Source organism: Rhinopithecus roxellana, chromosome 4 (assembly GCF_007565055.1).
Source record: "Rhinopithecus roxellana isolate Shanxi Qingling chromosome 4, ASM756505v1, whole genome shotgun sequence".
Lineage (NCBI taxonomy): Eukaryota > Metazoa > Chordata > Mammalia > Primates > Cercopithecidae > Rhinopithecus > Rhinopithecus roxellana.
The window spans coordinates 43,923,712-43,995,800 of NC_044552.1; the positions used below are offsets into that span (position 1 = coordinate 43,923,712).

Below are 72,089 nucleotides of genomic sequence, written 5' to 3' on the forward strand. Positions count from 1 at the left end.
TGTGTTTAGTACATTTCAAGTCCTCCCTTCTAGCTCTTTAAAAAAATACAAAACATTGTTGTTAACTTTAAAAAAATACAATACCTTGTATAGTCACCTTACTCTACTATCAACATTAGAAATTATTCCTTCTATTTAACTGTATGTTTGTATCCATTAACCCACCTCTCCTAATCCTCCCCCACTCATACAATCTTACCGGTTTGCGGTATGTATCTTTACCTCCATGTGATCAACGTTTTTAGCTCCCAATATGAGTAAGAATATGTAATATTTGTCTTTCTGTTCCTGGCTTATTTCACTTATCAGAAAGACCTCCAGTTCCATCCACGTTGCTGCAAATGACATGATTTCATCATTTTTTATGGCTAGATAGTATTCCATTGTGTATGTATAGCACATTTTCTTTATCTAGTCATCTGTTGATGGATACTTAGGTTGACTTCATATCTTCTATTGTGAATAGTACTGCAATAAACATAGGAGTGCATTTATCCTTTTGATATGTTGAATTATCTTTCCTTTGAATAAATACCCAATACATTGCTGAATTGTATGGTAGTTCTATTTTTCAATTTTTTTTTGAGAAACTTCCATTCTCTTCTCTGTAGTGGCTATATTAATTTACATTTCCACTAACAGTGTGTAACACTTATTTTTTCTCCACATTATCTTCAACATGTTATTTGTTGTTTTTTTGACAATAGCCATTCTAATTGGGGTAATAGGACATCTCATGTGATTTTGATGTGGTTTTGATTGGCTTTCCCCTGATGATTAGAGATGTTGAGCATTTTTTCATACACCTGTTGGCCATTTGTATGTCTCCTTTGAGAAACATCTATGCATGTCATTTGCCTACTTTTTAATGGCATTATTGTATTTTTTACTGTTGAGCTGTTTTTGTTGCCTGTGCTTTGGATGTTTTACTGCTGAGTTGTTTTTGTTACCTTTGCTTTTGAGGTTTTAGTCATAAAATCTTTGCCTAGACAAATATCTTGAAGAGTTTTCACTATGTTTTCTTCAAGTAGTTTTATAGTTTCAGGTCTCACTTGTAAGTCTTTAATCCATTCTGAGTTTATTTTTGTGTGGTGAGAGATAGGGGTCTAGTTTCATTCTTCTACATACAGTCATTCAGTTTCCCCAGCGTCAATTATTAAAGAGACTGTCCTTTCTTTAATGTATTTTTGTTTGTTTGTTTGTTTGTTTGTTGTTGTTGTTTTGAGATGGAGTCTCATTCTGTCTCCATGCTGGAGTGCAGTGGTGCAATCTTGGTTCACTGCAACCTCCACCTCCAGGGGTTCAAGCGATTCTCCTGCCTCAGCTTCTTGAATAACTGGGATTACAGGCGCCCACCACCACACTTGGCTAGTTTTTTTGTGTTTTTAGTAGAGACAGGGTTTCACCATGTTGGTCAGGCTGGTCTTCAATGCCTGACCTTGTGATCCACCTGCCTCGGCCTCCCAAAGTGCTGGAATTACAGATGTGAGCCACTGAGCCCAGCCCAAAGTATTTTCCTGATGGCTTTGTTGAAGATCAGCTTGCCGTTAAGTATGCAGATTTGTTTCTGGATTTTCTATTCTGTTTCATTGGACTATGTGTCTATTTTTATACCAGAACCATGCTGTTTTGGTTACTACAAACTTGTAATATATTTTGAAGTCAGGTAGTGTGATGCCTCCAGCTTCGTCCTTTTTGCTAATAATTACTTTGGCTATGTGGGCTCTTTTCAGTTCCATAGAAATTTTGGAATTGTTTTTTCTGTTTCTGTAAAAGTGACATTAACATTTTGATAGGGACTGCATTGAATATGTAGATTGCTTTGGGCAGTATGGTCATTTTCACCATGTTATTTTTTCTAATTCTTGAGCATGGAATTAGTCTTTCCATTTGTTTGTGTCCTCTTCAATTACTTTCATTAGTGTTTTGTAGTTTTCCTTGTAGAGATCTTTCATCTAATAGGCTAAATTTCTTTCTTTCTTTCTTTCTTTCTTTCTTTCTTTCTTTCTTTCTTTCTTTCTTTCTTTCTTTCTTTCTTTCTTTCTTTCTTTCTTTCTTTTCTTTCTTTCTTTCTTTCTTTTTTTGTAGCTATTATAAATGAGTTTGTCTTCTTGGTTTCTTTTTCAGATATTTCGTGATTGGTGTATAGAAATGCTGCTGGTTTTTATTATGTTAATTTCGTATCTTGTAACTTTGCTGAATTCATCATTTTTGTTTTTTTGTAGTCTTTAGCTTTTCTAAATGTAAGATCATGTCATCTGCAAAGAGGAACAATTTGCCTTGATCTTTTCCAATTTGGATGCCTTTTATTTCTTTCTTTTGCCTGATGCTCTGGCTAGGACTTCTAGTAGTACTGTGTTGAATATGAGTGGTTAAAATGGGCATTCTTATTTTCTTCCAGTTCTTAGAAAAAAGGCATTCAACTTTTTCCTATTTGGTAAAATGTCAACTGGGCATTTGTTATATATAGCCTTTATGATTGTGATGTATATTCTTTCTACACCCAGTTTTTTGAGAGCTTTAATAATGAAGCCATATTGAATTTTATCAAATGCTGCTTCTGCATCTATTTAGATGATCATATGGTTTTTGTTCATTCTGTTGTGATGTTTCATGTTCATTGATATGCCTATGTTGAACCATCCTTGCACCCACAGTATAAATCCCACTTGATTATAGTGTCTTATCTTTCTGATGTGCTGTTGGATTGACTTTGCCAGTATTTTGTTGAGGATTTTTGAGTTTATGTTCATCAGGCATATAGGCCTGTAGTTTCCCCCTTCTCCTTCCCCTTCCTCTTCACTTCTCCTTCCTCTTCCCTTCCCCTTCCCTGCCTTTTTCTTTTCTTTTTTCCTTCCTCCCTCCCTCCCTCCCTGCCTTCCTGCCTTCCCTCCTCTTTCTTCTTTCTTTTCTTTCTTTTCTCTTTTCTTTTTCTCTCTCCTCCCCTTCCTTCCTTCCTTCCTTCCTTCCTTCCTTCCTTCCTTCCTTCCTTCCTTCCTTCCTTCCTTCCTTCCTTCCTTCCTTCCTTCCTTCCTTCCTTCCTTCCTTCCTTCCTTTCTTCCTTCTTCTTTCTTCCCCCTCCCCTCACTTCTTTCCTTTTCTTTCCTTTTCTTTTCTTCTCTTTTCTCCTTTCTCCTTTCTCCTTTCCTTTCCTTTTCTTGTCCTGCCTGGTTTTGGTGCCAGGGTAATACTTGCATTGCAGAATGACTTAGGGAGAATTTCTTTCCTTTCAACTTTTTGTAAGGCTTGTTATTAGTTCTTCTGTGTACATTTGATAGAATTCAGCAGTTAATCCATCCAGTCCTCAGCTTTTTCTGTATTGGGAGACTTTTTATCACTGATTCTACCTTACTACTCATTATTGGTTTGTTCAGGTTTTCTATTTATTCCTGATTCAATCTTGATAGGTTCTATATTTCGAGGGATTTCTCCTTTTCCTCTAGATTTTCCAGTTTGTTAGTGTATAATTGTTTATAACATTCTCTGATGATCTTTTGTATTTCTGTGATATCAGTTATAACGTCTCCTTTTCCATGTCTAATTTTGCTTATTTGGATCTTCTCTCTTCCTGGTTAGTCTAGCTAGGGATTTATTAATGTTGTTTATCTTTTCAAAGAACCAATGTGTTTGGTTGAACCTTTGTATTATTTTGTTAGTTTCTGTCTCACTGAGTTCTGCTCTGATATTTATTATTTCTTTCCTTGCACTAGTTTTGGGTTTGGTTTGTTCCTTTTTGTTGTTGTTGATGTTTTGGGTATTTTTGTTTTGCTTTGTTTTTGTAATCAAGTTCCTTAAGGGGCATCATTAGATTATATAAGTGAAAATTTTCACTTTTTTTTTTTTTTTTTTTTTGAGACAGAGTTTCGCTCAGTCACCCAGGCTGGAGCGCTATAGCGCGATCTCGGCTCACTGAAATCTCTATCTCCTGGGTTCAAGTGATTCTCCTGCTTGAGCCCTCCAAGTACCTGGAACTACAGGTGCACGCAACCACGCCCAGCTAATTTTTGTATTTTTAGTAGAAATGGGGTTTCACCATGTTGCCCTGACCTCATGATCTGCCCGCCTCGGCCTTCCAAAGTGCTGGGATTATAGGCATGAGCCACCGTGCCTGGCCTCCCTTTTTTTTTTTTTTTTTTTGATGTAGGTGTTTATTGCTATCAACTCCCCTCTTAGGAGAGCTTTTGCTGTACCCCACACATTTTGGTACATTGTTTTCTATTTTCATTTGTTTCAAATTTTTGTTTATTTTCTTCTTAATTTCTTCATTGACCCAGTGGCCATTCAGGAGCATGTTGTTTAATTTGCACATATTTGTAGAGTTTCCAAAGTTACTCTTGATGTTGATTTTTAGTTTTATTTAATTGGAGTCTGATAAAACATTTGATATAATTTTAATTTTTAAAAATTTGTTTAGACTTGTTTTGTGTCGTAGCATATAGTCTATCCTGGAGAACATTCCATGTACTCATGAAGACAATGTGTATTCTGCTGTTGTTTTATAAAATTCCTTTAATATTTTATACAATCACAGAACAGAGTTAAGGGAAACCTGAGAGATCATCTTGCCCTAACCCACATTTTGCACAAAAGGAAACTGTTATCAAGAAAACTATGTGATATGCCTTTAAAAAGCAGTGTTTCCTGTAGAACTCAGGTCTTTAATCTGTTGGTTGTTTCACTACAGCAGCAGTTCTCAAAGTATGATTCAGGGATCCCTTGGGATTCCAAGAATCTTTGAGGAGACTGTGAGGTTAAAATTATTTTCACAATAATGGTAAGACCCTATTTGCCTTTTCACTCTCATTCTAGCTTTGGTGTATAGTGACGTTTTCCAGAGGTTGCATGACATGGCTGTATCAAAAGAATGAACGCAGGTCGGGAGCAGCAGCTCATGCCTGTCACCCCAGCACTTTGGGAGGCCGAGACGGGTGTATCACCTGAGGTCAGGAGTTCCAGACCAGCCTGGCCGACATAGCAAAATCCCGTCTCTACTAAAAATACTAAAAATTGTTCAGGCGTGGTGGCAGGCGCCTGTAATCCCAGCTATCTGGGAGGCTGAGGCAGAATTGCTTGAACCCAGGAGGCGGATGCTGCGGTGAGCCCAGATCGCATCACTGCACTCCAGTCTGGGCGACAGAGCAGACTCTGTTTCAAAAAAAAAAAAAAGAATGCAAAAGCAGATATGAGATTCCAGTGGTTTTCCTCTTAAGCTAGACATTAGAGCAATTTGCAAAACTAAGAAATAGCATCAATTTTCTATAAAAATGCAATTTATGTTAATATGTACAATGCCCATTGTTATTATTATTATTATTATTATTATTTCTTTTTTTTTGAGACGGAGTCTTGCTCTGTCGCCTAGGCTGGAGTGCAGTGGCACTATCTCAGTTCACTGCAAGCTCCCACTCCTGGGTTCATGCCATTCTCTTGCCTCAGCCTCCTGAGTAGCTGGGACTACAGGTGCCCACCACCACGCCTGGCTAATTTTTTATATTTTTGGTAGAGACGGGGTTTCACCGTGTTAGCCAAAATGGTCTCAATCTCCCGACCTTGTGATCCGCCTGCCTCGGCCTCCCAAAGTGCGGGGATTACAGGTAGTGAGCCACCGTGCCTGGCCTATTGTTATATTTTAAAATATGGTACTATTGAGTAACATAACCTGTGTATGTGTATGTATGTGTGTGTGTATATATATACATATGTGTGTGTGTGTATATATATATATGAGGTTTTGGTGCTCTCAAGAATTCGTAGGTATTATCCCCATAAATAGAATGATGTCATTAAAAGAAGGAAACAAGGACAACACCAGCTACCAATTTTTAAAAATTAATAGTGTTATAAAAATGTCTTCTGTGAATAGACAGTGGAGACTCAAAAGCGGGGAGTGGGGTCAGTGATGAGAAATTACTTAATGTGTACAATGTATACTATTCCGGTGATGGCTACACTAAAAGCCCAAACTTCACCACTATGCACTATATTCATGTAACAAAACTGCATTTGGACTCCATAAATCTTACAAATAAAAAGAAATGTATTCTGTGACACTCTCCTTCTTCTAAAAATAGCTTGGGCTGTTTTGGAATAATTTTTAACTTATTATATGTGATTGCAAGCTCCTTATGTGCCTTGGAATTCAGAATTTCATGCTTTCACTTTCACAACTAACTTCATTTAACTTTATGAAGCTTATGCTAAATATATAAATGCTTAAGGATATGTGGAAATCATTGAAAAAGCTAAATTAAAGTGATTTTAAACTAGTTTTAAACTGTATCATCTTTACAAAAAAATTTTTTTCAGGGAGTTATACTGTTTTCTACTTGTTGTTTACTTAGGTTTATCGAAGGGGCAGGTGAGAGGAGAAATTCCCTTTCTAAAACAAATGAAAAGGACACACAAAAATATTCTTCAGTTTCCCTGCCAATGTGTGTTTCCGCTCAGCCCTGATTTCACTGATTTTTCACCTGTCCTCACTCCAATTTTTTTTTTAGTGATCGGTTTTAAATCTTAATTCTATAAATAGATCTACCATTTTCTTAGAGAATGAGCTATTTCTGGGCAGAACTGAAAAGAGGTGGGGACTGGATTCATGAAAGGAACTTTTGGGGGCCTTTGTGAACAGGAGTTCTAGAACCACTAGGGAAGCTGAACTATTACTCCTCATAATTTTTGTATGATGTTCTCTTCAATAAAGGGTGTCAGTGTAGCCTTCCAGTTATGTATGTCATAATTAGTTGCATATAAAGGAGGAACAAACCCATGCGGTTTCTAGAACAACAACAAATTGGGAGAAAGATAGAGTGGAAGTATCCTTCTGTCATGGTTCTTACGTTCTTATGCTGACCTGAAACCACATTTTTGTGATTGATGAAGGTCATAAGAAAGACTATTTTCTTCACTGAACTTGTCTATTATTCTCACAAGTCAGTTATTCCCTTGGTCTCATTGGGCATGTTTTCACCCAATTTCCTTATCAGTTAGTGCTGGGAAGACAAGAACTTTGTATTTTATACACTGTACTGTAACATATAATATACATAAATATGATACAAAAACAAATTCATTGTGATTTCATTTTCTCCCACAATGAAAGAATAGATTTAATCCTTTACCTAATTTGCATCCTTTGCTCTTCCAATCCTGTTCAATAATTCATCAGAAGGCAGTAGTAACTTAGTGGTAAACAACATATTGTTTCCCCTTGTTGGTACTTAGTAAGCTTTAGCTTCTGCAATCTGTTCTTGTGAAATGCATCCCATAATTCCTTTAATCATTTTAGTTACTCTTCTCTGGATCCATTCAATTAGATTACAACTTTTTGGCAAGATAAGTACTTGAGTTGAACAGTCTTTCCATATGTTGTCTCAGAAGAGTGGTAAGGGAAAGGCTTGTATCATTTACATTCATGGCTCAATGGCTACATTCATTTTGACAAAGATAGCTTTCTGGATATAGTACGTATTGAACAAGTGCTTGTGAATGAAAGTGTTTAATATGGACTTATTGACCATTTATTGTTTTTCTAATCTATTTGTTAAGCCCTTTACTGACATTTGGTTTCTCCTTTGGAAAAACAGATTCTAAATAATGGTAATACTTTTAAAATATGTATTATGCTAATATCATAAATTAGGTTATATACCATATGTCCAACCAAACTTTAGAACACTTTTTACAAAAATGGGCAAATCAAGGGTTCTGGAAAGGATATTATAAAAAACTCATGGATACACATTGAGAAGAAGAGATTGTCGAAATAAGGTAAGGAAAAGAAGATAAAATGAATCAAATTGCATATTCAATAACAATAAAATTCCCAGGAGAAAATTTGGGTAAGTAATACTATGAAGAAATGATTTTTTTTAACGTGTCCCAATACGTAACTGAATATGTAAACCAGCTTGGGGTTCTTTTCTTTGACATAGGAAAGGGAACATTTCAGAAACAAAAACGAAATTTTTCACAAAACATTTGTTTCCATACCTCAATGGCACCTGTTTTGCACGGAGACAAGCACATGCAGGAAAAAGTTGCAAAAGTGGAAGTAAACGTGGTTTCAGAAGAGGATTGAGAAAATCTTAGGTAAGACTCTGGTATAAGACATTGTGGGAATTAAACACTCTACTAGAGATCTGGGGGAAAGCACCAAGAGCAAGTCAAATACTAGAATAGGAGATAGAATCCCTTTTCTTGGGGAAGTTCAAGAATCCAAAACAGCCATATTCAGGATGCAGTTTCAGGTATCAGCATCAGAACTAGGTCCAAATCCAAGATCTGGTTGTAGATCAGGCTACACAGAGCAGAAGCTTTAGAGTCAGTCATGGAACCAGTACCAACAGAATGGAAATAGGAATAGTTAATTACTGTCTTTAGGAAATGGGGCTTTTGAAATGGGCCAAGAGAGTCAGGTAGGACTGACTGGTTATAGTATTGGCTTGGCCTTCTTCAGGCCCAGAAGAGCTGGACAGAAGTGATTAGCCATGGAGACTATACACTTCCACATGGAAAATGCTTAGAGAGAATTTGGTTTGGTTCAGAAGAACTCCATATTCTCCTTTATCAACTATACTTGAAGTTGAGTTGATGGCAGCAGAAGTGTGATTTCAAACTCCCTTTACTAGTGAATAGAAAGCATTCCCTATGTCCTCTACTGAGTTAGGATTGTTTATGGGACCCTATGGGGCAGCCTGTGGATTATTCCATATTCGTTGTGGACAGTGGGGATGGTCTGGGATTTGTCATAGACTGACATTGGAGAATTGGAAAGGCTAAGGGAAGATATTTCAGTTTTATAATGAAGGTCCAAAATTAATCTGGAGGCCAGAGGGACCCAGAAAAGAAAATAAAAATGAGAATTACAAATGAGTGGATATTTGCCATTGGTAAAAATCTGGGTCACTTATAACTGTATTTTTCCATCTGTGCTTTTGTCTGTGGGCTCTGATAGCATAGTTGTCTAATAAGTGTTTCATCATCTGAATCTGACAATAGATATCATTCCAGAATACAATTGTTATGTAACAAAGATTCTGTATTCTGGAGAAAAAAGTCAATCAACACAATTTTAAGCTTTCTATGTCTTTTGTTTGCAGGGATTCAGGCATAAACAAGCATTTGTCATTGGATTCTTCTAGTGCATTTCCAGCATACTGTGCCTTGGGCATGACACATCAGGGTCTGATGTTTATCTTTTATTACCTGCCAGACCTCTCTGGAAAAGCCTCCATGGAATTCATCATCTGCAGTCTTTGTTGTAGGTACACATATAAATACATGTTGAACACATTCGTTGAGGATATTGTGGTTTCTAAAGCTGAACTTAAATAAAAAGTGTTGAGATGAATAATGAAGAGGACTTTCTGCAGAAGGTATGAAGCTAATCATTAAAATGTTTTTAACCAAAATATTGACAGCAAATCTTTTAAAAAATGTGAAGTATTTGAATGCCGGTAAGAATAAGTGTAGCATAATTATACTTGTTATATGTCCACTTTGGAGAAGTTAATGAAGAATTGTCCTTCTCTACTACACAGTGAGTTTATAAAGATAATAAAAACTAAACAGTTCAAAATATTCATCTAGGAAAGCTCATTTGGTTTGAATAGTCATTTAGATTCAATAGGCACCAAGTTTCAGAAGAATACGTATGCTATAAAAAATTTTATTTCTATTTTGGTTGTTATTGAGAGAATAATCTTTTGTTTTTCTCAAAACTTTGGCCTCATTCTAATAAATATGCTTTGAGATTAAATGACTGAAGGTGGAAACTTGTTTTCAAATTATATTTGAAATGCACAGCATGAATAGTGATAGCCACTCATTGGGTCTAGCATATATTAAAATAATCAGTTGTCAGCATATAGCATTTCTCCTCACTTCTTAATGTATGTGTACCCAACCTTTACTCTTGTATTTCTGACCGACCATTTTGAAAGACTGAAGTACAGACTTGGAGGCAAGCTGTGGTAAAATTTGGGAGGATGTGGGTTATCTTTATTAAATTAAGAAAATATATTGCAAGAAGCATACCTACTATGTGGAGAGTACAGTGGAAAACCAGTGCATTATGTATGAAATAGTGGCATATAGAGAACAAACCTGGTCCCCACTTATGCATGGAGTGTAGAAGATCACTAACATCTACGAATGGGTTCACTGATCTGTATAGTGAATACAAGCAGTTGTTTTGAAAGAGACAAGAACAAATGCACTCTCCATAAGGAAACTGGGCAAGGCTGTGTGAGGAAGGGACTCCCTGAGGCAGAGGTGTCGCTTATCCTGTACTGCCATGTCACTGTTGTAGGCATCAAATGGTGGTTTGTGTGATTATAATGAATTTAGCTAAAAGTAAATTCATAGCTGCAAATGAAGGCTTATAGAAAGAAAGTAAGGGTGATTAGCATGTACATCATTAGCTTTTGGGGATTTCGATTTCTAACTATGTAACTTCTTGGACTAGGTTTTGCTTACTACTTCTGAACTCACGGCAAGAACTTTGCTTTCTTCCTCAGCTCCCACAATTTTAGCCCAGGATTCCAGGTGATGCAGCTCCTAAGAAAGCCCTTAAAAGCCATGCCCTCCTCAAGACCAGTCTAGACCAAATGTTGATTGTTTACTCTTAGGAGGGCAGAAAAATGAACAATATGATTTTTAAACTGCACAATTCTCACAGCAAGAGACATTCTCTGTCTTTTGAGGAAAGTTCCTTTGGAGTTGGAATAGAGCATTGTATTTACTAGACGTTATAAAGGTGAATGTTGGCTGTCCACTTGACTCAACTCCACTGAGTAAGCTCTTTTATACTCTCCTGTATAGGGTCACATTCTCAGGAAGTGAAAGAATATGGAAGGAGGCAGAGAGATGACATGTGACATTCCTTTTCCAGCTAACTGATGTCTGGAAAAGGACAAGATTGTGTTTCATACTAGATGCTCTGGGAACGTGAGCAAGAGCAGCATGAAGTTAACTACAAAACACAGCAGCTGAACAAAAGCTCAATGGATTCCGAAAGGCAGATAGTGTGTATGGAGAAAATCTCTCAGAATAATTACTTCCCCAACCTGAACAAATTCTTTGTTAGAATCTTCAGTAAAATGAACAGTTATTAATCTTAGATTTGGTACTTCCCTAAAGAATATTTTACTGAGATTCTCTATTTAAAACAATGCTGTAAAGTCATGCATTCAGCCACATTCTTAGCAGTGGCAAACAAAAAATAGATTGAAAACACATTCTTATTTCTTATAGTAGACCCTATGGGGTGTATGAAGTTGAGAAATTGAGTGAAAGAGTAGCATATCATAACAATTAAAATCTGTTTATCAAGAACCTTGTGTGTGGTGCTGAGCTGGGTAATATGTCAAGTGAGTAAGATCTGTTCTCCGCCCTTCAGATATTTATAACTCAAAACAGAGAACATTGACACAAGTAGACACAGTTCTGACATTTCCACATCACAGAAGGAATGAATGTCATCTGGGGTGAAGTCAGAGATTCATCCAGCTCTGTAGCCTGTATCTGTTGGGGGCATGAAGTGCAGCCCCATGGGAGGCTCTGCCTGACCTTCTAGAGGCTTGCTTCAAGAGGCTAGAGGTTTACCTACCCCAACTCTCCCTGCTTTGTGCTGTTGTCTGTGTGACTCTAGAGACCACCTGATTCTTGTTTTATATTTTCCATTTGTTTTGTCTTTTAGAATTCAGAAGATTTGTCTTCTGAAGATTTCAAGGTTTATAGTTCATTTTATAATTATTTACCTCAAACCTACCTACTTCCAGTGTATCAACTAGCTCTCCATTTAAGAAATCTCAATGGAGAGACAAGACAAAAATTAGATGAGGGTTTCAAGAGCAGTGGGTTAAGCTTGCACTTCCTGAAATCAGAATGCCTGCATTTTAATCTCGGCTTTGCTACTTACTAGCTGTGTGATGTGGGGCAAATTATTGGACTTCTCTGTACCTCACTGGGATATTAATAGTGCCCACAGGAAGAGATTTTGTGGAGATTAAATAAGTTAACACATGCAAAATGCTTGGAACTGTGCTTACAATATCGTGAGAACTCATTAAAAAGGAGTTATTCATTACATATACTCTATTTTGTTATGTTGACCTCTAATAGCTCTCCTGTTTTCATTTTTACTTAAAGAGTTTTACATTTTCCTTTACATGATGGAATGTATTTGCTTATGATAGTAATGATAACAATTAGATATAATGTACCTTTTTACATAGACATATATCCATCCACTTCTAGCCTATAAAGGCTTTCCTAAGGCACAATGACTAGAACTATTTTTAACAATCTAGTTACAGGCATATTATAATTTTTTAAAAGGACAGAACACTTTCCCCTCTCATATTTAAAGTATTTTTATATTCATATTTGCAGTATTTTTATATGCTGCAGCAGCCCATTAGCTGATATCTTCACTAACAGTTCCATAACGTTCTTGGATCTTTTTCATACTATATTACAGAGCCCATTATCTTAAATATATATTACATATACATGAATATCTAAATTTTTTCCACATGTCTTTTTACCTTTGAAACATTTTTGTTGCTTTTCTGCTCACCCACAAAGCCTTCACAAATTATTTTTGTCCATCTGCATGGATAAATGTATTTTTAGCCATACAATCTTAATTTCTCTAAAAAATATGGAGAATTCTTTTTTGATATACTTATGAACACACTAAATAAAACAAAACTTTTTGCTTCCTTTATTATTTTAGTTTTCTTTGTTATTTAGCTACATATTATGAAAATCACATGGTGTTAGACCTTTGTAAAATTATGTTTTTCCTTCTCTGAAAATGTTTGGTTAGGTATATTTTTCTTGTGTAGAACTTCTATTGTAGATTTTGCATAACTTGCCCATAGAGGTGAGATTTGTTTATGGGTTGATGCCACTGTTGACTATTTGCCAATTTGTTAGGAATAAAAACGAGACTCATAGCATTTCATATGGGAGCAGCTATATCATTTACATTCTGATACTTCTTTCACACAGAGCTCTCAATAATGATTGTTGCTCTATCATTCTTGGTCACGTGTGAATGTTCCACCTAATCCACCAGCTTAGATCTAGGTTATTATCTTGTAATAATAATGAGGATTAAAAAGTTAGAAAGTGAAAATTTGATGGTAGAAGTGGAAATTAACCAGGTTGACCCTAACATTTGGCTATCTAATCTCCCCACAAATGTGCTTGGAGATGAGAAACTCAACACTTTGACAAATAATCCATTCCATTTTGGGCCCATTATATTAAGTAAAATTCCGATTCCTTGCAAATTCCAAGAAATTTATCTGGATTTTCCTTCCATGCTTTGTTTTACTTCAAAAGATAGAGATACTATTGAACTCTCACTCGAAGTGTGGAGTTTTTTTTTTTTTTTTTTTTGAAGACTTGGATTTCCTTAGTTTTCAGTATTTTGTCACATATAAAGTTTTTAAGTAGCATGAAGAAATGAAATAAGAGTTGCAAACCACACATATTTTAATTCTGCTATGTTTTAGGTATGAAGCCAGGCAAGTTGCTGTATTTATCAGATCCTCAGCTGCCTCACTGAAATATATATACGTATATAAAATATATATACGTATATATATTTCTATAAATATATGTATATATGTATCTATATAGATATATAGAGAGTGAAAGCATGCATACACACACACGCGCACACACACACACACACACACACACACACACACCAGAGACAGAGAAAGAGAGAGAGAGAACATTTTAACTATTTCAGAAAAGCATGAGAAATAATGTTTTCTCAGTATCTTAAGTGGGGTAATCATAACCCTAGGGAAAACGGCTGATATTGAGGATAACTAAGGTGAAAAAACCCTAAAGAAAAGGTAAAATTTATAAAGCTACAGAGGCATTGTAGAGCAGACTTTCACCAGCACAAGCCCATCTAAGTGAAGAAGCACAGGTCTAAGCCCTTCTAGAGAAAACTTTGAAGAAGGCCAGGCCATATTTTATCTAGGAAAGCTGTTTTGACTGAATCATCCTACTGGGTTACCATCAGGTCTTGTTGACATCCAAAGAAGTCTCATTCAGAATCTTTTATAAAGGAGAAGTCTGAGTCAAATGTCCTTTCTGGCCTTATACTTCAACATGGTAGGTCTTGTTTATAATTAATTAATTAGAAATTATTTACTCAATTACTACTTTATGCTAGGCAATATATTAGGCACAAGGATACATCTAAATGCCACCTTCTAAGAATCTTCAGTCTTTGACATGTTATTCTTGTCAGCCTTTCCTGACTTTACTTCCTGTCCCATCTGTCTTGGATTCCATATCCTATTATTTTAGCATCTTCCTTGCCCAAATCCTCAACTTATTTTTGCCATTGTCCTTCTGAGTTTGTGACTTCATAAAATCTTAAACCATGGTGTCTTCACATTTCCAGCTGAGCTTTGCTAGAGAAGATAATTACCTGTGCAGATTGGTGTCACTACAACTTTAAAGCCTCCAATTCTTTCTGGGCCCTTGATATTTTTCTTTCCTGAGTCGGCTCTTTCTCAGTCTCCACTATGACTATGTCAAGCAATTTCCATTCTCCTTAAGCCTTTAGTCTTCCATATTCCTACTCTATCTGAGCACTTCTTACCCTAAAGGGACAACTGGAAGCACCACAACTCTCCACCTTTTGTTATCCAGAATGGATAACAAAGATTAAGGTTTAAGATCAGTTTTAGATTGAAATTCTGCCATTTATTGGGTGAAAATCTTCCTGAGCCTCAGTTTTCTCATCTGAAAGGCACTCATGAAATGTTAACAATTCTTTTCTTTCTCTCCTTCTTCTCCTAATAGTCCTCTTCCTCCTCCTCATTTTTTCTCTTCCTTCCATGTCTCAGTCAGTTTGGGCTGCTATAACAAATTGCCATAGGTTGGCTGGCTTAAACTACAAACATTTATTTCTCACAGTTCTGGAGGCTGTAAGTCCAAGTTCAAGCCTCTGGCAGATCTAGTATCTAGTAAGGCCTCACTTTCTGGCTTATAGATGTATATATTCTTGTATCCTATATGGTGGAGAGCAGAGAGAGAGGGAGTAAGCACTCTTCTATTTTTTTCCCCCCCAATAAGGGTACTAATTGTATCATGAAGGCTGTAGCCTCATGACCTAATCACCTCTCAAAGGCTCCACCTCCTAATATCACCGCATTAGGTGTTAGGGTTTACTGTATGGATTGTGGGGTACACAAACATGCCGTTCTTAACTCTGCTCTTTCTTCTAACGATCTATGCTTTTTCTTCCTCTGATAGAGGAAAATTATTAAAGTTAATTCTGTTATTTCAACCCCAGATTCCATTTTTTCTGTCCTCCCAGGGACTTCCATTTATTTTTTTTCTACTTTCTACTACATCCCCTTTTTTGATTCCTTTCATTAAGCATGTATTTATATATGTATGTATGTATTTATTTATTTATTTTTGAGACAGGGTCTCACTCTGTGCCCAGGCTGGAGTGCAGTGGTGCACTCTTGGCTCACTGCAACCTCCACCTCCCGGATTCAAGCGATTCTTGTACCTCAGCCTCCCAAGTAGCTGGGATTACAGGTGTGCACCACCACGTCTGGCTAATGTTTATATTTTTAGTAGAGACGGGGGTCTCGTTATATTGACCAGGCTGGTCTCAAACTCCTGGCCTCAAGTGATTTGCCTGCCTCAGCCTCCCAAAGTGCTGGGATTACAGTGTGACCCACTGCGCCTGGCTCTCCTAGCATTTAAATATATGCAAGTCTTCTCTACCTAAAAGCAATGTAAACTTTTCTTGAGCCTCTATATACTCCCATGGTATATGTCTTTTCTGTCTTCTTCATACTTTTGAGTTATATTTCATATCTTCATTTGATAATATTTCTTGTGTGCTTACTGGGTGTAGATCTTGGGCTAAACAACTCACATTCCTCTTCAGCTCACTGGATCTTGCTGCTGCTCACATGCTTCCACTGTGACTGTCCTTACCAAGGCCTCCAGTAACTTGGGTGGCAAAATACAATGGGCAAGTATTAATACCAACCTTATTTATCATTTCAGCAGCTTGGTCCATTGGTACTTCCTTTTTATATTTACTCATTAAATATGGTGGGTTTTCAGTTCTATTTAGTTATTTATTATTTTTACTGTACACCATTTAAATGAACATCTCAGTTCTGTTTTAGAATTCTTATTTTCTCAGTCCCTGTTCTTTCCCTTAGTAATTCTAACCACTGTCAGGGCTATTTTTTCCTTACATTTCGCTTTTGTATTTTGACCCTTATGGTCAATGCTTGCTGGACACTTCCAGGTGACACAATCACCTTAGATTCCATATGCTCAAAGCAGAACTCATAATTTCCCTTCTCAAGTCTTTACTTTTTGGGTTTCCTAGTAGAAATATGGCTGTCATTTTTCAGTCCTCTGTCTCTGACACTTCCTATATCCAGCCAGTTACCAAACTGCGAAATCTACTTCCCAAGTATGTCTGTACTATGCTCATTCCGCCCCCTACTCCAGAGCTATTCTCCTAGTTCAGATCAATGTAATCTCTACTTTGGATTACCCAAGTGGGTATTAGAGATATAAAAAGTTCCTTGGTTTATAGTATCCTGACCTAGATGTAGTGTTTCTCAATTCTACAAGGGACACTTAACTGTATACTTGGCACTTAAGAGATCATAATGCCTAGACTAAAGTAATTAATGCCTTTTAGTTTGGAGAAAAAAACTTATAGATGGACAAAAGCTCTACTTTAATGATACTGAAAGTTATTTAATGAAGCATTAGGTGAGATCTCCAAAGGGAGACTATATAATTTACCAATTATAATGAAGACAACATAACTATGAGTTATTTGAAGAGGACATAAAGTTTAATAAGGATTCTACTTTCATTGGAGACTTAAGAACATCAATCATCCATTAAAAATAGAGCTACTATATATGATTCAGCAATCCCACTACTGGATATATATCCAAAGGGTGTGAAATCAGTAATGTTGAAGAGATAGCTGCACTCCCATGTGTATTACAGCATTATTCACAATAGCCAAGATATAGAATTGACCTAAGCATCTGGCGATAGATGAATGGATAAAGAAAAAGTGATATATATACACAGTGGGATAGTATTCAGCCTTTAAAAGGAAGGAAGCCTTAAACAGGCAATAATTAGCTTAGCCCAGGCATTATGATCTCTTAAGTACCAAATAAAATTTTCTTTTGTTTGTTAAAACATGAATGAACTTAGAGGACATTATGTTAAGTGAAATAAGCCAGACACAGAAAGACAAATACTTCATGATCTCACTTACATGTGATGTGTAAAAAGGTTGAACTCAGAGAAGCAGAGAGTAGAATGTGGTTAACAGAGGGTAGGTGGTAGACGGATTGGGGAGATGTTGGTCAAAGAATAAAACATTTTATTTAGAAACAGGAGTAGTTTTGAGAGATCTACTGTACCACATAGTGACTACAGTTAATATATAAGGGGACCTCAAAAAGTTCATGGAAAATGTGTATTATAAAAAAAAAAAAAAAACTGTGCATGGATTTTAAAATCTTTTTGAACCAAAGTAAGTTCATGCTAATTTGTTATAACATGTCTGAACAGGATATAGTTTGAGGCACTAAGCATAAGACATCAGTTTGAATAGAGTGTCTATCAGAGCAGCATGAATTCCGCTAAAATCAAAGTAAGAATGAACATCAAATTTATGGTGAAGGTGGGGTGGAAGAACGGTGAAATCTTTGATGCTTTATAAAAAGTTCGTGGGGACAATGCTCCAAATAAATCAGCAGTTTGAAATGGATGACTCTTTTTGAGAAGAGATTAAACAATGTTGAAGATGAAGCCTGAAGTGGCAGACCATCCACATCAATTTGCCCTAGTTGTTCATGTCTTGATTGAAGACGACTGGCTTTTAACAGCAGAAACAATAGCCAAGACCATAGATATCTCAATTAGTTAAGTTTACACAATTCTGACTGAAAACAAAGTACAGCAAACTTTCTACTTGATGTGTGCCAAAACCATTGTACCCAGATCAACTGGAGATAAGAGCAGAGCTTTCAGTGGAAATTTTAAACTGATGTGATCAAGATTCTGAAGCATTTCTTCAAAGAATTGTAACAGGAGAAAAACATGGCTTTACCAGTACGATCCTGAAGATAATGCCTAATCAAAGCAATGGCTAGCAAGAGGTGGAAGTGGTCCAGTCAAAGCAAAAGTGGACCAGTCAAGAGCAAAAGTCATGGCAATTGTTTTTGAGATGCTCAAGGCATTTTGCTTGTTGACTTTCTAGAGGGCCGAAGAATGATACCTAGTTATTAGGAAAGTGTTTTGAGAAAGTTAGCCAAAACTTTAGCAGAAAAATGCCCAGGAAAGCTTCACCAGAGAGTTTTACTTCACCACAATGATGCTCCTGCTCATGCCTTTCATCGAACAAGGGTAATTTTGTGAGCATTTTGATGGGAGATCATAAGCATCCGGTTTACAACACTGATTTGGCTCCTTCTGTCTTCCTTTTGTTTCTTAATCTTACAAAAATCTGTAAAGGGGATTCATTTTTCTTTAGTTAATAATGTAAAAAAGACTGCATTAATATGTTTAAATTCCAGGACCCTCATTTTTAAAGGGATGCACTAAATGGCTGCTATGATTGCTTACAAAAGTGTATTAACCTTGATATAGCTTATGTTGAGAAATAAAGTTTATATTTTATATTTTTATCTTTTAATTCCATTTCCATGAACTTTTTGACATACCCTCATATTGTATATGTAAAAATTACTGAGAGAATAGATTTTAAGTGTTTTCACCACAAGAAATGGGAGATAATATATATCCTAATAGTTTGATTTAGCCATTCCACAATGTATACATATATCAAAAGATTATATTGTATACCACAAATATATACATTTTTTACTTGTCAATTAAAATTAATAAACATTTTGAAAGGAAAGGAGATCCAGATCACTTTTTGCAACCCTTCTCTCCCCAAATAAGAAAATTAATCATTTTGTAATGGATGGCTACATCAAACCACCCTGCAGGTTAATTTTTGGTTGTGGCCAGAAAAGTAGGTAACTGTCTTACCAGGACAGGCTGGAAAATCAACAGGAGCCTAGGAAAAAAGGAAACAGTGTGGCCACAAGAAATGATAAAACTAGTTTTGTACAGATGGAGATAGGGTTTGTACCTGAAAATTCCCAGCTGTGAAAGCTGGAGAGATTGTTGACAGGCTGGATTATGCAGAGCCTTAGAGAATACCAGTTTGAGTTTTCCCGTGAAGGTGAAGGGAGAATTGTGGAGGTATTTTCAGCAAAGAAATAACAAAACCAAAATTGTGTTATAGAGAAATAACATGGCAGTAGTATGAAGGATGGATAGAAGAAGGGTAACACTGAATGCACAGAGAATGGTTAGAGATTGTGGAGTTGGTGAAAGAATACAAAATTTTAGTTAAATAGGAAGAATAAGTTCAAGACATGTATTACACATCATTGTGGCTATAGCTAATCATATGCATTCTTGAAAATGCTAAGAAAGCAGATGATAAGTATTCTCATCACCAAAATGATAACTATGTGAGATAATGCATATTTAATTAGCTAGATGTAACTATTCTGTAATGTATATATATTTTAAAACATCATGTGGTATATACCATACGTAGAATTTTACCTGTCACTTTAAAAAATTAAAGGAAAACGCTAAAAAAAAAAAAAAACCATCAGACAATCCTATAAAAATGGACAGTTTTAAAAAGACACTTCAAAAAAGAAGATATTAAAAAAGTTGTGTCAATTCAGGTGACAAAAGATGGAAAATGGAAAGGCTTCTTTTTTTTTTTTTTTTTTTTTTTGAGACAGAGTCTCGCTCTGTCGCCCAGGCTGGAGTGCAATGGCATGATCTTGGCTCATTGAAACTCTGCCTCCCGAGTTCAAGTGATTCTCCTGCTTCAGCCTCTGGAGTAGCTGGAATTATAGGCACTCACCACCACACCAGGCTAATTTCTGTATTTTTACTAGAGGCGGGATTTCGTCATGTTGGCCAGGCTTGTCACAAACTCCTGACCTCAGGTGATCCACCTGCCTCGGCCTCCAAAGTGATGTGATTACACACGTGAGCAACCGTGCCTGGCCAGAAACGTTTATTTTTAAATGTTAACTCAATTGAAAAGAATTGCCATGTGTATTTAACTCTTTCTAGTTTGTTGTATGCTACTTTCACATTTTTACTATTATAATGAAGGTATACATGTATACACTGAACATACATGACATATCTGGGATTATTTTCTTAAACCAAGTTGCTAGGAGTAGGAATACAAGGTTAATGGGTATGGATATTTTAAAAGTAGTTAATACAAGTTTGTGATGTAGTCTTTGAAATAACACTTCTGTAAATATTTTAAGCACGTTTTCTTTCTTTTTTCTTTGAAGAAGACACTTCAAGGTAACTGAAGGCACATTCTTTCATCTTTGACATATTCTTTTAAGTTTGATAATTATTGATCCCTTTTTCCACTATTTCTGACAGAGGTTAAAACTTGATGAAATTTTGTTTTGCTTGTTTGCGTTTCCATGCACCTCTCTCATTAACAAAATCAGAGTGTTTGGCAAATGCATTAATGGCTACACCTCAGACTATATTATACAGGGGTCAAATAAAGTTTGTTTTGTTTTTGTTTTTGTTTTTTATTTTAGTATTGACATTAAAAAGGTAACTTAGAGAAAATTAAAAGTAAATCAATAAAATCAGTGATATTTAGAACCTAAATAACACATTATTATGTTGGAAATACATTTATTAGGTCAAATTAGGGTCTACGTTTAATGCTTGGCAGTATTCCTTTAGGTTAAGTGTTTTTTGGTTAATTTTATCAAGTCACTGAGTTGAAATGCAAAATGACAAACTTATATTAAACCATATAAACACCATTTCAAAAGAATCACCATGGTGAGAAAAACATGAATAATGAAAATATCTTGTAATGAACTTGAATGTAAGAAGGAAACATTCTTTATGGCCATTCCCATATATGAGACAAAAAGGAGCCATCTGACGAAACGATAGTGAAAACATTTTGGAATTGTGAAAAGCTGCTCTGGTGAAAATATCAAAAGAATGAAAATCAACCTGTTGTGGGAGAAATTTGGGATTGTCCAAATTAAGCGTAAATTAAATTTGTATATTTATGCCATGCAATCAAAATGAAATTGCATATCTGTACCTACGCTCATGATTCTTCCAGCCTGGTTTACCTCTCTCCCTATCTTCAGCTCAAATGCTCCCTCTTCTGTTTAAGCTTGGCCTATCTGAAGACTGAAATATTCTGCCTGTGTAGTAATAGCATTACTGTAGAGTCCAAGCAAGGCTATTTGGATCACACTGCCCCACTGTGAGAATCTTCAGACTGCTTAATATGCCTTCAGGATCCTGAGAGGTTCCCCTATTTTATTGTGTTTAGAATCTAGAGCTTCTTAGATAAGGGAATAGAGCCCAACCCAAAGAAAATCACCTCTAGGCTGGCCAGGGCCTGTGAGGTAATCTAGAATGAGTTATCTTTCCATGAGAAATCCTCAGTAATGCATGGTGCCTGGGTAATAATTCTGGCTGACCTCTATTTAGTACTTACTATGCATCAGGCATTGCTTTTCCAACATAATGTTGCAACTAGGGAGAACTGTATCACTGAGTACTTGATAAATGGTCAAATATTTCTAAACTAATTGGTAAACAGTGGCTAACAAGAGCCTCTTAATGGTCTACTCTACCCAAACTTTTCTACCTGTCCTAGCATTTTCCTGGGGCTCTTGGACTTGTCCACAACCCATCAGTTAAACAGTTAAAGAACTAGTACCTGGCCCTACACAGGTCCTCCAGGACCTTGCTACAGCTTCCCAGCACCCCAGCAATGGTTGGGAGGATATCTTGATGACAGTGTTCATCAAGAATGTGCCAAGTACTTGGTGCTCTGGAGCCACCTGGCTGGGTTCAAATCTTAGCTTTGTCACTTATGAAACTTGTGAGCTTCGGTTAGTTGAGTAGTCTTTCTTTGACTCAATTCTTCTCATCTCTGAAACAAGATGGTAATGTATTTATCACATGGGATCTTTTTCAGACTAAATAAATTAAGACATGTAAAGCATTTAGAAGAGATCTAGCACATAATAGGCACAATATAAGTGTTGGTTATTTTTATTAGATGTACTGATGGCTAAATGTTGTCACTATCACCCTTCAGTGCCACACTAGATTCCACTGTTGGGGAAAAGACAGGTGGTCACTGCTGATACAGTTGTGCCTCATATCTCTAGAGCTGCTCCATATTCTAAACAGCACTCCAGTAGTTTTGAGACCTAGTTGTGTGGTAGTTGAGAAAGTTTATTTCTTTACTTCTTACCTTATATTTTAAATCAATTGACAGTATTTAACAATCACAAAATTTCAAATAAAAATCCATATTTCTGGCATTTTTTGAAAATTTGTAAAACTGGCAACATGAGGGCCACGTTTTAATATGGCAACAATTGGCTGGACTCCTGTGTTGCCTCCTTCTTGAGAAGGGGTATCAACTGCGGTGTTTGCCCTCCAGCCCACTGTTTTTTTGTAATCTGTCTGCTAAGCATATCTCTTTCTTTAGAACATGGAGGCCCTTAACTGCCACAACAACACTTTATTGCCTCTACTAGATTGTAATATTCTTTGTGAATCATGTTTTATGTTTTACTTATTTTTATGTCTTTGATTTTGCCTTATCCATAGTAGGTTACATCCTCACTCTTGGGACTAATGAAGTTTAAACTGGTGGTGATCTGAATTAAAATGGGTTTTACTTTTATATAGAAAAGAGTTATAAAAATACAATTGAAAAAAATATATGATTGAAGAAGTTAAACAAGTTTTATGAGTTACACAGATAACATTATATAATAAAAACAGAATTCCATTTAAGTCAATTATCAAGCTATGGTGATGTAAGAAGAACCTCAAACAAAATACTTGGATTTGAATTTCCATTCTTCCTCAGATATGACTTTGGACAAATTACCTAACCCCTGTGGGCCTATTTCTGCTTTGGAAAAAATGTAGGTAATAATAAATACTCCCTGTATGTTGTGGGTATTAGATGAAATATAAAATATTGTCTGGATATGACAATCCTTTTAAAATGTTAATATTTTTATAGGTATTGTTTTAAAGACTTTTGTTGTTGTTGTTGTTGAGACAGAGTCTCACTCTGTCACCCAGGCTGGAGTGCAGTGGTGCAATTTCGGCTCACTGTAACCTCCACCTCCTGGGTTCAAGTGATTCTTATGCTTCAGCCTCCCAAGTAGCTGGGACTACAGATGTGTGCCACCAAATCTGGCTAAATTTTTGTATTTTTTGTAGAGATGGAGTTTTGCCATGTTGCCCAGGCTGGTCTTGAACTCCTGGCCTCAAGTGATCCTCCTACCTCAGCCTCCCAAAGTTCTGGGATTACAGGCATGAGCCACCACACTTGGCTGGATATTATTTAAAAGACTTTAGACAAATTAAATTTAACAGAGTTTAATTGACCAAAGAATGATTTGAGAATTGGGCCTCCCTGAGAACCAAAATAGGTTCAGAGTGACTCTGAAGCTGCCACATTGTTGGATAACATTTATGGACAGAACAAGAAAAGTGATGTGCAGAAGACAGAAATGAGTCACAGAAACAGCTGAATTAGTTACAGCTGGGAGTTTCCCTTATTTGAACATGGTTTGAACAGTTGGCTGCCTGTGATTGGCAGGCATCTGAAATTCTAATTGGTACAGGAGTAGGTTATAGTCTGTTTATAAAGTTCTAGGCCAAACTTAAGATATGTAAAGAGGCAGCTTTATGTAAACAATTCCTCCCTTTGGGTCAACCTCTTAAGATTGAGAGGTTGACCGAAACCTTAGGCACTGACGTCACTCTCACACCATTGTAAATGGACTTATTTGGTCTCAAATTCCACTGGGAAATAGCAGTACAGTGGATTTTGTAAGGTGGGAATATGGAAACAGAATGAGGGAAAAATAACCTGATTGTTTACTTTAGGTTAATTTTTTGTAAGGGTTAGAGCAGAGGAGACTTCTTTATTATGCTGGTATCTCCTATTTTCAGAAGAAAAAAAAACCTGTTCTGCTTTGGAATCTATCTTCTTCCTTAAAGTTTCACCGTGATTATGTTGTATTAGCATGAGTGATTTTGTTTTGATTTGGTCTGTTCTGTTGGGGCCTAATGCAAGAGTTCAGTCCAAAACAATGGTCTTCCATAATTTTGTTTGACAATTCTCTTCTTTTGGTCAGGTTCTCACCTAGATGAGAGTGTGACCAAAACTTAGGGCTTTGGTGCTACTTCATATTACTATTATTTTGGGTTTTCTGTCTTAGCATGTTATTGATAGGTTATAGTGTCCTCATGATCAGGCGTTTCTTTGAGATTTTGTCATTCCAGTCAAAGAGACCATCTGACATTCTACACATGACTGTCTGCAAACATTTAAAACTTTGGAGAGATATAGCATACCAGGGAGAATACTATTGTGACTGTCAGAATAATAATGATAATGACCACTGTAGTGACTGGCAGGAGCATACCAAGAATTTAGAGCATGCTCCTTAGCCAGAGTTCCTATTGGTTCCTAATAATCAACTAAAATTAAATAGCTCAAAGAATAAGCCAGGTGAAAAGTCTACATGTTTTAATTAAGGATCCTGTTCATTAATCTCTTGTAGCTGAATCTCTACAAAATCCAATTTGTTTATTCATGTACAATAAGAAGTGTAAGCCACTGTGCAGATTTCTCCCTGTTCAGCCTGTAGGTAATCTAGAGCTATCAAGTACAACTTTAGCAAGAGAATTTAAAGAAGTCTGCTGCGCAGCCACAGGTTTTGCATTAAAATCTGCTATAGAGACTACTGTAAGGGATACATTTCTAATCATTACCTCATTTACTCCAAGCCATAGAAAAAGGGACCTAAGAAATGATGCCCATCAAGAAAGGTGAAGGCTCCTGGCAATGTTTTATTTAACCTAGAATGTAGGTTAAGAGAAGTGGACTGATGTTCTATTTCTGACTGATTATGGAGTAACAAAGGTGTCATTAAAATTCCTAGCCTACACTGGCCCTTCATCTTGCATCCGTCAAGAGATAAGGTTGCTCATGTATAAGGTTGTCTGTGAAATCTAACACAAATAAAAATATACTCCATGGGTACACACAAGGCCCCTTTTCCCACTCTGTTGTTCAAAGAGGCATAAGCAAGGAAAAAATTAAGAAAGGTTAGGAATCTTATGATGGGAGAGAAGTCTTGTTCCATGACCTTGGGAAAGCTTTCTATGTATAGGATGCCATCTGCTTCTAGGGAGAAATTTCTCTGGTTAGCTTTACCTTAAGGTCTCTAACAAGTATTTGGTTTCAAGAGGCTGGATGGGCCTTCTGAGTTGTAATATTATAGACTCAAGGTTCAAAGTCCCAGCACTTTATTGCAGTGTGGGTGGCAAGGGAAGTCTTTGATGGTGTTTCCAGAAGGCCCAATCTCTAAGTTTTAGACCATGAAGGGTTTGACTGTACTCGGTCAGTGGATCATAAAAAGCTCTTTTTACCTAATGAAAATACACTTTGGCACAATGCATTAAAGCCTGCATTGTAGCATTTAGTCATATGAGAATTTAGGTGCAGAAGATACATAAGGTTCTATTATTAGAGGCTTTGCAGTGACTGTTTCATAAATAGTCAACTCATGTTTTGATTGGAAGAGGAACTGATTGTCATCAGTCTGCAGTACCTTTGACCAAGACAATTCAGTCCATTCAGTTAGATTTTCCTAATCCTGTTATATCTGTAACATCTTATGTTTTACAACTTGTCCAGTGAAACAAGTACCTTTATTGTTGGAGATTTCTCTAGGAATGTCCCATGACAAAAGCACATTTCTTGATAACTGTTAAGCTATTTTAGCTATGTTTATTGCATTAGCCTTCTTGCATGAGAAAGCTTGTATATAACTAGAAAACATGCATTACAAATAACAATTGAATAGAAGCCACGTGTAAATGTTCAAATGGCCCATCAAGTAGCAAAAATGTCCTGAAGTTTTTATTGTCTTCCTGGGATTATGGATTTGACAAAACAAAATAAACCACTTTGGCAACTTAGAATAGTCATGACACCAATAAAATTTTAAAAATATAATTTGGATGCAATCTCGGCTCACTTCAACCTCTGCCTCCTGGGTTCAAGTGATTCCCAAGTAGCTGGGATTACAGGTGTGTGCCACCATGCCTCAATAATTTTTGCATTTTTAGTAGAGATGGGAGTATCACCATATTGGCCAGGGTGGTCTTGAAATCCTGACCTCGAGTGATCCACCTACCTTGGCATCCCAAAGTGCTGAGATTACAGGCAAGAGCCACCATGCTTGGCCGAGTGTAGAGCTTTCAATGATGGAAGTTTTAATCACACAAGAAGGACCAGGCAACTCTTCAGACTCTCCATGAGTCCACACTCGACATTGAATTTATATTATCTTAAATACAAGTTTTGTTTCTTCAATTCAGGTGCATAGCACTGTTTGTTAAATGGGTTATTATAGGCAACTTAACTTGAACCATGAACCTCATTCAAATGGTATATTTTAACAATTTCAGTACTGGCTGATCTAGCGTAGTAATCTGCCAAAGTATTTCCTTGGTATTCAATTAGTTCTTGTGCTACTTAAGTTAGCAATTTTATAAAATGGTCAACTTCTTCATTAGAGTTTTTAGTATTCCTATCCCGTCCAAATGATATAATCCTAGAGTTATCAGAAACCTGTATTCAAGAGTGTTTATGAGCATTCTTTCCAACCTTTCCGTGAACCTCCTTGAGGACACAACATTTTAGGATTTTACTTGATTGTAATGGGCTTTCAGAAAGTTCATCAGAATTCATAAACCGTCAATAAGACTTAAAATGGTTATGGTTAAAGATGCAAATGACAAGGACATTTGGCTGTTTCTGTATCCTATATTAATTTGACATAAATAAACATAATTATTACTGATAACATATACTAAGACATATCAGAATATTAGGAGTCACATACAATTTTGAAACACATATTCGTAATATATTCATAAAAATATAACTCAGAGAATGTTAAGTATCATTTATTTTACAATGCTTTCCATTTTATTTACCATATCAAATAAGCCTATTTATTATCTCTTCTTTGGATGCTTCAGGGACCTTTTGGAACATCCTAAAGTTAGTTTGAAGTAAAAAATACTTAATTTTAGAATTTGAAATTTGATCTTAGGAAGCCTATCAAATATGCCAAAGGTTTTAAACACTGTTAAAATAGAATCGCAGATTACAGCAAAATAATAGTAATTCATTTAGCCTAACTGATAATTAAAAGGTTTTCAAAAGCAAAAATCCTTATTCTTTGATGGAAAGGAGACTAAGTTTTCCAAATAATCAAAAGACATAATAAAGACAGCATAAAACAAAATCTGTCTCTCCTCTATTTCTTTGCATTTTACTCAAAAGGTGGACGAAAATCTTTCACTCTTATTAATACTACAATAAATTCTTATTCAAAGGAGAAAACAGAATTTTACTTTTCTCCCCTGTGAACTCTGCAGAGAAATATGAATTTGACTTTTGTATTAGTGTATAATCAATACTACAGCTAATTTTAATAAAACCTTATAAACAAATACATTCACCTTCAATCAGCTTTTGAACACACAGGATTTCCATAATCCTTTTTATAGCCTCTTACATTTTTTTCTATTTTCCCTCAACCTTGAATATCCATTAAATTTTATCTGTGTCATTTTTTTCATTTTGAAAGAACCTTTAAAAAACCTCTAAACTAGACAAAATTATTTTTTCTCAACAAACACACATTTTCATTTTCTCCTCAAAGACAATCTTGCTTTTCTTGTACACTTTGCATATGCAATTATTTATTTCATTTTGTTTATTTGTTTTTTTAAGACAAGAGTCTCACTCTGTCACCCAGGCTGAAGTGCAGTGGTGCAGTCTTGGCTCATTACAATCTCCACCTCCCGGGTTCAAGCCATTCTCCTGCCTCAGCTTCCCTAGTAGCTGGGGTTACAGGTGTGCATCACCATGCCTGGCTAATTTTTGCATTTTTAGTAGAGACAGGGTTTCACTGTGTTGGCCAGGCTGGTCTCTAACTCCTGACCTCAAGTGATCCTCCCAGCTTAGCCTCCCAAAGTGCTAGAATTACAGGCATGAGACACCATGGCCAGCCAAATTATTTACTTTAGTAGTTATAGTTACATATATTAACTTAAATTTTAACTCTTAATAATTCTAACTTCCAGTGTAAAACCTAGGAAGTAAATGATTTTGAAGTGTTTTATATCAGTATCTGCAGATGAAAACCATTTCATAATTTTTTAGAAAGATGTTTCCTCAATTATTTTTAATAAATCTAAATATATTTACCTTTTCAATATCATATAAAAATAAGATACTAAAGCATAAATTTATGTTAATAATACTTCAATATTTTAACTTACTTAGAAATGACTCAGATATTTAATGAGTATTTATTTCTGAATTTATTATTATCTTTTATTTTTATTTTTTGAGGTAGATCTTGCTTTGTCACCCACATTGGAGTGCAGTGGCATGATCTTGGCTCACTGCAATTTTTGCCTCCCAGGCTCATGTCATTCTCCCACCTCAGCCTCCTGAGTAGCTGGGACTACAGATGCACACCACCATGCCTAGCTAATTTTTATATATTTTGTAGAGATGCGTCTCATCATGTTGCCTGACTGGTCTCAAATTCCTGGGCTCTAGTGATCCTCCCACCTCAGTCTCCCAATGTGCTCGGCTTATAGGTGTGAGCCACTGCTCCTTTCCCTATTTCTGAATTTAACATGGCTTTAAGATTTTAAGTTTCTGAAAATAATTTTGAAAAAATAACATAGGTATTCTCCCTAATGTCTTTCCCAGTCATCATGGGTCCTGAGTGGCACCTAGGATGGCTAGGAAGGCCAGGGCCCATCTGGGTCCCTAATTTATACACCAAGTGTAGAGTCAAGGACCGAGGATGGAGCTATGAAAAAGATGTCTGTAGGATCCAACCCCTCTCAGCATGGCCAGGAGGCAAAGCTGGAGAAGGGAGGGCAGGGCCATATTGGGCTTGGCTGTGCCCTGCAGCTGGTGGCCCAGGTACAGTGGACATATATGTCTCCAGACCTGACCATGACCACCTCTCCATGCCTCAGAACTCAAAGGCTCAAAATCAAAGACACAAGTTCACAGTAAGATGTGTGAAAGGCCTCAGGGGAGCCCAGTAGTCAGCCTTTTCAGTGTCAGCTTACAGACAAGTCAAGCACATATCAAAATTTTACAGAAGCAGCAATTTTATGACCTTAAAACATATAGCAAAAACAGCATAAACCTTTCTGACCAGTAGACCCAGAAAAACAAAGTCTGAATTATATTTAGTATTGGCAATTCTGAAGATATTCATATTTTATTTTGCCAACAATGTAAAAGCTTGCTTCATTTGCCAAATATTATATAAGATCAGAAAGAAACATATGATACACATAACACATATATACATACAGACAGACACACAGACAAGAGCAGAAGTTAAAGTTTTCAGAAAAATTTTTCATTTGCTAGTTTCCAAATAGTTTTTCTTTCCCCCACTTCAGACTATCAATATTCCAATTGTCTGTTTCATTGTTCTAAGCAATTCTTAGCTAGAAAATCCTAAAATTTCACTTCTAAAGGGATGACTTTTAGGTAAAATAATGTAGAAATTTTATCTCTCAAATGCATACAGCTGAGACTTTAGGCCTACATGTTGTACCATCTTTTGCACAAATCAAGGAAGGAGGATGTGGATAAATGCCCAGTTAAGACAGGATGGATAGGAAAAGGTACTTCAGAGGTGAGACTTCTTACATAAATCTAAGTCAATGATAAGAGTCTCTAGTAACTTAGTCTTTCCTCTCTTCCTACTGCACAGAGGCAGACACCCTTAAAAATGGAGGTCTCCTTTACATATGTAAATTTCCTTTAAAAATGTGTTTCAAAATAGCCAGCTAAATGCCAGAAAGCTGAATTTGGAGACCAATTTAGTTCAATAGGCACTCTTTTTAAGTTATCCACTATTTTTTAGCTAAAATTACTGAGTTCAGGTTGGAGTCCATGAATTAATAAGGCCAGGAAATAAATCTCTATGTGTGGTCTCAGCATGGATAGCTCTGAAAAGAAAAAAGTCTACTTTACTTGAGGGTCTACCTTCCATGAACACTTTATATAACTCGCTTTTAATCTTTGGGGCAGGATAGTAACTAAGCCAAAAGATTAGCAGATTCAATTTTTCTTGTCAATTAGTTGCTTAAGCTTTCTATTTGCCTTTTGAAAGCCTTTTAAAAGAGGCAATAGAAATATTAACTTTTTTAGAAGGTTCTGCACATTAATAGGCATCCTTGGATATGCCTAATTTGGGAGCCTTCATTTTTAAATGCACTTCTTAAAGTGTGGTGTTGGTGTTGTTTATTTGGACCATTCCACTATAATTTTAAATTATCTTTATAAGATTTTGCCATTTTGTACATATTTGTGGCTGGTAGGACCTAATAAATATACATGTAGAGGTATGGGGTAGACAAAAGTTGAGCACTCCATTCTTCAGAAATTAAGGATACCATTTTTATGTTGAATATTGGTTTTGGCTCTCACATCTCGATCAACTAAGCCAAAGATTTTTCCCTACCTAATGCATTGTAGAACACAAAATCCTGGTGAATTTCTGAAAACCAGAGTTCACACCTTCTACAGTATTGCCATTTCTTGCCAGTTTGTCTGACCAGTCAGCTATCTAAGACTTCTAACTGGATATAAACCAGTTAATTATTGAGTCTAACCCAGTCCAGTGTCTGTCATTACTTCTGAACCCAGTTAAGATGAAAAATGTGCACATCCAAATTCAGATAATCAAAACACAAACACATGGATCTCCATAATTGGAGAGACAACTTACCCATGATCCCCTGTTGATTCGAGAGAGCAGTGGATACAATGGAGCTGGTGGGTACCTTGCTTAATCACTCCGTGCTCCTGGGGTTGCTGGAAGCTCTACTTCAAATCTCACTTCTGAGGCCATCTGTTAAAAGAAAACCTTTAGAAAAATTAAATTTTAAATTCAGTTAAAGAACAATTCAAGAGTCAGGCAGCCCTCAGAACCAGAATACATTCAGAGAGACTCTTAGACTGTCACAAGGTCAGATGATATTTATGGACAGGAAAAGAAAAGTGATATACAGAAGATTTCCATCTTGGTGCAGAAGATGGAAATGAAATACAGAAACAGTGTTTGAATATGTTTTGAACAATTGGCCACCTGTGATTGGCTGAAACTCTATGATTGGTAAAAGAGTAGTTTCTAGTCTGCTTAGAAATGTTTAAGTCAACCTTAAAATATGTAAGGAGGCAGCTCTAGGCTCAATTAAATTTTACAATATGATTGTATTTATATTAGTGTTTACAGATGAGAATGCCAAGGCTCTAGAAGGACTTGCTACTTTGTGGAAAGGTCAGAATTACAACCCAAACCTCAATCATCTGGGCTAGTAGGTTTTTTACTGAAGCATCATTCACATTGCACCTAAGTGTAATTAAAAGATTAAGAATTAAGGAGAATAAAAATACTCTACTGGAGGTGGGATAAATGAGAGATCCAATAAATTTGGTTTATTGTAGCTATGTTTATATGCTAATCACCCTAGTATGTAAAAGAAAACCAAAGGATTGAATGAAATGTATTTATTCTTCATTTGAAACCCCCACTCCCTTTTTTGAGCATTTTCATGGAGTGAAAGGTATGTACTACAACTTAGTTTTTGGGCTTTTTTATTTTTTTGATACCGAGTCTCACTCTTCTTGCCCAGGCTAGAATGCAATGGCGCCATCTCGGCTCACTGCAACCTCCGCCTCCCGGGTTCAAGCGATTCTCCTGCCTCAGCCTCCCGAGTAGCTGGGATTACAGGCACATGCAACCACGCCTGGCTAATTTTTGTATTTTTAGTAGAGATGGAGTTTCACCATGTTGACCAGGCTGGTCTCGATCTCCTGACCTTGTGATCCACCCGCCTTGGCCTCCCAAAGTGCTGGGATTACAGACGTGAGCCACCACACCTGGCCAGTTTTGGGGCTCTTATTGGTAAAATTCTGTTAGTAACTAGGAACTTTTTTTTTGTTTTTTTTCTTAAGAAATTTTCCCTTTTGATCTGGTTTACATGAGGGCAGGTGAATGTTTTTAAAAATACCTTTCTTTTGTCTTAGATCTCTGGTTTTTAGGAAGCAGAATGGCTTGTTGAAAAACAAGGTATTTTTAGGAACTGCATCTTTCATTCACTCTTGTGGACTGGGGCAAGTTACTCTGAGTCTCATTTTTCTTATTTGTAAAACGGTGAGATTTTATTAACTTAAGGGGTACCATGAGAAAACATGCTTGACAATGTGCTCAATTTTAACACATTGTTATTTAATTGTTTATTCAGTTGCAGGTTAGAGTTTGAAACTCAAAGAGATGTTAAAGTTTATCTCACCCGATTCCTTCAATTTGTATATGAAAAGATTATATATGAGAAAGGGTCAAGCTAAGACAAATTTAGTCTGCTCATATTGCATTGATAATTATATACCTGGCTAAGTATTTCATTTTCTAAACAATACTTCTTTAAAAGACTATATAAATAAATAAGTAAAAATAAATATATACATACGCATTTAACAAAAGTAAAATTATAGACTATGCATTTCTAGCAAAACAATTTTAGACATGGTGTACATGTACAATAAATCTTTATATTTCTGCCAGATTCTATCAGAAGTGTGTTGGAAAAATTTATGCAAATATTGAAATTAAATCCTAAACTACTTACAAAATTATTTATTATATCATATATTAAGTATCATATTATCCAAATATAAGGTTATGTGGAGTGAAAAAGACCACAATTTTCTAATAAGTGAAACTTTAAAATTACAGAAAAGCCTTTGTTCTTGGAAATATAACTTTGTTAATAACAATAATAGCAATGCATCATAATTATATACAAACAGCAAAAAATGAAAATCTTTCTTTTTCTGTTTTAACCTTGGGAAAATTAACTGGTTTTATAGATAAACTGATACAGTTGCTCCCCAGCAACTACTCAACATATATTTATATAACTTGCCTACAGAGGTAAAACCCCTCGGAGTCTGCTTTTCATGAAGATACTAAGCTCAAAGCATTTACGACATGCTTTTTGACCCTGACCCTGTCACTTTCCTCTCTCTTCAAACCACTATGAGAGGTTTGTAAAAAACCTTAAAAATATCAGTGTCAGCTTTTTCAAAATTTTTTTGTATATTTTTTTCAGTGACAGCTTTTGTGTCTTGGGACTGCAGGGGTGACTCTGTGCACTGTTAGTGCTGAGATTCCTGAGTTCCCAGCACCAGCCCTTGCCTCACTGCCCAGCTCCCCACTGGGCATATCCTCTCATGTCAAAGATTATAACTAGATTGTGAAAGCTAGGTTATTTTGATTTAAATGCATTTCCTTAGATTTTCTTAAGCTATAAAATGGTTTGGTCATGATGTTTGTTTTACACATATAAAACACAGTCACAAAATAGCACTTTATGAACTCAAGTACTTTTTTTGAAGTGAAGTAAATATTGATGCAATTATTAATTGCATTATTAATTTCTTAAGGAAAAAGAGAGCAGAGAACACAATTCTTCAGATGTGTATGCCTTCAGACAAAAAGGTTAGAAATCCTAAAAAATAGAAATCATAAAAAGTAAACTTTTTAGTTAAAATAGGTTTTGCAAAAATATTTAGGAATAAATAATATAAAATTCCCCAAGTAAAAAATAAACATAGAAATCTTGAGTAATTAGGCAAGGTTTTAATTAACTTAACGATATTTTCTGTACCACATATAAAAGGAGATAGAGAATAGCTGGCCTATCAGCACAACGTTGGGCTTTTAAATTTTGAGTTATTCAGGTGACTGTGGAAGTGACAAAATTTTCATCATTATAAAAGTCTTCTATGCTCATTAAAAAATTGAGCTATTCAAATATACTCTTTTGATATCCAAATATCATTGTTTGAATAATCTGTTATTTGGCTTTTTGTTTATTAATTATCAACAGGACTCAATAAGAGATGAAGGCAATGAGACTGAAGACAACAGCATGAATAAATTAAGAAGGAAGAAAGTCACTAAACCACATGTTTGTTCAACTGAAGTGGGAGAAATGGATATGTCCAATTCAAATGGTATCTAACTGCTCTGAGCCCTCAGAAATGGTGTGGTCAATGGCAATCTCCATTTGGTCTTTCTTTTCATAAAACATCTTCATTTCTTTTTTGGGAGAAGCAAAAGGACAAATAAAATTTATTCCTATATAGGTGTCATAAAAGATGGCAAATATAAGCTTACAATATGAATATATAAAAATAACCAATCAAAATATTTACAATGTAAAGAGGGTTAGGATTAGGATGATAGTAGTAGAAAAAAAAAAAAAAAGAACAAAGCAGAGGAATGTATAAGTAGGAAGAGAGACAGTTTTCTGCTCTGAAAATGAATACAACAATCGTTACAGAGGATTTGAGGGGCCATAAGAATGGTATGGAAGGTGTTTTCATAACACATTTTGGAACTCCAACTAGATCTCAATAGATCTGAGACACTGCTAAAACTAGAAGTTAATTTGGACAACAGGCTCAATCCTAGGAATCACTGTGTCCCCAGGAATTCCCAGCATATGATTATAATAAAAAGAAGTCAGATTTTAGTAGAATTTATCTATCTATCTATCTATCTATCTATCTATCTATCTATCTATCTATCTATCTAAAGACAGAGTCTCACTCTGTCACCCAGGCTGGAGTGCAGTGGCATGATCTTGGTTCGCTGCAATCTCTGTCTCCCAGGCTCAAGCGATCCTCCTGCCTCAGTCTCCCGAGTAGATGGGATTACAGGGTGTGCCACCACACCAGGCTAATTTTTTGTATTTTTAGTAGAGATGGGTTTTCACCATGTTGGCTGGTCTGGTCTCGAACTTCTGACCTCAAATGACCCACCTGCGTCAGCCTCCCAAAATGCTGGGATTACAGGCTACAGACATGAGCCACCGCACCTGGTCTGTTTTTAAATTCTCTACAAGCAATGCACTTTCTTGGCCAGTGACTAGGGTAGACCACTCCCATTGCCCTTCATTTAATATGTCACTGCTAGGAATATACTATTTTCTCAAGTATTCCTCTCCATATTATATTAAGAAACAGCTGAAAACAATGGGAACATATATTAACATTTTTCCTTATTACTACAGAGAGGATCAGAAACCAAATGGGTTGCCACAAATTAGGGAATACAAGCAAACCCGTCATGGGACCTGGCTCTGATGAGTCTCATCTGCCACATCATGATAAGGAGTCTCAGGATGAGACAACAGTGATAACACCATTGCCCCCCAGAGCAACAACCAATGTTCCTGGAGGTGAATTTAACCCAAACTCTGGTAAGGATTTACTGGTAAGGATTCTGGAACAAACTGGTATGTGGTTCTAGCCACTAACCCTAAGTTTGTATTTGAATTAGAGAGAATGTCATGTTGGTTGAGGAATACTAGCCTGGAAGTCAGAACACTTACAAAGATTTTTATACCTATCTTTTGTAAAACGCTTTGTAGTTTTCTTTACCCTTTAGGCTGTTCATCTGGAAAATAGCAGGGTTGCAATGGAAGATGTCTTGCCTTTTCTAAAAGTAAAATCCTATTATTCTAAGTTTCTGGCTGATTGATAGTGATGTAACTATTTTGGTACATGAGTGTATTGATTAAAACTCACTTGAATGAAAATGCTGGAAATTAGTTATAAAAGGAAATCTAAAAGCCAGGCACGTGGCTTACACCTGTAATCCCAGCACTTTGGGAGGCTGAGGTGGGGAGATCACTTGAGAACTGGAATTCGAGACCAGCCTGGGCAACGTAGGCAGACCCCATTTCTACACAATAAAAAAATTAGCTATGTGTGGGGGCACATGCCTGTGGTCCTAGCTACTTAGGGGAATGAGGTGGGAGGATCACTTGAGCCCAGGAGGTTGAAGCTACAGTGAGTTGTGATTGTGCTACTGAATTCCAGCCAGAGTAACAGAGAGAGACCCTACCCCACTACCTGCCTCAGAAAAAAGGAAATCTATAATGACAGGGTTAAACATACAAGATTTGAAAAGATGAGAATATACCAGAGTGGGAAGTTAGAGGGATAGTGTCTACCACGTTACCCTCACTTCTGACACAAATTACAAGTTTTGGAATTCCCCAAGTTAACCTTAGTTTAGATAATTTGCTGGAAGGACTCACTGAACTCACTGAAAGCTGTTATATTCAAGGTTATGGTTTATTATACTACAAGGATACAGATTAAAATCTGCCATGAGCAGTCCAGGCAAGTTCTAAGCACAGAATGTTCACTTATTCTTTGTTCACTTGTCCTTTCTTAGTGGAGACACAGACAGACAGCACTGTTCTCTTGGCAATGACATAAGGAATATTGCCAACCAGGGAAGCTCACTTGAGTCTTGGTGTCCAGAGTCTTTACTGGGGCTTCATGGTTAACTGGGCATTTGGCTGGCCTCACTCTCCAGCCCCTTTGGGGATCAAGCAGTTACTGGCGTGGCCTAGAACCTCTTGGTAAACAAAGACACTCTTGTCAGGCAAGACATTCTAACTGTTTGGAAGGGACCAAGGGCAGAGACCATAGCTCTCTTTGGGCAAGGTTAAATCCTTTAGTACAGACAGGGCCTGAGGAGGAGCTGCAGCCTGGAAAATAAACACTATCAGAATTCTATATGTATTAGTCTTCTATTGACACCATAACAAATTACCACAAACTTACTATCTTTTTGAAAACACAAGTGTACTATCTCACAGTTTTGTATGTTAGAAGTCTAGGTTGGTTCATCTGGTTTCCTTGTTTCAGGCTTTCCAAGGCTGAAGTCAAGGTATTGCCATCTGGGTTCTTATCTAGAGACTCCAGGGAACAGCACATTTACAAGTTCATTCAGATTGTTGAGAGAATCCAGTTCTTTGTGACTGTAGAATTGAAGTTCTTGTGTCCTGGCTGGCTGTCAGCTGGGGTGACCCTTATCTCCCAGAAGCCTATCTCTGTTTTTATTTTTTTATCTCAGAGATAGCAATGCCTCAAATCCTTCTCATATTTAGAACTTCCCTGAATTCTCCGTCTTCCACATCCCTTTTCTGCCTTCAGCTGGAGAAAGCCATCTAATTTCAAGGGCTTACATGGATAATCCAAGATAATATCCCTATTTTAAAGTCCATAACCTTAATTACATTTACAAAGTCCCTTTTGCCATGCAATTTAACATATTCACGTGTTCCAGAGATTAGGTATGGTAGGAATTTTCGTAGGGCTATTCTGCCTACTGATACCGAGAGGAGGCAGGGAAATACTGCGTAGAAGAGGGCAGTTCCCCGGCAAAGGCCCCACCCTCAAGCCTGGAAGCCCATGGCCCTGAATAGGAACAGGCATTTCTGTTTTCGTTCCAAAATGTTGCCTTTTCCAAGACCACTCTGGCCCACCATGTCCCTATCCTATGCCCATATAAACCCCAAGCTCCACTGACAGAGCAGCAGAACAGCATGGCAGAGAAGGAGCATCTGAAGGTGAAGAGGAGTTCAGCTGGTGACGGTCGGAGAGGAGATCCGTCACGGGACAGCCGAACTCCAGGGGAAAATCGTATTCCCACTCCATCCCATTTCCTGCTCCCCAACCATCCCACTGAGAGCCACCTCCATCACTCAATAAAATCGCCACATTCGCCATCCTTCTAGTCCATGTGACGTGATTCTTCCTGGACTCCGGACAAGGAGCTGGGTACCTAGAGAACAGGGTGTAAAAGGCTGTTACCCGGACTTTCCACTGAGCTGGTTAACACTTAGCCGTCTGTGGATGGTAGAGCTAAAAGAGCATGGTAACACCCCTAAACACTGCCATAGGGCCGCAACCCACAAGTGCTCACCTTGGTTCACCTGCACGTTCCCCCCTCCCATAAGTAATTTGAGTGCAATGGCCAAGTAAATGAGTCACGTCCCTGTTGCAAGCCCCGCGAGGAGGTCAGGGAACTCTCCCATCTCACTACCACACCATCTCTCATAACTGAATTTCTCTCTACTTTGGCTTTATGAATTTCTCCAAAGTGAAGAGCATGAACACTAACAACCTCTGAACATCAGGCAGCTGTTGATACAAATGCCCAAAGGGGCCAGACAGTTAATACAAAAGATGGGCTGGTGTAAGAACATAGGGAGTGGTTCTGGTCATGAGAAAACTGGCGCTGAGAGCAACAAACTATGGCCCAAAGGCCAAATTCAGCTTGCTGGTCAGTTTTTCTAAGTAATGTTTACAAATTGTTTATAGCTGCTTTTGTGCTGAAATGACGTTGTGCTAAATGAGTAGCTGCAACGAATACCATATGGCCTACATGGTTTCAAATATTTACTATCTGTTCCTTTACAGAAAATGTTTGCCACTCCGTTAAGTAGAGGTTGCCTGCCCATCTAGACTACCTCAGAGTTCCAACCAGTTGTTGCTGTGGAGAAATACCTACCCAGGGTTGCCAGATCTAGTTTCAAAATAAATTTGAATTCAAGATTTTTACATAAAATTTTCTAATAATGAAGTGCTGTCCACTATTTCAAAAAAGTTTCTGAACACTGGGAAGACTAATCAGATAACATCTGCTGGCCACGCTGGCTCCTCCAGAGCTTTTGGTCATTGTTTTATATATTCTAGTTTTAGCTGCAAAAGATAGATGGATTTACCATTTCTTTGTCTTAAGCCAGAAATCTGGAGAAAGATCTTGTGTCGTGAGCTCTCTTTGCACTGTCAGTTGTGACTTAGGGCATGGGTACCGTTACTAACTCAACTTCTTTAGCTCAGAAGCTCCCTTTTTGGCCCAGAGTGTGTTAAGTTCTCTATAGGCCCTCAGTACCAAAAATTTAAAACACAAACCAATACATATACATAATTAAAAAATAGATTTAAAAATAAACCCCCAAAATAAGTGTAAGGAATTTTGATATGGTATTTCTTCTTTGGAATAACTTCTCTGAGTTTTTCCAAAAACAATACTTTGTTTTTTTCAAAGAAAAGCTCCCTTTCCCTCCCACTTTTTATTGTATTGCTTTTTTTCCCCGCTTTGTACCTGGTTATTCTGCCACCTGGGCTTTCCAACAATGTCTGCGCTAATATGATGTGGCCAGAAGGTAGCACAAACAGGGTGACTCTCACCATAGCCACAATGATGAAAGACGGCTGGACCTTGAAACAGCATGGTACATTATACTAGGTGTGCAATAAGCTGAATGCATTCCAGGGTTTTCTCTCAAATGCACTTTTCCCTTTCTTTGAATTGGTGTTTCTGAAGCCCAAACGTCTCTTCAATCTCCCTTTTATAAGTGACCATGGCTTGTTCTGTATAACTGATATATGTCCTCATTGTCACTGAACACGGACACAATTTCTCCAAATTGTGCTATGAAGCTTTGACTTTTTTTAAAAAAAATGTTTTCTTATTTTTTCCCTAAACATTCACAGCACTAAAACATCTTCTATAAAAACACATTGATTTAATTTATTAATCCCTTGATGGAATAGAAAAGAAGAAAATCTCCCAGGAACCACACTGTAGGAAAAACAAATGAGCTCCTGAACTGGCAATTATCTGCCAGCTATTCATCTTGTGCAACTGGGAAAGGTTGACCAAAAGGTTTAATTGTAAATAACAAGTATGATTTATTGAAGAAAAATTCAGACAATGATGCAGCAAGATCAGTTGATGCCTTGAAAATGAAATGGGATTGGATAGGTTTCTCGTATTTGGTGAAAGAATTAAACTTTTAAATGAAAAATAGATACTTAGGATATATACTAAAATATATGATGACAACTTTTACTTATCAATTAGACAAGGTCAAATCACACAGGATGCATTCATTCATTCACTCACTCACTTATTTAAAAAATATTTGTCGAATGGCTATGAGATGCCTATGCTGCTACAAGTACCAAGAAAACAGCAGCAGGTAAAACTAAGCCTTGGCTCTCAAGGAGCTGATAGGTAATGGGGGATGACAGGAACATGTGAGTATACAGTGTGGCAGGTGCCAATAAGGACACTGAAGATAACAGAAACAGAATGATATACTGTTATGTGTTGAATGGTGTTTCTCCAAAATTGTTAAAAATGATATCCTAACCTTCAGTACCTGATAATGTGGCTGAATTTGGAGATACACTTTTTAAAGGGGTAATTAAGGTTAAATGAGGTCTGCAGGGTGACCCCTAATTCAGTATGATTCATGTCCTCCTAAGAAGAAGAGATTAGGTCACAGACATGCACAGAGAAAAGAACATGTGAAGGTGCTGGAAGAAGATGGCTGTCTATTAGCCAAGGGGAGAGAGACCTTAGAAGAAGCAATCCTGCTGACACCTTTGGTCTCCGACCTCTAGCCTTCAGAACTATGAGAAAATAAATTTCTGTTTAAGCCGCCTGTCTGGGGCATTTGTCATAGTAGCTTTAGCAAACTAATACATGTACCCTACTCACTGTCCAGTCACAGAGCAACTTGGAGACTTCAAAATGAATCAAGGGTTAGAGCGGTCTATGTTGTGATCAAGTCTCAAACAATTAATACTTCAGGTGATTATGGTTTTGTTTTGTTCTTTTCTCAGCCCTTTTACTGTGTGAACTTATCCCACCCTTGCATTTGATGGCATGTTTATTATCTATACCTATCCCACTTTATAATATAAAGTTCTATGAGGGTAGGGCTCTTTCTGGCTGATTCCTAGATACACGTTCAGTATGAATAGTATGTGATGATAAAAAATATCTATGTTGAGCGAATGAATATTATTATTATTTTTATTGATTATTTTTGTTTTATGAGATGGAGTCTCACTCTGTCACCCAGGCTGGAGTACAATGGCGCCATCTCGGCTTATTGCAACTTCCGCCTCCTGGACTCAAGAGATTCTCCTGCCTCAGCCTCCTGAGTAACTGGGATTATAGGTGAATGCCACCGCCTGGCTATTTTTTTTTTTAATTTTTTTTATTTTTATAGAGATGTGGTTTCACCATGTTGGTCAGGCTGGCCTTGAACTCCTGACTTTGTGATCCACCCGCCTTGGCCTCCCAAAGTGCTGGATTACAGGTTTGAGCCACCGTGCCCAGCCGAATATTATTCTTATTTTAAAATAATATGTATTCATTGTAGAAAGTTTAGGAGACACAGATAAAGCAAAAAGCTAGTAAAACTACCTGTTATCCTATTACTGGTGAACCAATAAAATTACCTTTCTCCTTTTATAAGGGATGTCTTCTTTATAGCTTATGTATAATTGCTTATTATGTTTAGAATACTCATTATCTAAAAACTTCCATATTATTATTTTTTAAGACAGTCTCTCTTTGTCGTCCAGGCTGGAGTGCAGTGGTGCGATCTTGGCTCACTGCAACCTCCACCTCCCAGGCTCAAGCAATTCTTGTGTTTCAGCCTCCTGAGTAGCTGGGACTACGGGAGCATGACACCACACCCAGCACATTTTTGTATTTTTAGTAAAGACGGGGTTTTGCCATGTTGCCTAGGCTGGTCTAGAACTCCTGGCCCCAAGTGATCTGCCCACCTCAACCTGCCAAAGCGCTGGTATTACAGGAGTGAGCCACCGCGCCCGACCCAAATTTCCATATTTTAAAATGCCTATAAATTTTGCTTTAAGGAGCATTATTCATCTTGGGCTGAATACCCAATATTTCAGAGTAGGTTGGGAATACAGCAAGTGTTAATTTAGCATGAAACACTTTAATTGCTACAGTTTGTTTTAAATGGAAGGTAGTTATAAAGCCTCCAGAGTTTCAGAGTAGCCAAATGTATCAGTGATAGCACATTATCACTAATGTATCTGCATATATGGAACCAGTAATTTGTTTTTCCCATGCTTCGTGCACTTCAAATCTACTTAATCTATGTTTCTAAACTGTCAATCTTTATGCTTACTTTTAAAGCCTAATTATATCTTGCAAAAGAATACTTAGGTATCTCTTTAGAATTATAGCTGCTCAACATCAATGATGTGATAGATTGATGAGTGTTTGGTTGCAGACTTGATCATGATACCATTTACTAGGGCTAGAGTACTTGTACTCACTTTATGCATTTAAGTAGCATTTATATGGTGCTTACTGTCTGCCAGTAACTGTTAATAACTTGTTTAATCCTCCTAACAAGCCTGTGAATTAGGTCATATGTTACTGATGAGAAATTCAAGGCATAAAGAGGATAAGATTGTTGCTAGGGCAAAGGTAGGGTTGGAATGGAGGTGGATGGGCTTCAGTGTTTTGTGCTAACCCAAACTACACTCTGCTGCCTCTCCTAAAAGTTCTGACAGCAACTAACATTTATAATGTGTACTATTTGCCTGACAATTCTATGTGCTATAGACATACTAATTTAATTTGTGGTAATAAACCACCCAGCATGAATCAAAACTCTGCATTCTAGTTTCAGTTCCGCAGTGAACTGATAGTGTGGTTTGGAGTAACTCATTGTGCCACTTTGGGACTCAAGCTAATGAGTTGGTTAGATTAAATGATTTATCTCCAAAATTCTCTTCTAGCTCTGAAGTTGGAATTTGCAAACTATCTTAAAAGTCTTGAAAAGAACATTTTTTATGTTTCTAATTTTAAATTGAGTATGCAGTCCAGATTTTTCATCTCCTACACTCTCATTCTTAAAAAAAAAAAAAAAAAAAAAGACACGTTTGTTTGCTTATTTAAGCAAGTTTTAAATTTGACAGAAATGTGTAGACTTCTTAGAGTTAGATGCCATTAAAAAGATATAAAGCCTTTTGGGTAAAAAACTCCCAGAATAAGACAAAACCCCAGAAGATAAAACCAAATTCACTTTTAATCACATAGAAATTTAAATTTAGAAATTAACAGTTAGTTCAAGAAGCCCAAATATGTTCAATAACAGTCACCTATAGACAGACTTTTATGCTCCCTTTTTTGCTGTGAACTTATGCAAATATGTTCTAATTTCCATAAGCAAAAGGATTTTCAGTAAGTATCTGCATATGATATCACTATATCCTTATGCAAATAATGTCAATTTTGACCTCGTCCTAACTGATAAATGATCTCAGGTTGTTTAGACACAATGTTCTCGGGAAGATGGTAAGGGCAGAATAAGAAAGGTAAGATATCCAACTCTAAGCCAGTGACATGATGAATATTAATATATTTATTAATAATAGTGACTAATTCACTACTCTGTAGTCTCCTTTTGCTTCTCAGTCCATCATGATCTCCTGAGTTAGAACATATTTTTTTTTATTTTGCAGATTGCATGAGGGACAGCAGTCAAATTCTGGCCCCACCTCAACTCTCTTCTAGAATGAAACACATTAGACAAGCCATGGCCAAAAATCGCCTCCAGTTTGTACGATTTGAAGCAACAGACCTCCATGGCGTGTCCAGGTCTAAGAGTATCCCTGCACACTTTTTTCAAGTGAGTTTAACACAGTTGTAACTGAATGTAATTTCATGACCATTAGCAGGCAAATGGTTCTTATTACTGTTTCTTATTTTCTTATAATCTATACAGCAATTCAAGCTGAAAATCAATAACTTATTTTGTTTCTTCCCTTGTTCCTCACAAATATATTATTGCTCCCCAAGGAGCTAAATGTGTACTCTAGGCTCTCAAACAGCAATTTCTTTACCCAATAGAAATACAAAACTAATTAAGACTGGTACATTTAGTCCTTCTGCCTTGAATAATTTTGCTCTACAGAATTATTTTTTCTCCCTTACTGCAATTATGAAGATTGTATTTTATTTGACACAAGAAAATTGCAACAGAAGACCCAAGAGCAAACATAAAAAGGAAAACATGATTAAATAGAAATACTTTGCTAGATAAAAAACATATTCCTTTCGGCTCCAAATTCTGATAAAACAGTCCATTGTTGTTGGATGACTTAATGAATATTATTAAATTCCCGAAAAGGATGATGTCAACAAATATTGTGTTTTTGTTGTTTTGAGACTTCCTTCATTTTTTGTATCAGTTTTTGTCATGTGTTTATTTTGATGACCGAGTTGTTGTGTTAATTAAATATCAAATTTCTTAGCAAGGGACATCAGGTCGGTACTATTTAAGAAAGTGTGAAAGTTAAGCATCCTCTAGGTTTAACTATTTTAAAATATTATACTTTTATCACATTAATATCAGATTCTAATTGTTAAATTTGCTTCATGTTGGGAAAAACTGGACATCTTCAAAAACACTTTTTAAAGAATTCTAACAGATTCAAACTTGTTTCTTAAGGAATTATTTGGAGCTGCTTGCAGATATTGTTTCCTCTTCATCCAGGCAAGAATATATGTTAATTTTTATAAAAAATGTGGATTTTCTTGTGGACAGGCCCAGAATATAATTCAAATGAATCTCTTCCAATCATAAGGAAAAGTAACGGGCACTTTAAGTACTTGCCAGAGACCTCAATATAAAACTGTTTGCTATTCAGTTTTTATCAAATTTTAATCATTTATTTTACTAATGGAACCTACAAGTCCATATATAGGACATTACTCTAGTTTCTCAGTGGAATCCTTTTACAAAAATAAAACAGTATGCTGCTTATACTTGCTAAGGATTGATATAATTGACATAAAGAGAAAAATTCTGCATACTTTTTTTATCCAACTGTTACTGAAAATATTTTTCACTATTTTGTTCAATATCCCACATATAAAAAACACTTTTTTTCTAGAGTTTAGCTAGAAAAAAAGTTTGTCTATCATGAGGATTTTAATGTAACTCATTATACATTATAATTTTAATGTAACTCATTATATATGGCTATATTTATTCTTAGTTCCAGTTTCCTAATAACTAACTTCACTATTTCATTACCTCATTATTATTATTTTGTTCTCATTTAATGATCACAGAGTATCGATATTTTTTTAAGAAGCCACTTTAAATTTATTTTTGAAACTTGTGAAGGTATAAATAATGAGTATTAGCGCAATGAATATTTGTAATTTAAGACAAAATAATTTATTTTGGAAAATTTGCTGTGAATAGACATTAAAAATAGGTTTAAGAGGCCGGGTGTGGTGGCTCATGCCTGTAATCCTAGCACTTTGGGATGCTGAGGTGGGTGGATCACCTGAGGTCAGGAGTTTGAGACCAGCCTGACCAACATGGTGAAACCCCGTCTCTACTAAAAATACAAAAATTAGCTGGGCCTGATGACAGGGGCCTGTAATCCAGTCACTTGGGAGGCTGAGGCAGGAGAATCACTTGAACCTGGAAGGCAGAGGTTGCAGTAAGCCGAGATCACGCCATTGCACTCCAGCCTGGGCAAAAAGACTGAAACTGCGTCTCCAAAAAAAAAAAAGAAAAAAACGGATTCATCTGTGCAAAGTAACCTAAACATCGTGTGTGTATGTGTGTACCTTATTCCATCTCAAAAAAAAAAAAAGATTCATTTGTGCAAAGTAAACTAAACATTGCATTTGTGTGTGGTGTTTAAGGTTTAAACCTTACAACCAACTTATATTATCTCTGTTCTATCAAATGTGTTGATTTTTATTTAAATTATATGCAAATAATATAGGCTCTTTCTATATTTGATCTAGCCAAAGCATAATACATTGCTACAGACTCGTAGCTAATTCTTGGCTTATTTCAAAAGATAACCTTTACTATGGTCCAAGTTTCATTTGTGATAAGGATTTAAGTTATTCTGCAAAAGTTTTATTGAGTCCATAGTGATCTATATTGAAGATGAAGTTGTTCCAGTGCTTTATATCTATAAACCTGCTTCAGACAATATATTATGATGAATAAATTCATGTATATTCGTGTATTTCCCATAACTAATAGAGAGTAGTTTGCATTCACTATGTCCAAGAAAAGAATAAAGCAAATTACAGTGCCAGAAAAAAGTGTTCAAAAAAATATGGATTAAATAATCTAAAGAATAAAGTGTGACTGTTTACTATTTTTTGAGTTCATGAAGGACTATTGGAGTGAAATGGCAACCAGCTGTTCTCTACTACTCACAGCCAAGTGAATACAAATACAGATTTAAATTGCAGGAACTCATAGAAGTCTCATGAATAAAATATATTATTTCTCATTTTAGTTATGTAAAGAACTAATATATGGAATTTCAAACTAAAAAACTGACAAGCAGGGAAATGACATTGTTGCTTATAGTGAAAATATGAATTAAAGGATTCCATGCTATAGTATTCAAATATCCCACAGTATGCGTGTGTGTGTGTGTGTGTGTATAAAGTTTACATATACAGGTCTATGAGTGAGTTGGAAAATTAGGTGGGCACCAAATAGTGTTTGGCTCACTCAACTTTTTTTGAGTTCATGAAGGACTATTGGAGTGAAATGGCAACCAGCTGTTCTCTACTACTCACAGCCAAGTGAATACAAATACAGATTTAAATTGCAGGAACTCATAGAAGTCTCATGAATAAAATATATTATTTCTCATTTTAGTTATGTAAAGAACTAATATATGGAATTTCAAACTAAAAAACTGACAAGCAGGGAAATGACATTGTTGCTTATAGTGAAAATATGAATTAAAGGATTCCATGCTATAGTATTCAAATATCCCACAGTATGCGTGTGTGTGTGTGTGTGTGTATAAAGTTTACATATACAGGTCTATGAGTGAGTTGGAAAATTAGGTGGGCACCAAATAGTGTTTGGCTCACTCAACTTTATTATTGGTGAAAGTAGACTTGAATCAGTTCAGTCAAATCGCATTCAAAAATGTGTGTAGAGATGGTGGAAAGTGAAGGAGGCAGTGGTTCATGGGCAAATGCAGAAGAGTGAACCAGTAAATTATTTTGGTTAATACCAGCCCCTCTTTGACAGCCATGCTTCTTGGGTTCTGGAGGTAACATAAGAAGTAGTCTGGCTTCCTTTCACTTTCACTATGTGAGGATACACAAGAAGAAGCCATATATGAACCAGAAAGCAGCCCTCACCAGATGCCATATCAGCTGTTGCCTTTATCTTGTACTTCTCAGTCTCCAGAACTAAAGAGGAATAAGTTTCTGTTGTTTATAAGGGGAAAAAAAGAGAAAGAAAGAAAAGGAAAGCATCTGGCTTACAGATTGCGAGGCTGTTTTATTAGCCTCATGATCTTCACTGACTTCACGGGAAGCAACCTTTTATACTCAGTGATTTTTCTTCATCTATTAAAGTAACCTTCAACCTTGTTGATATATCTAATACATGATTTCCACAAATTGTTTTACGCGTCTGTTCAACTTAATAACCTTATCGCTTCCCTGTTGCCTGGCACAGAGCAAAAGTTAAATAAATGACCAAATTCACTGAAATCTAGAAATAAATGACTAGAAAGTACCTTAGCAGTCATCTAGTCTAATACGTGTTTTACCGATGTGGAAGCTGAGGCACATAATCCAGTGACTTGCCAAAATTCACAGAAGCAATTAATGAAAGAGCTAGGATGAGAAGGCAGATCTGTTGACACCCAGTTCACGCTGACTTGAAGGTTACAACATTTTGGAAGCTCTAACTTTGGAGTTACAGGTCCACATTCACAGACAAGGGTTCTGGGACTCTGAGACAGTGAGGTTTTTAATTCTTAAATGGGTTGTAAAAGTGAATAAAGACAGGAATGCAGCTGTCAGCGTACTGGCTCCCCTGGTGTTAGGACAAATGTGCTGTGTGCCACAGTATTGACCACAGTCTGTAATTTGAGAAGGATTGAGAATTGTTTACTGTAGACTTTTGAGGGTCAGTTAACTCAGGGTTACAATAAAATAAGCAAAAATAAAGCCTTATGTGAAGAATTAACAACTGTACTATAAAATAAAAAGTGCTTCAGGAAGTACTTTTGATGATGATAATTTCAAATAATTCCATAAGGCTTTACCTTTATTTTTTGCTATAACGGATTTTCTTTATCATTATACCTTTTATTTATAACTGCTATTTTGAGATCTAAGAGCATTTAAGGCCTTCAAGCCTTAAAACATTGCATTGTTTGGGGATTTTATTTTAAAATATTTGACATTTATCTGATACCAAGTTAGTGTTAACCAACAAATGTTAAACGTATGTATATATATATATATATATTTTTTTTTTTTTTTTCATTGCAAGACTTTTTCTCCCCCAACCCTTTTGTTTGTTTTCAAAATCTAATTTCTTCATTTTTTTTTCCTTCTTTAGGAGAAAGTGAGCCATGGAGTTTGCATGCCCCGAGGTTATCTTGAAGTGATACCGAATCCTAAGGACAGTGAAATGAATCGCATAAGAGCCACATGTTTTAATAGTGACATAGTCCTAATGCCAGAAGTATCAACCTTTAGAGTTTTGCCATGGGCTGATAGAACTGCAAGAGTGATATGTGATACCTTCACTGTGACTGGTGAGCCTCTTTTGACTTCCCCAAGGTACATTGCAAAGAGACAGCTGAGCCAGCTGCAGGCCTCTGGCTTTTCCCTGCTTTCTGCTTTCATCTGTGATTTTTGCATTTTTGGTGTGCCCGAATTTTTAAATTCAAAGACTATATCATTTCCTGCTTCAACATTTTTAAATAACCATGATCAGCCCTTCATGCAGGAACTTGTTGATGGCTTGTATCACACTGGAGCAAATGTCGAGAGTTTTTCCTCCTCTACCAGGCCTGGTCAGATGGAAATCTGTTTTCTACCTGAATTTGGCATTAGCTCAGCTGATAATGCATTTACCCTCAGAACAGGTGTCAAAGAAGTGGCAAGGAAATATAATTACATTTCCAGCTTCTTCATTGAGACTGGATTTTGTAATTCAGGGATTTTGTCTCATAGTCTCTGGGATGTCGATAGGAAGAAGAACATGTTTTGCAGCACTTCTGGAACTGAGCAGCTGACGATCACTGGGAAAAAATGGTTGGCAGGACTCTTGAAGCACTCTGCTGCACTCAGCTGCCTGATGGCGCCTACTGTTAGCTGCCGAAAGCGTTATTCTAAGGACAGTAAAGACCTGAAGGGGAGTGTGCCTACAACATGGGGATACAATGACAACAGCTGTATATTTAACATCAAGTGTCATGGAGAGAAAGGCACCCGGATAGAAAATAAGCTAGGCTCAGCAACAGCAAACCCTTACTTGGTGCTGGCTGCAACTGTTGCTGCTGGCTTAGATGGACTTCATAGCAGTAATGAGGTCTTGGCTGGTCCAGATGAAAGCACAGACTTTTACCAAGCAGAAACTTCTGAGATCCCTTTAAAACTGGAAGATGCCCTTGTGGCACTGGAAGAAGATCAATGTCTGAGGCAGGCTCTAGGAGAAACCTTTATTCGATATTTTGTTGCCATGAAGAAATATGAGTTGGAGAATGAAGAAATCGCTGCAGAGAGAAATAAATTCTTAGAGTATTTTATTTAGAATGGAACTCATAACTACTCCTTTAGAGATGTAATTGTTACTTAAAGCTAATCTACCAAAACAAAGACTGAACTTTTGTAATTAACAACAGTAACGATAACAAGACTACGAATGCTTTTGACTTTTTTTTTTTTTTTTTCCCATGGAATATTTGACAGATGAAGTAGGACTGCTGAGAAGATTCTGATAACAGAAACAAACAACAAAGTCGTGGTGAAGCTATAATATGCAAACTTACCAGATCTTGTCAGTTAGTCATTTCCTATGTGTATGTTGACCTGGATAGGAATATCCAATTTGGGGGGGCAATAAATATATTTGCACATTAAAAAAAAAAGACTTAAGCATTAGAAAGCAAATTTAAATGACTAAAAAAGAAAAAATAAATGGAGGAAAAATTTTAATGGTACACATAGGTTATGACTTCCAGGGAGACAAATATACTAATATAGTCTTGCTAATCAAATAATATGATGATTCTAGGTTGTGTGTATCATTATGGTCTTTCTAAATAAGTTAAATAAACTTTTGCCAAAATATAATGAAAGGTAGGCAGTTTTCCCCTAAGTCACTTCTCTTTTCACCCTTTTCCACTAGCTCCTGAAAAGCTTATGAATTTCAAGTTTATAATGTCCTCAAGAAACAAATCCCTAAGGAATAGAATTGGAGCTGGGAACAACGAGGTCAGATTTTAAAAGTAGTTAAAGCCTTTCTTTAAACAATGCCTCATATAGAAGTTTGATACATAAAGTATAGATAGAAAGAAGTTTGTGTGTGAGGGTTGGTGGGCTCTGTCTACTCTGCTTCATTCTTTGAAACTAGATGTCCCTCTGAAACCTCTAGCGCTCTGTGGAGTGTGAGAACAACTTCCTGGCTAGCCGGGGCTATGTTTAGAGTTTAAGTTTGTTATTCAAAGTACTAAATCTGATCTCACAGAGGTTGGTACCTCTCCAGAGAATATTACATGTTCCAGGCCTTTGTTTGAATGAGATAATATTGTAACTATCACTAAAATTTAGCTTCTTTTGGGAGGAAGTCCAAAATCCACTTACTAGCAAATGAAAATGTTGTTCTACTGCTTAGGATCAAACAGCAGATTTTATGTTCAATTAAAACTGACTGTGGTTTCAATTTAGATAGCAAACACACAAGAAGAGGATTAGAATTTGGCTCAGATCCTCTTATTAAAATTCTTAGTACTCAGTAGCTTAAATAGTGAAAGTCAGTCTGTCCTTCACTAATTACTCCCTTCTTTTCTCCACACACAAAAGAAGTGTGTTTGGATACATACGAAGAAAGTTCCCAGCACTTTGGGAGGCCAAGGCGGGAGGATTGCTTGAGGCCAGGAGTTTGAGTCCAGCCTGGACCACATAGAGAACCCATTTCTCAAAAAAAAAAAAAAAAAAAAAAAAAAAACAAACCCTGGCATGGTGGCATGTGCCTGTAGTCCCAGCTACGTGGGAGGCTGAGAAGGGAGGATCACTTGAGCCTCAGAGTTTGAGGATGCAGTGAGCCACGATCACACCACTGCACTCCAGCTTGGGTGACAGAGTGAGACACTGTCTTAAAAAAAGGAAAAGAATAAAATTCATGGATGCATATGGGGTAGAGAGAAAGATAGTGTAGGGTAGGTGGGGGAAGGAAGGGAATCTGTCCTGAAACCTCCAAAATGAAATCCCACACATTACGTCATGTGAGGGATAAGGAAGACTCTCATGCCAATTTTCTAGTTGTCTGCCTATATTCATTTCCCCGTCTGTTCTCAGTAATAAAACCTCAGTATGTTCATTGAAAGCAATGAAAAATGAAATGATATTTCTGAGCCTTCATTAAGGTTGGATGTGGTCATGTTATTAGGTTCAGTGCAAAGAGGTGAAAGTAGAAGTGTTGTATGTAAGTTCTTTAGGACATTTTCTTTTCTAGTATTTTTTTTTTCGAGATGGAGTCTCGCTTTGTCACCCAGGCTGAAGTGCAATGGTGGGTCTTGGCTCACTGCAACCTCTGCCCCCTGGGTTCAAGCAATTCTTCTGCCTCAGCCTCCCAAGTGGCTGGGATCACAGGTGCCTGCTACCATGCCTGGCCTTTTAGTAGAGATGGGGTTTCACCATGTTGGCCAGTCTGGTCTTGCACTCCTGAACTCAGGTGAACAGCCCGCCTTGGCCTCCCAAAGTGCTAGGATTACAAGCATGAGCCATCATGCCCTACCACACCTTAGGACATTTTTCTAAGTGACGGATGCTGTGTACTCTGCCTTTTGTCTCTCTAGCTACCTTCACCCTTCCTGCTGACTGGCCTACAGATAATGTGGCTAGGATAATGTCCTTGGGAAGGAAGGTTTGCTCCACAGAGTGCAGTAATGAGGTGGAACCTCTGCTTTGTAGAGCAGTTTGACTTGCCTACATCCAGATATTTACCTGAGAGAGAACCAAACTTCTATCTTCTTTAAGCCACAATGGTTTTGATTCTTTGTTAGTTGCAGTGACATTTTTCTCTTTTGCATGTGTGTTTTGAATGTGTGTGTGTGTGTGTGTGTATGCACATGCGTGCATATGAGTGGGGAATTTGAGGGATTTGGGGATGAAAAAATAAAGGTATAAGAACCAGTGAAAGACCACTTCCTCAATATTCCCACTTCTAAAGAGGATAATCCCACTTCTAAAGAGGATAATCTGAGTTAATCAAAGGGATCCACACATGCAAAAAATGGGATTGGCTCTAACCTATCCCTATAAACTGGCATATCCCTTTATAGTCCATAGGCCTTAATGAAACATGTCTAATGCATTGACTTCATTTTACCATAATGAGTAAAAGATGCTGTAAAAAAGTCTGTTAATCACAGTGTTTGAAGTCCTTTTTTCCCCTTTCACATTAATAGCATAACTTAAAAACACAGTACTCAGGATGCCATGTGAAGACATTATATATATTATCTTCAGAATTAAGTGTACAGTAGTGAGTCAACAGAAAATATTCAGCCATAGATTACAAATCAGTTGATAACGTAAGTTGGTGTGGCAGTCTCCACCAAGACTTCAGTCAGGTGTGTGCTGATATATATTCTTGTTCTTTAAGGCAACCCAAAAAGAGGCATTGGCCAGCAGAGTTCAGGGCCAAAGACAAATTGGGGTAGGTACATGTAAAAATCAGTTACCTATTTTTCTATTTCTTTCATCTGTTCATAGGCTTTCTATTGTTGAAGGGACTTTCTGCTGATGCTTCTACCTTCTTGGTCTGAGTTAAGAGGGTCAGACATTCATTCAGCAGCACTTATTGAGCACCGTTTGTGTGCTAGGCCTTTTGCTGGGAGCCATTATACTAGGGGAGACCAAAACAAAGATGAGCAGACAATGAAAGAGTTTTGGATCTGGGTATCTTATGCAGAACAGAAATAGTTTTTTTTGGAGGCCTAATGCTGAAAAAATCTATTTGGAAAGCTTCTTTATGGTTCGAAAAGGGTTTTTTATGAATAGCCTTACAAAAATTACTTTCTTATTTTCATTTACTATAATTGTTCTAATCAAAGCTTAGGGGAAAAATGTGATTACTAAATTTAAAGTTGGTTATTAAATGAGTATACATAAGAAATGTAAATTAAAAGCGATAATGTTTTAAGACTAGAAACTAAAACATTAGTATTGTAGTAACAAGTTTCTATTTTCAAGGACATTCTATAATCTAAAATTTCATTTTACAGTGTCTGAATAACAACAAAGCTTGAAATGATTATTTGAAGGCAATGAAAGATAAAAAACTTTAATCTGAATAAAAATGGAAAGCATACAGTGAAGTCTGAGCTTATCAGTAAAACAGAACAGTCTATTGACATATCTCCAGTCATCTGTTTGACAAAATATACTTACCAATATGTTTATGATATAGGTATAACTGGACAATACCTTTAACCCTGGGTTTTCTATTACAGGGGTTAGAATTTGTGTCTGTAAACATTACCCATGTGCACAGTGCCTTCCCTATTAAAGCTCTTCTCATGCTGCCTAAAATTAGGGGTTTGCATGATACTTCCTAATTAGGATGTGAATTCTAAGAATAAAAGGAACAGATCTTACTTACATTTGCATTAATACTTCTTGTTTCTTGCATATTTTCTGGAATTCAATTAATGTTTCATCAATCAATCAATCAATCAATGCATATGTTATTAGCATAATACAATACTATGCTTGTCCAGTATAAAACACACAAATTCATATACCCTGAGAGAGGGAGGAATAGAGACAGTGGAGAAGACCAACAGTTTGTGTTTTTTCATTGATCCTACAATTTCTGCCATCAGAAGAACTTCTTCAGGTTTTCTGCTTCTAGAAACTTCTGAGTAAACACCATTTGATTAGCTTGATGGGGATCAAAAGAACAAGAACAACAACAACAACAAAAAACAAAAACAAAAAAAGAGAGAGCAAGGTGAAGCTGTCAATTTTTTTTAGCCATGGGGAACATTTCAATGGCTCTCTTACATTTGTGGAATCCCTCTTCTTTAGGCTCTTGTCTCCCAAGTAGAAGTCAGAACCTCACCTTCCCAGTTTCTCTTGCTGCCATGGTCCAAGGACTCTGCCAATCAGATGCTGTCATAAAACCCTCAGGGACTCCACTCTGCTGAGCTTGAAGGAGGCAGCAGCGACAGGCATCCATGGGTACCATCCTGGGGTGACATTGTTGGTGGGCATTGGTTTTGCTATTGTCCAATGCCAGTGGCTGTCAGGTCTCTGAAAGAGTCAAGCATAGCTTCTGAACCTGATTTTCTGGACCTCCCAGATTCTATTAAATATCTAATTAAAAATAAATAAATTTCTTTTTTTCTTAAAGTAGTTTGAATTTTTAAAAAGAAACCTGACTGAAAAACAGTATATAAAAAGACATGCAACGAGCAAGAAAACTTTGATAAGGGAGAAGAAGAAAGGAAGGGAGAGAATTACCCTTAATCAGAAGACTAGGAACAATTGAATGTGTATACTAGATATGGATTAAACAAAGGTTTATTAAGCTCCTAGTACATAACATACATCATGTGGGCACTTTCTCATTCATTTCCTTATTTCATGCTGTCTACAATTTTATGAGAAACGTATACTTACTATTTTTAAAAAGAAGAGATTTAAGAACCTAAAAAATTGTTGTGTTGAAAGAACTAGGAATCAAATCCAGGTTTCTACTCTCAGTCTCATGGTCTCTGTGCTACACCAAAATGCCCTTCACTACACTGTCTCAGCTGAGTATGATGCTGAAAATTATGCTGAACATTACATTTTAATTTTAAGGCTTCTAGGCATTAAAATGAACAGAAGTAGGTAGTAGATACGTGCTTGATATCTCTATCCAGACCAGAAGATCTTATCACAAGTATGATGCCATAACATTATTTCAGAACTTTTGTCAGATAATAGTAATTCAAGCCTTAAGTAGTTTCATAATTTTTTTGAACACAAAAAACACCTGGCTGAAATTTCTGACCATCCTTAGAATTTGAAATAGTGTCAATCAACTTATTTTGTTTCATTTTTAGAAATATTATTTGATGAGAACTCAGCATTCATTGAGAGCATAAAGGATTTGATACTTCTCTCTGGCTGCTTAAGAAATAAAAGATAAGAAAACACATTGATTTTTGAAAATAGCCAACCTACATGGAGGGGAAATGTGTAAATGAAGGGAAAAATAAATTGGCTGAGAACCTGCTACACAATGACATAACAAAGCTTTTTCTTTTCTTTTCTTTTTAAGATGTTCCCTAAGATTAATAAGATCAGTTTTACCTGGAAAGAAAAATAACACTTTAAATAATAACTATAAAAATTTAATGTTTATAAAACTGCTAATATATGATTCATTAAATACAAATGAATATCAATTTATTGGGCATATCCAAGAGATTACTGGATAAATGGTTACATTATAGAAAACTTTTCAAACCTAAGCTAGAGGGCAGCAATGTACCATTAAACAGTCAGTGTTGGTGGCTCAGAATTCAGTGCAAAGCTGAATATTAAACATAAAAGTAACTGGATTTCAAATCTAGTTACTGTGAATAAATGAAAATTGAAAAAATGTATTAGAAATACTAACAGCAGAAAGGCATTCCCAACCACATGACTTGCATTTGAATATATTTAGGTTAATAGATATTAAATACAGGCTCAATCTCTGATATTGAGAGATTGGGAGGGGGGAAAGGATTGTTGGCAAGATATGATATTACCAATATTTAAGGGTATATTCAAGAGACGTAGAAATATAAAACCGCAGAAACATTAGCTGCATTCTGTGATGTCAAAAATTAATCTAAATGTCTTAAATTTTGGATGACTCTGCAATGGATTTGAAATAAATAGATCTGAAAAGAACTAAAGAAGAAATCTTTAATAAACTATGAAAAAAAGAAAATCCAGTAATTTGTTACTTTGGAGGTTCATTAAAATGAATCACATTATAAGAGCTTCTATAATATCTACAAATTAAATAAATGCTACAAAGTGTCTTCTTTCTGTGATCACTAGAAAACATATATATCAATTCACTTTTTATGAGGTAAACAGAAATTATGATACTTTAGTGTTTGAAGTGAAAAACGATTATTAGATAGATAATGAATTGTTTAAGTTAGACACTAGGTAGCATTTTTATTCAGTTTTTGAAATGATTGCTTTTGAGAGCCATTTGTGTGTAAGTTACTGAAGGGGAAGATACAAAACTGGATAATACATGTTTTTCTCCCACAAAGAGTTTTTAACTTAATTAAGAGAAGTGTTTGTAAATGTCTATGGACAGAGGATAGAATTTATGTGGTGAGGAGAAAACAAAGCAGCATGGAGGAGGATGACATTGATCAAACAGTGCGAAGGCTTGGGCTGGTTCACAAATTTCCTTGGCTCCAACCACCTTTCTCACAGGATGGCAAGGGTTATAAGGTTCCATGACCTCAGCACTTGAAGAAGGAAAAGAAATGAGACTAGGAAGGGGCAGATAAAACTAACTCTAATAGGGCTATGTCTCATGGCAACACTTCCTTAATTCCCTGACAAAGAACAGGCATCTTATCTCAGACTTATCACCTTTCTAACTTCTCTCTACTTTCAGTGCAAATGGTGCCTCTCACTGTTGTCAGAATCCCACCCCTCTAGCCTTCTCATGCACTAATGCTACTAATAGCCTCTCTCTACTGTATCTCCAGTAATGTCCCTCTCCGTTTCTTTCCCATCAGAATTTAAACATGTTTACATGGTTGCAAGGTGCATAATGCACACACACACACACACACACACACGCTCACACACACAAGGAAAAAATCTATTAACCCCAAGTACCCTTCTCACTTCTCTCCTTCTCTTTAAAATCAAATTTATTTGTTAGGTTACATGTCCTGGCTCTTTCTACTTCCTCTTACTATTTACTCCCCATAGCTTCCTGGCACTGCCCCTAAATATTTTGGTTTCTACCTCCACCAATCCACTCCAACTGTTCTCATCAAGGTTAATAGTAACCTCCCTCTTGTTAAATACAGGGGACATTTCTCATTCATGTTTTATGACTAGTAAACAGAATTTGAAGTTGCTGACCTCTACCTCTTTGTCAAATGGTTTTCTGTTGACTTGTAAGACACTAGAGGTTCTAGATGTTCTGTCTCTGGCCACTTCTCAGCTTTTCAATGTCTTGTGAATTCCTCTTTTCTGCCTGAAATTTGATGTTGATTATTATTCAAGATCCTTCCATTCTTGGTCCTTTCCTCCCTCTAAAAATTGTCCCCACAGCATCTATTTATTATTAATATTCTTTTCTATGGATTAAGACATTTATTTATTTATTTATTTTTGAGACAGTCTCATTCTGTCATCCAGGCTGGAGTGCAGTAGCATGATCTTGGCTCACTGCAACATCTGCCTCCCAGGTTCAATGAATCTCCTGCCTCAGCCTACCAAGTAGCTGGGATGATGGGAACGCACCACCATGCCTGGATAATTTTTGTATTTTTAGTAGAAACGGGGTTTCACCATGTTGGCCAGTCTGGTCTTGAACTCCTGGCCTCAAGTGATCCATCTGCCTCAGCCTCCCAAAGTGCTGGGATTACAGGCAAGAGCCACTGTGTCTGGCTAAGACTCTTGGTTAAAAGTAATGGAAATCAAATTGAACTTGATTAAATAAATAAGGAATTTTTTCAGTTGAGATAGAAGAGTGCCTCAGGGACCCTAAGACCTTCAATGCATCTAGGTTTTAGGAATGAATCTAACCTGAAACAGAAGTACTGTAGATAACCCAGGACATCTTTTCTATCTGTTCTCACCTCTGTTGTGTTTCTCCTCATGCCAACATCATCCTTTCACCTCTGCTTTAGACTGGCTTTCTCTGTTTCTTTCTCTACATGATGGAAAATGGCTGCTGAAACAACTTCCCAAATTTACGTCTTTTATGTTGAACAAGCAACCTGTTTGAAGCTAGTCTCTTCTAGTCTGAACTCCAAATTCATTAGTTCAGTTTGGGCAGTGTACTCACTCCTCATCCAGTGAACTATGACCTGGAAGGGAGATGGCACATTGTGTGAATATGGCTGTTCTCTCTATTATAACACGGATGGGTCAGGCAAAAAGGGAGTCCTGGTGGGATGGCATAAAAACCCAATGATGGTGATGGTAAAGCCTATACTTTCAGTTTTTACTTATAAGCAAATGATTGTCAAATTAGTTTCTCAAAATGTACATCCACTGGAATGCCCCACCAGTATTTCAAAGTCAACCCATCAGTGTTTAATTTATGACCTCTTCCTCACTCTGTTGGCCTAAAAATCTACATATTGGTTCTTTACTATTTTTAGAGTCTTCACTGGCCTCCCTCTACAAAAAGTCCCCTGTCACACCTGGTAATTAGTCATGTGCTGCAGCCTATTGTTTCAGACTAGGAGGTCTGGTGAGACATGAAGTCTCTTCTCTTCACATAGTGAGGGCATCCTCGAGATCCATCTCTTCTGCCATCTCAGTGCTACTTCAACTCTTTCTGGCACTGTAGGTGCTCTAGTCTCAGTTGTGTCCTTCATCCAATGATGGACCTAGGAGGCCCACTGGGCAGCTTGCTTCAGCTACAGCTTCACCTTATTCCACATACTGTGGTACACAGCAAGCCTGCTGTCTGTCTCTCAATGTTCTTGACACATGTTCTTAAAAAAAAATCTGATTTTTAGAGCCACAATTCCCCCATCTAGTAAATGAGGATGTCCTTTTTACCTATAACAAGTCTGTTACACTAATTGTTTTCCTTTTTTTTTTAACATAAAAATACTACCTGCAAAGTCAGATCCTGTTGCTAAGAAGCTTCACAAATGTATTATATTAAGCTTCTTTGGACATCCCTCTTAAGAGGTGACACTAAGTGAGTGATTGCATGATTTAATTACTCAACACTTCAACTGAAAACTATGCTATGGGTTGGAATAACAGAAGTCTAAAGCCAAGTGGAGAATAAAGAAACATCTTGACTGAAATCTGCGAAGCATTTGAATTGGACGCTACATGTACTTCAAATCATTATGGCTTCTCTTCATAGAATGAAACAACAACCAAGAATTCAATTGGCAAGGTCACCTGCCTCAGTTGAAGCTCATGGAGAAGGTGGGATAGAATGGATCCCCCATTTCAGAAATACTCAATTTTCATACTCATGTTCCCAGTTAGAGAAGCCCTATGCTGCACAGTGACCTTATGGTTGCCAGAGCTGTTTTTCTGTCTCACTGGTATGAGAAAAAAGAAAAGAATAGTGAAAATGTGTGGCAGTTTCAGGAATCACACTGGTTTCAGGATGCCCTGAAATAGCATTGTTCAAAACAACTTAAACTGGAGTCCTCGTAGCAGCAGGAGCATTAGCTCTAAGCTTTTTAGAAATGCAAACTGACAGGCTCAGAAATGTGTATTTTCACAAGTGCTCTAGGCATATTCTCTGAATGCTTAAGTTTGAGGAGCACTGTCCTGCAAGATCAAGACCTGTCCAATAGTTCATGGAGGTTTCCATAAGCCCTGAATCTGAGGGCAAAAAATTCCACAGAGCCTTTTGCTGCTTTCAGGATGCCACTTCCATGCTTATAGTTTCGTGTGCCCTTAGGGCTAACATTTGCTATTCTAAACTGCTACAGAAGCCAAACAGGTGTTCTAACTCCTAGAATATTTCTTAATATCCAAGGAAGGTTTTTACGTGCTTAAAAAAGTATGTTATCTGCTGGGCTGTTAGGTCCAATGTGATGACTATTAATCAAGTTTGCAGCGAAGACAGTTAAAAGCTTCTTGACATGTAAATGATCTCATTTCACTTCATCACTTACTTCTTTTAGGAAGGAGAGAGATTCTATAGAGAATAGTTGCTGATTGAATGGCTTCTGTTTTATTTGGTTTGGGATATTTTTAAGAATATAATTTTGGCAGCACATTTAACATTTTTGAGCTATCTGATATTCCCAGGAGGGAAAATTCTTGCAATGTCAAGAGATCACATGCTTTTTGTTTGATACTGGTTGGAGTTATACAACACCCCTTTGTTCTCTTTAATAATAAGCACAGTTTTTCATAAGACAGAAACAGCTATGTCAGGATATGTACTTACAACAGGAAAGGACATTTTCCACGTTGCATTTTGCCCACAGTACTGTAAAGAATTCTGAAATGCATTATTCACATCAGATACACACACACACACACACACACACACACACACAGAGAGAGAGAGAGAGAGAGAGAGAGAGAGAGAGAGAGAGAGAGAGAGAGAGAATAATGAGATAGAAGGAAATAATGTATTTACCTGTAATTGATCGAAATCTCTACAAAGAAACACACACAACTGTACAACCTGAAAAAGTATAGTCATTATGCTTATTGGGGAAGTTGAGTGTGGAGTCTTACATGGTGTAGTCTCTGGAATTAGACTATCTGAGTTAGAGGCTCAGCTCCACCACTTACTATTTCTTGAGTCTTCGGTAGGTTTTTGTTTTGTTTTGTTTTGTTTTTTACCTTCTGTGCTCAGCTTCTGCATTGGTAAAATCAGGGTCACAATAAAACGTCGAAAGTCAATGTGAGGAGTCAATCAGTTACTGCATGCAGAACTACTAAAATAGTGCCTGATATTTGTTAAGCATGCATTTAATTTTTTAAAAAAAAAGTTTCTGTTTTCTTTCTTTTCTTTTTTTCCTTTTTTTTTTTTTTTTAACTATTCCAGTTGGAGAAGGAAGCAGGAATTAAGTATTTGCCAGACCTTCAGAATTTTTAATCTTTTGTGACAAGAGAGAAGACATGGATTTCTCCTTAACATGTCCATATGGTTTAAGACCTCTTTAGTTGGGAGCTACAGCTTAAAAGAAGGAGTTCCCTTGGGGGCAGACATGCTGTGTGGGTGGCGGGGAGAGGAGGGAGCAAATGTGGGACTAGTTTCAGGATTTTAATCTCGATATGTTCTGACCTCTTGACTTGTTTCCTTCTTTCCATTCTCAATAATTCTCATTGCTTTGGATAGGATAAAGGAGTACTTTGTGTGTGTGTGTGTGTGATTTTTTAAAAAAAAAATTACTTCATTACTTTTAATAGACTGCAGAGGTATTTAATTTTTGACTGACAGAAAATATAATGATATATCAGATTCAAGCAGTCCCTCAAACATCATTCTTCACAGTTAAATTCTATATACATTTAAGAAAATGAGAACATTCAAAAATTAAACTTTCTGGAACACATCTTACAGATTTGTATCTGTCTGTAAAGTTCAAAAGAATCTTTCTAGCACACTAAATCACAATGTATTTCTTGAACAATAGACTGAAATACAGGGCTATTCACTCATTTTCTTACTACTAAGTACATATTTATAAGTTAGAGAAGAAACATGCAGAGTTAAGAAAAAGACAGATTTGAATAATGTATAAAAAGGACAAAACCCCAACATATACAAAAAATGATGCTTGATACTGAGTTTCTTCTGAAAAGAGCTTATTTTATTAAATTTCAAGAAAAGTAAGCCTTTTCTAATAAGTAACAGATTTATAATCCTATAAATAATAACTCTTTCCCAATGAAAAATATCTATAAACTTAGAAAAAATATTATAAATTAACTATGGTATTTAGACCAAGAAATATAATAAAATTTTATACACTTTATGGCTTCTTTTATATAATTTTCAAATTTGAAAATCCTCCCACAATACACTTTTTTTTCCTGAAAATTTAAAATATCACTCCTCAAATAATAATCTATTTTATGCTATCTTATTTAGTTTTGTAGTTCAAATAATAGACTTTTCTAAATAGAAAATAAAATGTGGGCAAATGAAGATAGTCACTAGCCATCTCAAAGTATTTATAAAATATAGCTAATCTTAAAGTGAATTAACACTAAAGATGATCGCATTTATTTCCTCTCTCAGGTTTGGGCATATTTATGCTATGAACTTTGTTATTAATAATTTCCTGATGAGGGTACAATCTTTCATCTTTCTTACCAAGAGGAAGATTAGTAATGCACATGTCTTAAGCCAGAAGATGTTCTGAGGTTGCTTTTTAACGACTTCCATATAGTAAGACTGTGCTTGCTGTTGCCCAAGACATGGCTAAAGCCATGCCTCAGGCTACAGATGGGCTTCTACTGAGAAATTCACAATGAATTAACAAAATTTCAAGTTTTATTACCATACAGCGACATAATACAATCCTTAGGGATCCATATTAAATCAGAGTTTTACCATGAAGTGACTCAGTTGGTTTCATAATACTGCACAGTGTATAGGAGTCTCACAGTAAAGCTACAGTATGAGCTTCTATATCATACAGTAAATCAATAGCGTTTTACAACAGAATTACATGGTAAGCTTCTCTGTACTTTACTTTAAATCAATGGAGATTCACAATAGGATTCACCTTTTAGCTTCTATGAATTGCATGGTAAACCTGAGTCTTTATTCATTTTAAAGCTAGATGGTTGCCATCACATTAGACAATAAAGCTAAAGGCAGACCATTTCTGGTAAGAATGAAGTCCCATTAGCAAGACTTGCCTCAAAATATCTAATGAGTTTCTGAAGAATAAAGGTAGTTACCTCTATTATGTCAAATGTTGGAATCACTTGGAGGGAAGAAGTAAAATCTGGAAACGACAAGAAAATCTTCTGAACCACAAACTCATGAAGAAACTGAAAACTAAGAGAAGTCTTTCTGTTGTGGGGAGCTAAGATGATGGTGGAAAAAAAGATTCAGCAGGAAAAAGGAACTTGCAAGAGGGAAGACGATGGTATGCTGGTCAAACACTGAAAAATCCTATCCATGAATAGTAAAATCTATTTTCTTTCCAGAGATAGTTACTTGACTTCATGGTCTTTTTTTTTTCTTTTTTCTTTTTTCTTTTTTTTTTTTTTTTTGAGATGGAGTCTCACTCTGTTGCCTAGGCTGGAGTGTAGTGGCATGATCTTGGCTCACTGCAACCTCTGCCTCCTGGGTTCAAGCAATTCTTCTGCCTCTGCCTCCTGAGTAGATGAGATTACAGGTGCCCGCCACGATGCCCAGGTAATTTTTGTATCTTTAGTAGAGATGGGGTTTCACCATGATGGCCATGCTGGTTTTGAACTCCTGACCTCAAGTGATTTGCCCACTTTGGCCTCCCAAAGTGCTAGGAGTACAGGTGTGAGCCACCACACCTGGCCCCATGGTCTTCTTTAATTAAAACAGTTGTGGGATGTAGAATTAATGGGAAACAATTTTTTTTTTTTTTTTTTTTGAGACGGAGTCTCAGTCCATTGTCAGGCTGAAATGCAGTGGCACAATCTCAAGGGGAAGCAATTTCTATAAAGATGTTTTACCTTGAAACGTTTTCTCCGTTATGGAAAATGCCTGCATTTTAGTAGAGCATTATTAATTTTCTATAGACTAAATTGAAGTAGGGTGAATTCAGGTGGTTTTAGTTTTCTAAAAGGGGGAGGGAATGTGAGTACCAAATTCAATTTTAAAGCAATTTTCTTTATAAAACAAACATGTAGATCTTTTAGACAGTTCGAAGTCTAAAGTTTCCAAGTACATAAAGAACTAAATGTTTTGGAGATGTGGAAGATACTAATTATGCCTAACCTTTCTTTTAAGTATGAAGAACCTAAGGTTCTGAAAATTGTATATGACTTCCTCAGGGCTCGTAGTTATTGACAGAGTTAAAACAATATGAGGATCAGCCTGGTACTTTTTTTGTGGTTGCTGTTGTTGTACAATGTCAGCTTCCCACTATCCCATATTTAAATAGGATTTGTGTGTGTGTGTGGTCACTGGAACTTGTGAAATATTTTTATTCTTGAATTTGCCCTTTTATTTGCATTTTGCTGTGCTTTAAAGTTTTTGTTTTTTCCTAGAGAAATTTTGAATCAAATTGTATTTTAGGTTCTAAACTTGTTTTCAAACTTATTTTCTATTGACTCATAAAATTCTGAGCTTGTCCTGCTGGAGTTTGGACCCATCCCATCCCCTGATTTAAACTGACTTAGATATAAACTGGAGGTAATTTTAAAATTGTCTCTACTTTCCAATCACCAGTCAGACTATTGCTATTTTATTTCACGTTCTTATGACAGAGACTGAGGAAAGCATCCCAACCCTTGGGGTGATTTGAGAGCACGCTGGACCAGATTCAAACACATCAGGGAAAAAAAAGGACTGGAAGTAGATTTTAGACAAAAAGTATATTCAAACGTGTTCCAGAAAAAAATGCCAGCAGGTGTTGATGACTCATAGCCTGCCAGTCCTTTATCACCTCATTAGCTTTGATTGTCTGACCCTGGATGCTCACACTGGCTTCCTGTTTTCTCTGAGGAATCTGAATCATCCCCCACTCAACTTAAAGCTTTTACCAACAATGCCCTTTGGGAATTGGAGTAGCAGAGAAATGTTGTGTAAAAAAATGTTGTATCTGTTTTTGGCACCTTTACTGCTAACCATCAATAATCTTTGAGATTTTAATTTTATCTTCTGTGTGTCCATTCTTACACAGACAAAACAGGCAGTTACAAGGATCCTAGAGTCCCTAACAATTCTGCCTGCCTTTCTTCCCATCATGGTTCTGAAATACACAAAGCAACAAAGTTTTAAGCAAAAATTTTCAATAGAGATTATGTAACTCTGTGTGTGTGTGTTTGTGTCAGCGTTTGTACGTGGATATGTGTAAGCAAGTTAGAGTATAACCTATGTTTCTTTTAGTGAGTGAAAGGTAATATTTACATTCAGCTTAAATAACTGTTGGATAAATAAATGAAATTAGGATACATTGTTCTTTCACATTTCAGTTTTGAACACTTAAATATTTTGATCCAGTGGAGGACAAGCCACCCAGAAGCTGCAAACCCAGTTTCCTGCTCCCCGTTGGAACTATAGTCAAGATGGAGACGGATGTTCACATGTCATCACATTCAGGGTGACAACTCTGCAACTCTAGCCCAGAGAGTGGAATACGGAAAAGAGAGAGGAGAACTGCAGGACAAACAACCAAAATAGGCTGTAATGGTAGGTAGCTAGGTACACAGGAGCAGGGCAGGAGACAGCCCCCCAACCCCCAGGAATGCCTGGCAACCATCAGGTGATGGTCAGGCAGTTGTTACACAGTCTCTCTAAAATAATAATTGGTTGCAGCAGCACCAGGGAAAGACAGTCTTCCAATAGACAGAAACACCTGAAACTGGTGATCAGCAGCTTCCTGAGAAGATCTCAGGAGTTGGGTGAGTGGGCACAAGCATGTGCACTAAGAGGCAAAATGGCAGATGACCTTCCTTTAGGAACACTGAACTGGTAAGGAAAAAACACCTCAAGTGAGCATGCATACAATTCCAGTAAATACACAGCACATTCTCCCCTCCCAAGTGCTAGCAGGCCACTGTGCATGTGGACAGCCCACCCCACAGGAAAAATCAGGGGATAAGGAACACAAGACCCTGGAATCATGCTAATATATAAAACCCTAAGTCAACCGTTAAACTGTACACTTACTCTGTCAAATCGCCTGGTTGACCCTCTTCCAAGTGCACTTTACTTCCTTTTATTCCTGGTTTAAAGTTGTTTAATAAAATTTCACTCTCGCTTTAAAATTTGTCTCAGTCTCTCCTTCTGCCTTATGCCCCTCAGTCAAATTCTTTCTTCTGAGGGGGCAAGAACTTAGGTTGCTGCAGACATGTACAGATTTGCTTCCGATAACAAAACTCGGACTGATTATTTCCACCCTTAGAGAGTCTCAATATTGGCTGCATATTGTAGTTACCTGGGGAGCTCTAAAAATACTTTAAAAATACCCCACCTCCAGACATCCTGATGTGATTGATCTGGGCCAGAGCCTGAACATCAGGATTTCAAAGATGTCAAAAGGTGATTCTAATGTGCAGCTGAGTCATTCTTAAGCTTGGCCTTAATGAAGTATTGACTATCAGTTCTGCTTTTGATTTAGCCAGTGGTTCTCACACCTGCCTGTGAATGAGAATCACCTTAGAAGTTTTCACAGAAAATTCCTAGGCTTCTTCCCAGCTCACCTAAACAGAATTACTTGAAGGAGGTGCCCCTAAAATTTGCATTTAAAAAATACATTTTCAATGATATTTTAGCAGCCAACCATTGAGAAACAGAATTATTTGTCTCATCTGACAATTACTAAATTAATTTCTACTGGTTTATGTCCGTTGCACTCATAGGAACTTCAGTTGTTAGTACTACTCATCCTTGATGACAGGGAGGAGAGTGTGCAGGGAAGTGGAAGTTATGCTGGAAAACATCTTCCAAGTGTGAAGAATAGGGGGAATATAAAAAAGGAAGAGAAAATTTTTGTGTAAATTCAATAGTATTTAGTTATAAACCTATCTTTTTGTGTCTGGAATTGGTTCCTTCCGGTGGGTTCTTGGTCTCACTGACTTCAAGTATGAAGCCACAGACCCTTGTGGTGAGGGTTATAGTTCTTAAACATCGTGTGTCCGGAGTTTGTTCTTTCAGATGTTCAGATGTGTCCGGAGTTTCCTCCTTCTGGTGGGTTTGTGGTCTTGCTGACTTCAGGAGTGAAGCTGCAGACCTTTGCAGTGAGTGCTACAGCTCATAAAGGTAGTGAGGACCCAGTGTGAGCAGCAGCAAGATTTATTGTGAAGAACCAAAGAACACAGCTTCCACATCCTGGGGGACGGAAGCTGGTTGCCACTGCTGGCTTGGGTGGCCTACTTTTATTCCCTTATTTGGCCCCACCCACATCCTGCTGATTGGTTCATTTTACAGAGTGCTGATTGGTCCGTTTTTACAGAGTGCTGACTGGTGCATTTACAAATCTTTAGCTAGACAGAAAAGTTCTCCAAGTCCCCACCGGACCAGGAAGCCCAACTGGCTTCACCTCACATTTTGACTTATGTAGAAATCAATCATGTAACTCTCTAGTGTTGCAGAAAGAGCTGAATTTGTATCCCAGAGATGCCAGTTACCAATATGTAAACTTGAGATATCTGTGTTTCTAGCTATGAAGTGGATATAGCACCGTCTCTTCTCTGGGGTTGTTGTGAGATAATAAATGGAAGTTTCCTAGTACAGTCTTCATGTGGCTGATAGTAAGAGGCAGCCATTATTTTTATAATATATGTATTATAAAAATACATATGTATAAATATGTGTATATGTATACATACATTTGAGTGATAATACATATAGAGAGGATTATAAGGAGAGAAGGAAAATTAGGCAGAAGTATACCAAACCTGGAACAATCGAAAACCTTAATTGTTATCCAATAAAGAAAAACTAAAATTTCAAGATTGTTTTTAATTTTAGTCTTTTTATTACATTATTTTAAAAATGTAATTGGTCTCAAAAATGCGATTTTATTTTGAAATATTTTCTTTAAAAAAGCATTAGCATCTTCTATGTAATTGTTTAAAAAACTTTGCAATTATCACCAGTATTATAATTATCATCCACACAATTATTATTTTTTGATCTTAGATATGCAAAATAGCCCAAAAGATCGAATTTGGCTTAATTATAGTGTATTTTACTTTCTGTTTTCCAAAACCCTATAAATCTCTCAAATTATAGTAAAATAAGTGAAATTTGACTCTGATATTTATTAACTATGGTATCTATTTGACATGATACATCAATTTTAATATATTTAGGTCTCTGAACAGTCCTTGTGAACAGCAGACTGGCTGTATTTCTATGATTATAAACAGCAAAAAGACTTAAAATATCTCCTGATCTGGCAATAGGAAATGATCTCATCTACTATCTTCATTGCCTTGTTTCAGATAGAAGAAAGAGAGGGAGAGAGAAAGAGAGAAAGAACAAGGAAGGTATGCTACTGCAGTAATGTATCACTTAATGATGGGAATACAGTCAGAGAAATTATTCGTTAGGTGATTTTATCGTTGTGTAAGTCTTTACATAAACCTAGGTCACATAGCCTACTACACACCTAGGGACTATATACCAATATAGTTGATATTCAACCAGGATCTTATGAATATATGGTTGGGTGTATATACCAATATAGCTATGTGGCAAACCCATACAGTTTGTTACAGTACTGAATACTGTTGCCAGTTTTAACGTGCTGGCATGTATTTGTGTATCTAAACAAACAAAAAGAAAGTACAGTAAAAATAAGATATTATATTCTTATAGGACCATTGCCAGAATTGCCTTTATATGGCACATGACTGTATAACAGAGTTTTCTCCTTTCTTAGTATGACCCCCAACACACAATGCCTCTAAGACTTGCAAGTCATGCTACAACTATCCCTTTTTACAAAATATACATTAGTGATCTATTTTTTAAAGCATCGTTAGTTACTACCACAGGCCTAGAAATGCACAGAAGAGGCCGGGCATGGTGGCTCACGCCTGTAATCCTGGCACTTTGGGAGGCCGAGGTGGGCGGATCACCTGAGGTCGGCAGTTCGAGACCATCCTGACCAACAGAGAGAAACCCTGTCTCTACTAAAAATACAAAAAAGTAGTCATGCGTGGTGGCACATGCCTGTAATCCCAGCTACTCTGGAGGCTGAGGCAGGAGAATTGCTTGAACCTGGGAGGCAGAGGTTGCGGTAAGTCGAGATTGCACCACTGCACTCCAGCCTGGGCAACAAGAGTGAAACTCCATCTCGGAAAAAAATAAAAAAATAAATTAAATAAATAAATAAATAAAAAGAAATGCACAGAAGAAAAATTCATGAGGGAAAGAAGACCACCAAGGCCTCAGTGGTAATAGGGATGTGAGAACCACAGGCATATGTTCTCTAGGTGAGTAACTCCAGTGGCATAAAGAACAGAAGCAGTGGGTTTCATAAAATAACTTAAGGTTATGGTGTGAGGGCTTCAAGCTTTAAGCCACAATGCAAAACAAACATAAGAAATTAACTGGTTTCAAAGATAAGGGGAGAAAAGAAGACTCCAAGTTGACCTCTGTGATGAAGGACATTTATAGTGTTGTGTTACATTATAATGTTTGATATAGTTTCAATGTTAGTTCCTACCACATCTCATGTTGAATTACAATCCCCAGTGTTGGAGGTGGGGCCTGGCAGGAGGTGTTTGAATCATAGGGCAGACCTCTCATGAATGGTTTGGGTGATAAATCACTTGGCAGTAAGTGAGCTCTCTGAGTTCACATGAGGTCTGGTGGCTTAAAGTGTGTGGCACCTCCTCCCCCACTCTCTCTCATCTGCTCCTGCTTTTGCCATGTGATTTGCCTACTCCACCTTCCCCTTCTGCCGTGATTGAAGGCTCCCTGAGGCTTCACCAGAAACCAAGCAGATGTTAGCACCATGCTTCCTGTAAAGCCTGAAGAACCACGAGCCAATTAAAACTCCTATCTTTATAAATTACCCAGTCTTAGGTATTTCTTTACAGCACTGCAAGAATGGCCCAATACAATGTTGATGGGGGATAGTTTATTAAAAATCGTTTGTATTTTGTTAGCATTGTAGGCTAATTAGCTTCAATGTGTGGTTCAATCTCTAGTGACTCTCACAGTATTTCTGAATGACAACCAGGGTGGAATGGACCAGAGCAATTATGCATTAGGATATCCTTAGAATGCTAGGCATTTTTCACAATAGCCAAGTAGCATTTGTTGGGTGGGAGATTAAAATGCCTTCCATTATTTGTGCAAGAGAATATAGCTCTGAGATTGGATTCATATCATGAACAAAAGGACAGATTATTCCAGGCTGGAGGACTTAGGTCTTTCCAATGCATGCGTTCTCTGAATTTTTCAGTCAGAATAATGAGTAATCTAAGAGTCTGCTAACAGTTGAGGCCTCCCAGGGCAGCGTACACCTGGTCATTTTTGATAGGCAGTAACCAATGCCCAATTCTTGTCCTGTGTTTCCTATTTTGGATCTTGGATGCCAAAATAAATGCATGCCTTCTTGTAAGTTTTCTTGTGTTTGTGCAGTGACATATTATACACATATTTTTTCTCACTGTTTATATATCCACAAATAATATGGATATTAATCCTTCTTACACACAGATTAATCTTTTTGAAGTATAGTTCAGATACTGTCACATCCTGAACAAAAACAACCGTGGCTCACAGCTGCCTACAGGACAATATTTATATTCCTTCACATTTAATTCAGTGTGCATTTTCCTTGAAGAAACCATAGCCCAGAAAAATGGAACTATTTAAAAATCCTGTTTTCAATTGGCATTTCTCATCTCTGTACCTGCTTTTGTTCTTGGTATTCCTTTCACTTGAACTGCCCTTTATCCACATCTCTATCTGTCCAGATCTTGTGTCCTTCTAAAGCTAGCTACAATGTTTTCATCGCCATTCTATCCTTTATTCCCTCCATGCCACACATTCCATTTAAAGTGTTTGTGTGTGTGTGTGTGTGTGTGTGTGTGTTGCTTTGAATTTCTGGTCTAGCTTGCATATTAGGAGGAGATGTTGTGAATATCACAAACTCAACCAGGATCTTGTGAATAATCGATGTAGCATCCTAAGTCAGACTCAAATCGGTGAACATTTTCTCACATCTAATATAGACAATTTCCATGTCAACATTACAATGTCTTCTTCAAAGTCCTATTAGTTCAGCCCCCTTGTCATATGCTGAAATAGAAAATTACTAATCTTGGTTTTAATGAGGTCCATTATTAAGAGACCCAGAGGGGGATGCAGGCAGAGGAAACTTTTGATATTTCTCTTCAGCTATTTCATCTAGTGCACTTATTGTTTAATGTCTTGTCTTAGTATATTTGCACTTGCTAAGCTTCTAGTACAAGATCCTGCTGAGATCTAGTACAAGGCTTTGGTGAATGCCTGAAGTATTCTGCTTATTTTTTTTATTTTCCTCATGTTCAGTCTATAAATCTAAGGAAAACAAGAAATCTGCAGAAAAAAATAGGATAAGGGCAATGAAAGCATTTCTAACTACCCAACTATACCCTAATTACAATCTGTAAAATATTTTAAAACAAAACAGGATGCAGATAGTCTTTCACTACCCCAGATAAAATGTAAGATACTAGAGAAGGCATTATTTATGTTGAAAACTTTGAACTAGAAACCACAGAAGAAGCTGAGATAGATTGGTCAGGGCAAAGGACCAGCCTGACCAACATGGAGTGTTAGGAGCAAGCCCCCCAAAATCTGGTCATAAACTGGCCCCAAGACTGGCCATAAACAAAATCTCTGCAGCACTGTAACATGTTCATAATGGCCCTAATGACCACGCAGGAAGGTTGTGGGTTTATCAGAATAAGGGCAAGGAACACCTGGCCTGCCCAGGGCAGAAAACCACTTAAAGGCATTCTTAAGCCACAAACAATAGCATGAGCGATCTGTGCCTTAAGGGTGTGTTCCTGCTGCTGTTAGCTAGCTCAACCTATTCCTTTAATTTGGCCCATCCCTTCATTTCCCATAAGGGATACTTTTAGTTAATTTAATATCTGTAGAAACAATGCTAATGACTGGTTTGCAGTTAATAAATACATGGATAAATCTGTGTTTGGGATTCTCAGCACTGAAGGCTGTGAGAACCCTGATTTTCCACTTCACACCTGTATATGTCTGTGTGTGTGTCTTTAATTCCTCTAGTGCCACTGGGTTAAGCTCTCCCCAACCAAGCTGGTCTCAGCAAGTGGTGTCCATTTGTGGGAGCTCGAATCCAGATCAAAGTGTTGCTGGAGCAACGGCTGGAATGGAAAACTAGCTGGAGGACACCTGAGTACTCTTAAAGCAATCCCCATGGTGAGTAATAAGGGGAGCTCGGAAGTGTCAGGGTAACATTGGGACAGGTATGGGGTCTGGATCGTTTCACCTTGGAACTTTTCCACACTGATAATGAGAAGGAACAAGAGTATAGCAAAGTAACAGAAGAGGCTACAGAACATGTTTATTTACCAGCTAAAGCTAAAGTGGCTAAGGAAGGAGAGGTTCATCCCTACCCTTCTGCACCCCCTCATTATTTTGAAGAAAATGACCCCCCATATGTTTCTTTTCTGGAG

At 36.9% G+C, this 72,089-nt stretch overlaps 1 protein-coding gene across 1 annotated transcript; it reads left to right on the plus strand.

Moving 5' to 3' along the window:
- Window positions 1–9,300: 9,300 nt before the first annotated feature.
- Window positions 9,301–53,992, plus strand: LGSN (lengsin, lens protein with glutamine synthetase domain). Its single transcript, XM_010364278.2, has 4 exons — window positions 9,301–9,374; window positions 34,225–34,351; window positions 43,508–43,674; window positions 48,409–53,992. Exons 1-4 carry the CDS (start codon window positions 9,345–9,347, stop codon window positions 49,606–49,608), a joined length of 1,524 nt encoding a protein of 507 aa, XP_010362580.1. The 5' UTR covers window positions 9,301–9,344; the 3' UTR covers window positions 49,609–53,992.
- The last annotated feature ends 18,097 nt before the right edge of the window (window positions 53,993–72,089 follow it).

Bases quoted from the DNA above. Each gene is read 5' to 3' on its own strand.
- LGSN (XM_010364278.2), top strand. From the start codon at position 9,345: ATGAATAATGAAGAGGACTTTCTGCAGAAG. The intron at 9,375-34,224 runs GTATGAAGCTAA...AATTATCAACAG, and splicing joins AAGAGGACTTTCTGCAGAAG to GACTCAATAAGAGATGAAGG. The intron at 34,352-43,507 runs GTATCTAACTGC...TTTATTTTGCAG, and splicing joins GGATATGTCCAATTCAAATG to ATTGCATGAGGGACAGCAGT.